Source organism: Emys orbicularis, chromosome 7 (assembly GCF_028017835.1).
Source record: "Emys orbicularis isolate rEmyOrb1 chromosome 7, rEmyOrb1.hap1, whole genome shotgun sequence".
In the NCBI taxonomy this organism is placed as follows: domain Eukaryota; kingdom Metazoa; phylum Chordata; order Testudines; family Emydidae; genus Emys; species Emys orbicularis.
Genome location: NC_088689.1, coordinates 68,934,708 through 69,006,796, shown reverse-complemented (window position 1 = coordinate 69,006,796; position 72,089 = coordinate 68,934,708). Strand labels below are relative to the sequence as shown.

General features: G+C 47.1%; 1 protein-coding gene across 1 annotated transcript; it reads right to left on the bottom strand.

Moving 5' to 3' along the window:
• Positions 1-11,848: 11,848 nt before the first annotated feature.
• On the bottom strand, positions 11,849-20,950 carry CXCL12 (C-X-C motif chemokine ligand 12). The gene is made up of 3 exons (XM_065408540.1): positions 20,890-20,950; positions 15,164-15,281; positions 11,849-11,939 (listed from the first exon to the last, which is right to left on the bottom strand). Exons 1-3 carry the CDS (start codon positions 20,948-20,950, stop codon positions 11,849-11,851), a joined length of 270 nt encoding a protein of 89 aa, XP_065264612.1.
• Between the last annotated feature and the right edge of the window lie 51,139 nt (positions 20,951-72,089).

Below are 72,089 nucleotides of genomic sequence, written 5' to 3'. Positions count from 1 at the left end.
CATTGACTTGGCTGGAGATAGGATTTCACCCAGTGTCTCCCTGAGTCTGATCCTACAAGCCCAACTCTGCCAGTGCTCCCATCACTACAAACAGGACACATAGCGGCACTGCCAGGAGACATTGGGTGTGTGGAGACATTGATTTTGATGCCTTAACTGACTCCATTGGAACAGCAGGCATTACCTCCATGTCCAGAGAGCAGTGAATGTTGTCCTGGCCCTCGGTGCTCCCATGTGCTGATAGCATGTCGTGATCTGGCACCCCGACATTAGACATGTTTCCCAGGCAGAGTATAATTTGCCTATATATGTTTGTTGTTCTTTTAAACATCCTGTGAATGAATAAAAGTAAAGGGACCTGGACTGAGAGGGGCCTAGCCCCAGATCTAAACTCCCCACACCTTAGAGAAGTGCAGATCCAGAAAAATAATGACGCTTTAAAATCTCTCAGCATTCTGCTGTCTGCAGAGTCAGGCAGCCATCTCGTGTTGAGTTCAGTCTGAGTCTGTGTGAGCTCAGGGAAACTTAATTTGAGACTGGGAAATTACCAGAACAAGAAAGAACCAATGTAAATGCCCTTCTGACTGTTTGTGTGTGGGGGAAAAACATATCATTTACTAGTTTGAAACAAGTGCAAATTTCATTTGGGTATAAATTTTATTAAGAAAATTATAAGTGCATACACATTTACCAAAAGACATGATATAGATATAAAAAGTGTTTATTTTCAAAATACTATATGAAAAGGAATTATTTTAAAAAGCACAAATGTATATAATATCTCCATAAAGCTGCCTTTCAGAAAAACTTTTTCACATTATCTGGGAAGTGTTTTTTTTTCCTCAATAACAATACAAAATACAGTATTCACCACATTCTTACAACACTGATTTCTCAATGATCAGAGGTTGGAGGATGCATGCAGCCCTTCCATGGTGATGTATATGCCTTCTTCTCTGGGGTCAATGAAGATCTGGATTTGCAAACAAGGCTATTATGTGATTGGATGGTGGTAAAGGTTAAGTTTGTATTTTGGTATGAGCACTGACAAGTGCCTATATGCTGTAATTGACATAGATCAGTACAAGTTTTCAGAGAAGAGGGGATCGTCAAGATCCCAATAAAGGCAAAATAGCAACAAGAAATTATAGGAACTGCATATTCAATCAAATGTGTACATTCAACTCGGAATACAGCCTCCGTTGGAAAAGACCAACCACAGTCACCCTTGCTCAAATACCACACCGGTTAGTAACACATTGAAAATTCACCCTTCACACTTTCTCAAGCAGGACTCAAATAAGACATCAACATCTAAAGCTACTACAGTTGTAAAGCTCATATAAACATGAGTATTGGCACAGTGATAAATACCACATTTTCTTTCCTTTCTGGTTTTTAAACCTGGGATTCTATGGCTGTCACTTAGAACATAGCCACGCGTGAACATTTCACATTTGTGGAAAATGCTCTTTTGGCACCATTTCAGTGTTATTTTTTGTTCTTCCTCTTCACATTCACGTGTGGCCAGCCATGGCATTACTCCTGTATGCTCCTGCTTCCTTCCCCTGAATTTGTCTTTGGTCGACAGCCAAATGTAGAAAGCAAAACTTACCACGGATCCATGTCCGCGGAACCAGATTTATGAAACCAATGCACCGCAACTTGCTAACATCGCAGAGGGCCACAGGAATCATAAAATCATAGAGTCGTAGGCCTGGAAAGGACCTCGAGAAGTCATCTAGTCCAGTCCCCTGCACTCATGGCAGGGCTAAGTATTAGCTAGAAGTGGACCACAATTCAAGTATTAGTGCAAGAAGCTTTCAATTGTACAGGGATTGATTTCTCTAGTGTAAATTGCCTGTCTGTCATTTCTGTTTCCTGATTAACACTTCTGATGCAAATACTATAGAGCAAACAACAGAACCCTCAGAGACCCCAGCGAGTCACTTGCCCATAAAATAGGTCATTAATGTTCCTTTCTCCCACAAAGCATCTACTTCCCTGCGTGACTGGGACAGCCCTCCAAGTGACCAATGCCCTTCCGTCCGTGTGATCGGTGCTGCTGCACCAGCCTTGCTGGCTGTTTTTGTCTCCAGCAGGGGGAAATTGCCATGCATGGCTTACAGTGGCTTTGCCTGTCTACACTAAGGTTTGCACCAGTTATGATGGCTGAAGGCAGGGAGACTGCATGGGGGAGAGCCAAATGCAGTGTTCTGAGCACTGACCCACTGAGGCTGGCTCTGTCACCCAGGAGGTCAGTTCCTCACACTGAGGGCTGTTTAAAGGAGGTCGTCATGGAAGGCAGAACATGGTTTCGGATTTTAAAGGGCTGCTGTTGTGGTAAATGCACCCCGGAGTCAGAGAGCGAGATTTCAATCTAAACTGGATTCAATGGGAGCAGGATCTGAGCTGGTGCCCAGTTCAGACAACGTGCGTGAGGAGTCACTGTCCAGCAGGTGGGAGAGACAGATTATAATTCTGTGTTAGAATAGAAATTAATAGGCACTTTCTCCAGGACATCTTTAAAAACCTGGGGGTAACCCCTGCCTCTGATGCAGGTATGTACTCTCCAGCCACGTCACTGGCAACTGCAGACACCTATATCAGGAGGGAGTCTGGCCCCTAGGTGATAAAACACACAATATGCACTAATCTATGGTTTTCTTGGTCACGTAAGCTCTTTTTGCCTTTACATAAATGACAGAGGGTCTGATCTTGCTCCGACTGAAATCAGCTGTAAAACTGCCATTGATGTCAGTGGAGCTGGATCCCTACTCCCCAAATGCCTACAAAAGCGGGTGCACAAGACATAAAAGCACCAACGTAGTAGGAAAAAATGATGGACCAAATCACCGGCACTGTTTTCAGGCAGAGCTCCTGCTTGGTTTCTGCTTCAAAGCTGATGGGGCGACCTGGTGCCCACAGAAGCACATCCTGCGCTAGCACGATCATTTTGTAGGGAGGAGAATACTTAGTTTGCCACAGTGACCAAAGTGGAAAATAAGACATCCCTGGGACAGACAGAATGGTCCTTTGGCATGTAAGTTACTTGCAACAGAAGAGAGTGCTTAGTATAGCAGCCCTTGCATGCCCAGAATACAAGCTCCACATAAAGGAGAAGATTCCTTCGGAAGAAACCCACCTAATACACAATGTTGGGTATCACACAGATATTTTGCTGCTCGCGGTTTTCCCCATTTCTCAGTGCACAGAGTAACAAAGAGATTGCCCCGTCGCTGAGATATCTTTCCTCTACATTTCCTATTTCATACATCTTTATACGTGGCTACAGAGCTGGGAATCAAGAGGAAGAAATAACAGGCCTGCGGGGTTGCCGGAGGTGGCACGTGTCTCCTGAGTGATACCTTGTTGCAAATGGAGCTCTGGATACTAGATCGTTTCACTGGCAGACAGAGGCATCTCCGCCTGGGAACTGGGAACGTTTGCCTGCACGCATACTCGTAAAATCTCGCTCTACTGTGCAGACTTGGGCCAGCCCCAGTGTTGCTCTCCTGCCCTGTGTCCTGTCTCAGGTAGGGCTGCAGACAAGCTCTGGTTACAGGAATGGGAAAATGCATTGCTTTTTGTGCTGAGTCATTGGGAGCATAGGAACATAGGAGTTACCCCATCAAATTGCACCTCACAGCTCATGTCCTGCTAGGTAAAAACTCTTGGATGCTGGCATGAACTTAACAGCGATTGCTAAATAATACAGGCAAGGAAAACGATATTATACTGTAGGGTTAGTCTAAATTCATCGCTGCCACCAGTGCTAGATGATAAACCAAACTACAAAAAGATTTTTTTTTTAAAAAACAAACACATTACTCCATAAAATCGTACTGTGAAAGCAAGCCAATTTGTGCAAAAAAAAAAAAAGAGAAAAGCCTTTGGAAATGCATGAAGCCTTGCCTTTGTGCTGCATGATAACAGTGAAATGCATTCATTCCCTAATACTGGTTATCTGCTCTCTGGGTCCTACAGTAAGAAATCCTGTAGACGGCTTACAATGCTTGCCTCTTACATCTTGAACCTCCTGTTGATGAAGAACAAAGTGAAATACTATTAAGGTTTCTTTCAGTGGATAAGAGCTTAGTTATCAGGCCTAGTCACATAAGGGCTGCCACTACATTGTGTGTCAAGACAAAAGCAAAGGCAGTTTGGCTGCGTGGTGCCTGAGGGAGGAGCTCTTGAGGCCCTGAAGCCTGAGCCCAGCATTGGTGGTTATTTTTGCAGGCAATGCTGATCATAGTTAGTAAAGTGTCCAGCGCTAAGCAGGAAAAGGGCTGCCTAGGAGGCTCATTCTGGACCTTGAAGCCTGAGCAAGGAACGCTGCTGCGCACAGAGATGCAGCAAAAATGAATGGGGGAAGTGGGGATAGTACAGGGTTAAAACATGATCAGAACTGGCCCGGGGAGCAAAATGCAAGGCACTGGGACAGCTCTGCAAAGGGGGATGGTGCGGAGAGCAAGGAGCAAAGGCAGTACAGCCAAGTCACGCTGCTCTTGTGCTGCACGGACGTATATCACCATTCCCTCATCTCTGAGCCACTGGGCGGAATCTAGCTCTGAAAGGGGACAGGCCAAGCCCTGCTCTGTTCAGCTCCCCTTGGACGTCAGAGCAGATGGCAGGCAGGTGTCTGCCTTCCCCTGGAGTTAGCTGGGAGTGACCATTTGCTTGGGGTCATTTGCTCAAGGAGAGGTGGTCCGTTACAGCCTGGTCCCTCAGATCCCAGGAGCTCACTGTGCTCTTTCTTTGGTGCATCTGAGGAGGATCAGCTTTGCAAATGGCTGTGGGTTAATATCAGGCTATTAAAAAAGCTTCAGACCCAACCCTACCCCAGCCAGCTGTGCAGAAGCACATTCTGTCCCTTGCTGTTACCTATCTGAGCAGATCAGCCTTTGTGTGATGAGACCCAATGACAAGAGCTGCTCTCAGCTCGCCGCGATCAGTAGCCTCGGACACTCATTTGAACCATGACAGTTACTAAAAGTTAAGCAATTTTCTTCTCTCAGAAAGACACAGAAGATCTTAAGTCCCATACCCTGCTCTCCCTAGCGCCGGAGATCTCAGGTCTGTGCATGCGGAGAGAGCAAAATATGGGAGCCAAGATCCACCATCCACAAGGGAGAGGAGACTGTTGCCCATCTGCATCACGACATGTATAATCCTCTGCCAAAATGTAGCTAATCACTCGGTCTAATCTAATAGTCCCAAGAAAACAGGTGGCTTTCCTTAATACCCAGAAACGTGGCCAATGTAACAGTCTGCGCTGCACACCTACATTCTGGTTTTGTCATTTAAAACATCAATAACAAATCCACAGTTATTTATCTCTGTCACTTAGTTATCAGAAGGACAAAACTAAGCTCAAGACAGGGAGCCACAAGCAGCTGAATCCTTAGCCTGCCTCCGATTCTGGCTTGCTGCAGGGCTCGCTGTGCCTCAGTTTCCCCACCTGTGAAATGGGATGATAATACTTTCTCCATCTACCGACCTCACACACTTATCCTGGGAATGAAGCAGCTAACGTCCATAGGGTGGCTCGGAAATACGAAGCACTGGTGAAGCACTAAGTATTTTCCTCTGTCGGGTGTTTTAAGTGGGATGAAACACGCTATAGGACATTAAAAGGTTTTGCATTTTTTAAATAACAAAGCTAAAATATGGTATTTCACGTCTTTGTGTACAGTGTTAATTAGCAAGTCCAGACTGTGTGAGTGCCCATTGGAGGCTCACTGGTGCTATTATTTCACCAACAAAGGGCCTGTGTTTTTAGAATACGCCATTACATAAAGGTGGGTCTCTTTTTAACAGTGTGAAATCCCTCTCCTGCTGGCAAGTGCTATCATAAGCAGGTGCTAATACACAGCACGCACAGGCCTTTCTTAGCACCCACGGCAGAGTGGGGAATAGTCAGACAAATCCGCCTTGTGACTTGCAAGCTGGGCTCTTGAAGCAGTTTTTGAACTGAAGAAAATGCATTACTTTAATCAGTGTAAATGCAACAAGGCCATTTTAAGAGTGTGAAAATGAGTCCTCTTTGACCATAATTTCTGAGACCCTGACAATCTTTTACTGTATGTATCCTTGCAACCCTGCTGGCAGGCAGGGCAGTGCTATTATCCCCATTAGGCAGGGCACACAGACTCAGCGACTTGCACAAGATCACAGAAGAAGGCTGCGATGGAGCAGGAATAGAACCTGGGTCTCTCCCAGACTAACGCCCTACCCACTGGGCCATCCTTGCCCTCTGGGAACTGGCACCACACAGTCGAATTGGGCCATGTGTCTCTTGGTGCTGCTATTTATTTAATAAGGATCATGAAGTGGTCTAACTCCAAAGAAAAATAGAGAGAGACGGCCATAGAAATTGGCCAGATACAAAGGGACTGATTTGCATTGACACCAAGACCCCTTTACACCACTCTGGCAAGGTAAAGTGGCCTTCAAGTGGGTATAAATTACAGTAACACCCACTTCCCGGCACTCACTGCCAAAGTTGGGTAAAGGAGCCTTAGTGTAAACCAGAACCAGGCCCAAAGTGTCCTGGTGATAAGCCATTTCCACATGCTAAATAATCACCATCAGAATATTTCTACAGCATCTGGCATATAAGGATCTCAAAGCAATGTACAAGTACCAATTAATGGGGCTGACTACACTACACACCTCGTTCAGCAGTGTGATGGGTACATGCCGCATGAAAAGCAGATTGCGTCCACACCGCAGCGTGTAGCTGCATGTGTCCGTGAAAGGCTGGGGCAGGGGGGCAGTCAATGGGGAAAGGCTGAGCACTCAGCACCCCTGAGGATCAGGCCATCAGTGGCTTGCCCATGATCACACTGAAAGGCGGCAGCAAAGGCCCAGCGTGTGACACAAACACTGGAAGGGCTTTATAGAAGATCAGGAGATATGGACCGTGACTTATTATCTTTAGTTGTTATTTACAAAGGAGGAAGAGCTGCCACTAATTGATTGACAAGTGCTAGAACTAAGATTGCAGCCGGCCACAGGAGAGTTCGAAGTTTCCTTATTTCCCCCAGAAGACTCAAGAGGAATCTTTTTCTATTTTACTTTCCTCTCTCTTCCAGACCCACCAGCTTTCTTGTTTGTACCAGAGCGGCCAGCTGAGCTTAGAGAGCTCCAATATCTGAGGCTTAAGGAAGGGTTGGAGTCTGGGCTACACTAATGCTAGATAGATGGGCAAGGTGCTTACTCTGCCCTCTCTTTCTTCTTGGATCTGCTAACTCCTAAAGGGCCCCATTTTTCAAATCTTTACTTGAGTGAGGAAGGAGGATTACCAGAGTTGAGCTGTAAGTTATTATGGGAAGGGAATTACGGGTTGTTAGCAGTTTCAAGAAAGATATAACTTGCGCTGTGCCGATCAAAATGTATGTGAGATTAATAATGTCGACTAGCATGGTTACGCAGTAGTCTTTAAAGCCAGATAGAAGATCTGGGCTCCCAATTCCCAATGATGTTAATTAGGGCTGTTGATTAATTACAATTAACTCATGAGATTAACTCAAAAAAATAATCGTGATTAATCACAGTTTTAATTGTACTGTTAAACAATAGAATACCAATTGAAATTTATTAAATGTTTTGGATGTTTTTCTACATTTTCATATATATTGTATTCTGTTTTGTAATTGAAATCAAAGTGTATATTATTTTTATTACAAATATTTGCACTGTAAAAATGATAAACAAAAGAAATAGTATTTTTCAATTCACCTGATACAAGTACAATAATGCAATCCCTTTGTCGTGAAAGTGCAACTTACAAATGTAGATTTTTTTTTGTTACATAACTGCACTTAAAAACAAAACAATGTAAAACGTCAGAGCCTACAAGTCCACTCAGTCCTACTTCTTGTTCAGCCAATCTCTAAGACAAACAAGTTTGTTTACATTTACAGGAGATAATGCTGCCCGCTTCTTGTCTACAATATCACCAGAAAGTGAGAACAGGCATTTGCATGGCACTTTTGCAGCTGGCATTGCAAGGTATTTACGTGCCAGATATGCTAAACATTCGTATGCCCCTTCCATGCTTCAGCCAACATTCCAGAGGACATGCTTCCATGCTGATGACACTCGTTAAAAAAATAATGTGTTAATTAAATTTGTGACTGAACACCTTGGGAGAGAATTGTATGTCTCCTGCTCTGGGTTTTAACCACATTCTGTCATATATTTCATGTTATAGCTGTCTTAGATGGTGACCCAGCACATGTTGTTCATTTTAAGAACACTTTCACTGCAGATTTGATAAAACGCAAAGAAGATACCAATGTGAGATTTCTAAAGATAGCTACAGCACTCGACCCAAGGTTTAAGAATCTGAAGTGCCTTCCAAAATCTGAGAGGGATGAGGTGTAGAGCATGCATTCAGAAATCTTAAAAGAGCAACACTCTGATGCAGAAACTACAGAACACGAACCACCAAAAAGAAAATAAAGTTTCTGTTGGTGGCATCTGACTCAGATAACGAAAATGAACATGCATCAGTCCACTCTGCTTTGGATTGTTATCGAGCAGAACCCATCATCAGCATAGACACATGTCCCCTGGAATGGTGGCTGAAGCATGAAGGCACATATGAATCTTTAGCGCATCTGGCATGTAAATATCTTGTGACACCGGCTACAACAGTACCATGAAAACACCTGTTCTCACTTTTAGGTGATATTGTAGACAAGAAGCAAGCAGCATTATCTCCTGCAAATTGTAACCAAACTTGTTTGTCTGAGCGACTGGCTGAACAAGAAGTAGGACTGAGTGGACTTGCAGGCTCTAAAATTTTATATTGTTTTATTTTTGAATGCAGTTATTTTTGTACACAATTCTACATTTGTAAGTTCAACTTTCATGATAAAGAGATTGCACTACAGTATTTGTATTAGGTGAATTGAAAAATATTATTTCTTTTGTTTTTTTACAGTGTAAATACCTGTAATCAAAAATAAATATAAAGTGAGCATTGTACACTTTGTATTCTGTGTTGTAATTGAAATCAATATATTTGAAAATATAGAAAACATCCAAAAATATTTAAATAAATGGTATTCTATTAATATATAATATAAATGGAGATATCCTATCTCCTAGAACTGGAAGGGACCTTGAAAGGTCATCAAGTCCAGCCCCCTGCCTTCACTAGCAGGACCAAGTACTGATTTTGCCCTAGATCCCTAGGTGGCCCCCTCAAGGATTGAACTCTCAACCCTGGGTTTAGCAAGCCAATACTCAAACCACTGAGCTATCCCTCCCCCCAATTATTATTAAATTATTGTTTAACAGTGCGATTAATCGCGATTAATTTTTTTAATCGCTTGACAGCCCTAATGTTAATATATTCTACTGATGTCACATAATTGTGTATATTACGTGAAGGTGCAATGAATATAAAGCAGTAATAAAGGGTAAGCAGAATTAGTGAGCAAAATGCTTTTCTACTGAAAACCATCCTGGATATTTCACTATCAAATCAAACCCATTCATTTTTCAAATCAAGTATTAGACTACTGTATTTGGAACACCTTCCGTCCCCCATAGCTGCAGGATCATAGCGCGGAAGAGACCTAAGCATTTAAGCACTGGCATAGAGTAAGCTTGACACATAAGTAAATGAAGTGAACTTTAAGCAATTTGCAAGAAACCCTTCTATAAAATGTTTTCCAGAAAAATAAATTCCCACATACAGTTGGGGGGTTGTATCATGAAACAATTAGCCATTTTTATTGCTGGTGCATAGAGGGTAATGTCACATTTGATACAATTTCAATACAAGTGAAAAAATATAATATATGGCTGATTGAAATTGATACGCTACATTAACATTTATAGATCTATAATTATTTATTTTACAAGCTGTTAGTAGTTTGGAGGGATATCAGTTTTTGAACTACCAACGTTTGCATGGCTCCAATTCAAATATATGACTTGTTTAATGAACTATGAATATATTCTGAAATACATGTAATTGAAAAAGTCAAAGCTGTGCACTAAAATATATCAAAAACATGCCCCATGGAAATATTACAGAGAGAGACCAGATCATCTATGGATGATCTTGGAGCATGGAAATTTCATGGGTGCCAGCGTTTCTGATTGGAACATGAAGATCATGCCACAATTGTAAGCTTAGTGGACACAAACATATGCTTTAACTGAACCGAATTCTCATCTGTTACCCTGGTGTAAATCTGGAGTAAATCTACTGAATTCAATAGAGCAGCTTCAGGATTACAGTAGGGTAAGTAAGATCAGAATCAGACCTGAGACCAGAATTAGCCCTTTGTTCTCAATGGAGCAGACCCAGGTCTCCACTGATGTGAGAGCAGAAGGTGACCCAGGGTCATTACTTTGCAGGTTCAGCAAGGTACTTAAGCTCTTGTCTGTCTTTAAGGGGGCTACTCATGTGTTCCAAATTAGACAGATGCTTGAGTACCGTGCTGAACTTGGGCCTTAATGCAGCACAACGCTGCTTGACAGCAGGTGGAGCTACCTGTATGTGAAAGGCCACATTCTGCTCTTAGCATCGCCTGTGCCGAACTCCAGTGCCACTCCAGTGCAGACAAGCTCTGTCCACATGGACTGAAGTTGGCCCAAGGACAACGGGACGGCACGCCGGAGGCAAAGGAAGGCACAGAGCAGGGCAGGGCTGGAATCGCTAGTGATTTGCGTAGTGGTTTCCATGCGCCCCACTCTCTGTAGCCTCACCCCAGTCCCAAAGGGGTTTGACTGCCTCTGGGGGAGGGTGCCCCCATCCCTGGCTATTGCGAAGCCCCCATGCCAGGAAGAATTCTTATCCCTGGCTCCTGAAAGCGCTTCAGAAAAGCAGAGGATGGAGTCTCTGCAATGCACCAGACTACCCCACCTCCTTTTCCCCTCTGATGCCCCTGACCCCTCCCTCCTTGAGGTGTCTCTTCCCCTCTGCAAATATCTGGATTCCAGCCCTGCCTCACACGGCGAAAAAAGCAGCAGCTGGGGTGGGATTCCGCATGGCTGAATGAGGTGCAGAAAGGGGTGAGGGGTTCTGCGTGCACAGGGGGCCTCGCTGCTCCAAAGGCCACTGCTGGCTGGTCCCTTGGCTGAGCCCTTCCCAAGCAGGGAGCTCCCTCCCCTCTTCCCTTGATTCATTTCCCATCTGAGGCAGGCTGCAAAGACCTGTTTGCACAGAAATGACTGACAGTCTCTGTTCTGTGCTCACTCACAACGGCAGCCAATTGACCTGGCTTCTAATGAGCCAGGCTGACTGGTGTGGGACCCTCAGCAGGAGAGCCACATTGCAATGTCATGAGGAAAAACAGGCCTGCTAATTCGCCAGGTGTGGCTGAATACCATCTGGCAGGAATGGAGAAGGTTTGTTAGCAATGGATGTTGCCTTGGCAAATTTTAATGGCAAAGGCATGATTTCTGCCTGCCAATCCCCACTAGCCGTCAGCTGCCGGTGCACACAGACCCCCAGCACAAAGAGGAGAAGGGGCTCCAGAGATACTTTACTAACAAAGATTCTGAGATATTTGTGGATTGTGTGGGGGAGGGGAATAAAGGAAGCATTTTCCTTGGGAGAACTGCTCTTTTAGAAAGAGGGAAGCCCATTTTTGACTTGCTAGGATACCTCTTGCCCCAAATACTGACAAATATCTTAATATAAAGTATAAAAAATACTGTAAGCCACTGTTTTAATATACACTGGGTAAACTCAGATCCCATCTTCATAGCAATGCCTGATTTCACTGAGTACTTGGTCCATATGATTAAAGCCAGCCCTAAACGTCCTACCCTTTAAGCTCTCAGGGTGTGTTATCTGTAAGTCCGTATGTTTCTTGCCTTACTTGTTTAAAGCTTTCTCCAGATATTCCTGAATCCACTTTAACTTGGGATCAATGCATACTTGCTTACTGTTGTTCTTCAGCCTTGCGCTGTCAAAAGAAAGAGAAGAGTTGTGGTGTGAAGACAAGGGATAACATTGCACAAAAGGCCTCCTGGGCCAAAGTCTGCCCTCCATTCTACCTGCACACTTCTAGTGAAGACAATGGAACTGCACAAGCTTACACCAGATGTCAAATTCTGCTCTCAGCTTCACAAGGGTGAGTCTGGGGTAACCCCACTAACTTCATGGGAAATGCTCTGGATTTACACCAGTTTTAAGGGCTAGCATAATTCAGCCCCTCATCTGAATCTCATTTGTTGGCAGCTGTTGGGTTGCATGGGCGTGAATGAGGAAATAAATTGATTCTCCGGATTTTATTATTAGCATCTGTGTTGCTGCCATGTGGGAGCTGCATTTCATTTGGAAAGAACTGATGAGCATACGCAGTCTCTGCAACAGATTAATTAACAAACACCTCTGAACACTGCCCGATTCTCAGCCCGACTGAACTTTCACCCAATTTTAGAACAGAAACCAAACTGGACTTTTGAGAGGATCCAAAAGGTTCTTCTGTTTTTTTTTTTTTTTTAATTCTCACATGAGTTTGAACTTCTGGCAGGGAAAGAACTGGAAATGCCAAGTTGCCAGAGAGGAACAGTCTCTCATGTGTTTTCCACTCGGCCCCGGAAGTGGAAGTTCTAGAAATCTCTTGAGAAAGCCTGTTCCCATGAAATTTCCAGCCTGGATTTGCAGACTCAGGAGGTTTAGATTACATACGTTACAGATAAAGATCCAATCTTCTGGATGCTTATCTGAACTAAACTCCATCTCCCAGCCTCTGGAAATTCATCTGTCACTGGCTTCTGGGTTCAATGGGATGTGTCAGGTAGAAACAAGATATATAGCACTTTATCCAGAACATGTAAAGCTCTGTAAAGCCAGGCGCTGATCCTTCAAAGTGCTGAGTACCTGTTCTGAGTGCTGAGGTCCCTCACCTCCAGCTGAGCACAATGGGAGTTGAGGGCACCTGGCATCTGCAGGAGTTGCTCAGCATCTTGCAGGATCAGACCCATCAATGCCACACTAACAGCACTGGCAATATGTTGTAGAGGCATTACCACCTATTACTATGCATTGATGTAGACAGGTCAAATTCTCCTCTTCATTAAGGACTCAATCCTGCCAGGTACTGAGCACTTTGGCCTTGATCCAACAAAGCACTTAAGCACACGCTTAACTTGAAGCACCTGAGTCTCATTGACTTGGGCCAGACTGCTTAGCTGCTTAAGTAAAGCACATGCTTAAGAGCTATCTTGGATTGAAGCCAAAGTGCTCCACACCTGCAAGACTGAGGCCTTAATGTCTAATAAAAAGTAAGCCAATGAAAGAAGCAGGGGGATCTAAAATGTTGCTAGTTCTGCAGCCGTGTGAATACTCATGTACTGGTCGTACTGCTGCGGACCCGATCCTGCGATCCTTCCGCCAATAGGGTTTCCATTGGGCCTGGTTCTGATCTCACTTATGCCAGTGTAAATCACTATACCAGTGTAAACCAAAATCAGTGAAGTTATAGCAGTGCAAAGTGTGAGCAGAGTCAGACTCATTGTCTTCACATGGGAACTGCAGAATTGGCCTTGTACAGGAGAGTAACAAACTGAAAGCACAAACAACCACTCTCCATGCACAGAGTATTTAAAGATAAAGACCAGCTCCTATACAATTTGCTCAGGGAAAATTGCCCTTGACTTCAAAGGGAATTTGGCTTGGGGAAAAAAAAACACAGGATCACTTCATAAATCCATAATATGGGGTTCCAATTAGATGTTTCAGTCCTAAAAAATGATGGATTTCAAAGTAAACAGCTTTGATTACTTATTTAAAGTACTCACATCCACCATCCAGAACACATTATGCCACATAGCAACTGAAGTCAATGTTTGGATAAAATCTGCTAAAATGGGACTTTTAGAAGTTAGCATTTATTTTGTTTTTTAATTTCTGTTGGGTTCAAGGGGCAGAATTCCCCAACATTCTGTGGCGTTTGATTTTAGGGTTCCATTTCGGGTACATCTCTTTTATGTCAAATTTTAAACAAGGGGGAGGGGGTTGGATCATCTGTTCTGTAGACCATAAACATATTCAGACCATGTCAGGGGGAAAGAAAACAGGTTTTTTCCATTTCAATACGTCATGGTCTTTGCCATCTCTAATTACTTCGCTCTCATGTTAATCAAGAGAAAAATGCACATCACATCAAATCTCAAATTTCTGTCATTATGTTTAAACTACTTCAGATCATTCCAAATCCCCCCAAAGCCTTCCCAGTGGGTTTCTCTTGACTCTCACGATGTGTATTAGGCATTCCCAGAAGAGCACAAATCCATGTACTTTAGCTGTTTAGATGCATGCCTCTCCATTCCATCAAGTAGCAATCAGAGCTGGCGAAACACACAACACATCATGTTTATGCCATTTTCAGGAAGAGAAAATTATTTCTCAGTTTGGACTGAATTGTCCATTGTCCTCCACCAAAATGAAAGGCGGGGTACATGCAGGAAACTGTGTGGGTAGGATATTTTTTTTTAATATATATATTTTTACTTGAAAATAAATCTGACTAAATATGTGGATTTTTGAGAAATCACATGAAACCTCACAGGTTTTGGCATGCAATAGTGGAGAGTTTTTTCCAGCTCTGATGGTGCAATTTAAAAGGCCATACAGAGATCTAGATCCATGGCAGAAGTGTTGACAGTAGCAGGAACTGAGCACAGAGGATTGGACCTGATAATCATGCCTCCCACAAGAGTTGAGGCTACTCCGCACTAGGGCTGCTGGGGAAATGATTTTTTTCCCCATGAAAATTTTCAACAAAAACTATTTTTTTTTTATGTTTACATTTTTATCATCTAAATTTGTCTTTGTTCTTTTTTGGATTTTCGTTTTTTTGATGAAAACCCTCAAATTTCCATTGTGGGTTTTTTTTCCTGAAAACTCCCCTCCCCCCATCAATAAAAACGAATTCTTTTTTTCTGAAAACCGTTAAAAAGCCGTTTCCCGCTGAGGAAATGTGCTGACTGAAACTGTTCTACTTGCTCCTGCTCGGTACCTTGCAGAAGGTGCTGGGCCCCATGCAAATTCAAACCCAGGCTGGGGCAGTGCATGGAGACTGTGGCACCTTTTACAGAGGTTGGCGAAATCCTTCTGCTCCCTTTCTTGCCCAGCTTACCATCTGAGGCCAAGGAAAGCCTTAAAAAGCACCCGGAGACTTACACAATCTGCAGCGAGCAATTCGGGGTGGTCAGGATTTTGAGGTGCTTGATGTTGGCTTTAGCCACGTTGCTCTCGTAGAACCTGCAGGGGCATCGGTAGGTCAGGCTGACGGGTTTCTCTGTGGGATGCAGAAATAGAGAGGACATACGTTACTTGTTCCTTCTTGGCAGTGGTGCCAACCTGCAGCCCAGTGGCACCTAAAGTTCCTCTCCTAGATAGGCACGAAGAAAACATATAGATGAAGAGAGCCATGGAACAGCTGTGGCCTTGGAGCAGTGTGTCAAAACCCTCTCCTGTTCCCATCCCGGCTTTCTAATCCTTCTGCTTGTGATTTTAGAAGACAAAGGAAGGGGTGAGAAACTGGACCCTAAGAAATGGAGAAGAGATTAGAATAAGGAGCCACTCAATTGTCCTGAGTTGCTGCTGGTAATTAGATGAGATAAAGGATAGAAGAGTGAGGCACTTGTCTGCTCTGTTATTCTTGCCAAATGATTTTGACCTGAGGCCAGATTAGAAGGTAGGCAGCAGAAAGCCAGGAATTCCAAGGAGTCCAAATCAAAACAAGGGGCTCTGCCCAGGTGCAAGCTCCTGGCTGGGAACTGATCTGAGGCAGCGTATGCCAGGGCCTTTGGGAGCTTTCCCAGGGTCCTGCCATACAGCCTGGCCTGTACTCACATTGCCGAGTGCCTGCTGGCAGGGGGCTGCTCCCAGACTAGGTACTCTGCAGCGGGAGACAGGGCATCAACAGTGTGGATTCGGATCCTTCTGAACTTCCTGCACATGACACAATCACAGCCATTCAGGACACCCGGTCGTGAATCATTCCATGCTCTACATGGCCCAATTCCGTACTGCTAAAATCAATGGGTAGTTTGCCATCTACTTCAATGGGAGCAGGACCATATCTAGGCCCTGAGCTTAAAATTCTGCAGCAGATGTGTATGCAGGACAGCCCAGCTCACTCTTGGGGCTGATCCTGACCTCTGTCCCCAGGCTGAGCCCCCACTGAGGTCTGGAGGGACTGCATTATCCAGCCCCCAGTGTGTACACAGCTGAAATTGTGACTCCTTCCTGAAACGTCTGCACACTATAACAGAGTCGGGGGCAGCATCTCTGGGGCCTTGGGACTTTCATAGGATTTCAAACCGTTTCCCGTTGGACAGTTGTTCAGTTGCTGGTTGTGAGCTCTTTGAGGGAAGCTGATCCATGAAGTTTGGCGCAGGATCTGGGTTCAGATCCAAATTTCCCAGCGCAGCGTCTGAAGGAGTTTTGGATCCAATGTTGCCTTCCACATCTCTGTTTGTTTTGCTACACAGCACAGCTCAGTACCCAAACAAAGCTGCCCTTAAAGGCTATGGAACAGAAAGGGGCTTTGAATCCCGCGCAAGCTGCAAGCTCCTTAAACTGCTGTCTGGGAAGGTCAAAAAAGAGGCAGCCAGTAAAACTGCACCTGATCTACAAACACTAGACACTGACTGATGTTCGTCTCCAGTTACCCTCAAACAAACCCTGGGGCACAATGCTGGGGGATGCCACCATTTCTCCAAGAAGGAAATTACAGGAAAATCCTTATCACAAGCAACCTTTATGAAAGATTGTGTGAGCCAGTGTCTGATCCCCACTGCAGAGCAATTGCAATTGCAGGGAAGAAATGCAGAGTATCCCCTGACCTCAGCAGAATCCTCCAGTTTTACTCTGGTGGTCAGAATCTGGGCTGTGCATAACGACCATGGAGGCGGGTGTGTAGGGATTGTTGGTCAGTATCCATAGCGTTTCTCCCATAGAGTAAATCAGGGTATTCTCCTGGACTAGACGTGACTATCTACTGACTAGTGATTTTATAACCCAAGGAACATATATATCAAAGTGAGGCTGCACAAGTCTTAAACCCAAGCTCTTTTTGCACAGGCAGCATCTCATTACAGTGGGTATTACAAGGAGCACTGGGGAGTGGGCAGCATGTGCATCAGGTCAGCTCTCCGCATCAGCCCTGGGAAGCCAGGGGACCTCTGCTTGCAGCTGCCCTGCCAGTGCTCCAGCCTAGAGAGGCAATGACTTCCCCAGAGCTCCCCCTCCCCAGTTCAGACGGACACACACTAGGGCTATGTCTCCACTGAGAAGAAGGCAGGTCTCTCCCAGGGGATCACTGAGGCAGGTAGCATTTTACCGGGATAGCTACAGTGCTTCAGCGATCTCATTAAAACACAAGCACCCGGCTCTGACCCACAGGATGCCTTTCCACCTGGAGCTGGAGGTGTAACTACCCACCCCCATATCTGCTCTGATCCAGCTAGCAGGCTAAAAGCAGAATGGAGGTGGAGCAGCACAAGACACCAAGCCCAACATCAGGGCGCCTCTCTGTTCTAAGCCTGCTAGCAGATCAGAGCCGGTGCGGGTCCCACTGGGGCTGGAATTTACCCCTTCCAGCTCCACCCCTTGTTATCTCCCTGTAAAATCCTGAGCGGAGGCAAGGCCCTTAGGTGGCCAGGTGAGTCCAGGGTGATACCCCTGGGGCTGGCCGCACCTGGCTTATCCTGCAGTAAAACAGAGCCTCCACTCCACTGTGTTATTACAGAAGGAAAGCCAAAGGTTTGTCTACATGGGACAGCTGTACCAGTTACACCAGCACAACCACAGACATATAGTTAAACCCAGCTAGCCCTCCATGTGGATACTCTTATTCCAGGATAGGGTGGCTTTCCCCTCTTTGGCTTAAATCCCTTCCAAACAGGTACAAGATAACATCCCAAAAAAGGCCTCTTATACTGGAATGAGTGTGTCCACACAGGGGTTACAGCAGTTTAAATTTTCACCTGAGTCTCTCATTTCCCCATGTAGACAAGCCCTGAAACCTTACGTATCCTGCCCTACAAACACACCTCTGTGTAGGGGAAGACAACAGCACCTGCCGAGCCCACCATGTCTGCTTAGGCAATGGATGACGGGGAGTTTTGCCTGGGTAAGGACGGCAGGGGTTAACTCAAAGGGGCTATTTTACCAGAACACTGACTCATCTGCTGTAGCCAGCTTTCCACCGCGGATCAGAAACCAACTGAGAAAGCCACCGTGGCAGGCTGAGTGTGGAGGGGGCAATCACCCTCCACTTCCACTGCAAGGAGCAGTCCCTGGGACCCCTTTATCAGGCATTTCTTCCCCCACCCCCAGCACCACTCACAAGTGCTTCCCTGGGCTCCTGCCGGTCCTGGGGGCTTGGGACATCACTCCTATATAGAGGGTTTGGGGGAGGGGGGGTTAAATATTGCTGTATTCAGCAGTTTCACACCATGATGAAATTGCTCCACTTTTAATAAAGTGAGATTGGGGGGCAAAGGTCTGCTCCTAGCTCACTGTTTCCTTTATTTATTAATGCAATCCCTGACACACACACACCCCTTAGTCTCTAAACCCACAAACTGTGATTCACCCGGAGAAGTCAGCCCCTGCAAGGAGCCTGCCTGGAGCTGCTGCCAGAGCAGAGAGGCCCCTAAAGGAAAGCAGCATCCCCTTCCCAGGTGTGCCAGGGGCGAGGGGCTGCAGGAGCCCACCGCAGCCAGGGCAGCTTGACTGTAGGCAGGGCTGTGCCGCTGTGAAGCCATGCCCATAGGAACAGTGAGATGGGTTCAGATGGTCACCACCCCTTGCTCAGTTTACCCAGGCTGCAGCCAGTTACAGTCTGCTCAGGAGTTACAGTCCAGATTGGGGGTGGGAGCAGGAGAGGTGAAATAGTGGGAGAGCTAAAATCTCTGCCTCCCAATGCCTAAACAGAGGGGGGCACGCGCACCCACATGTAAGCGAGTCCGGGGCTGCTAGGGCCCAATCCTGCACCCTTCAAGGCAGTGGGATTTTTGCCATTGGAGGCAACCGGATCGGGCCCCTTGTCAATATCTTGTGAGTGAAACTAACACAGCGAAATCTCCCACCTCCCTTTGGGTTTTCTTTCTAGTTCCGCGGAGGAATCCGATGGGGGTGAATTCCTGCAGGGAGACCTTGGGCAGGGATCGTGCAAGTTACAAAGAGCCGTTTGCTGGAACATATCCCAGCCTAGAAAAGGGACTTCATAGGCAAAGGAGTGAGAAACGCGCGTGTGATCAGCAATCCATCTACCTAGAGAAAGATCCCGCGGGGTAGCAAAGGCTAATGCACAATGAGCAAAAAAACCCTTCACGCTCTGCCCCGGAGAGACGGGGATTGGGTTTATTCATCTACATTTGAGACCAGTCCGTGTTTACATTTTCCTCCTTCTTAAATACAATTTTGCGCCTCCAAAATGTTGATGAGCCAGTGTCTAAACGCCCCCGACGCTCAGTTAAGAGAATCCGAATTTATCCCGGGTAGGGTGTTATCTTTATACATCGGATTCATTTTCACGCCAAATAGATTTTGTAAAAAGCACATTCCCGATTTATCACGCCCAGAGATACCTGCTGCCGCGATTGCGCTTAGGAGTTCTTCTCTCTCACGTCAATACAAACATTCACGGACTTATTTCTGAAAGGATCTGATCGCTCGAAGGCCCCGGGTGGGTATCAAGGAGGCCGGTGTTTTGCTTGATTTCCCAAGGGCAGGGGCTATTTCATGGAAAACGTCCCATGAACTTAGCAGCAGCGATTAGTTCGCATTTGCAGCCTAACCGCATCTGGTCTGGGCGCACGGACAACCCCGAGGGGCGCACCAGGATCGACATAGGTTCGCAGGCGCCCGGGTCAGGGCTCTCCGGAGCGCCACAAGACACAGGTGTAAAACCTGCAATCAGCACACCCGCCGCTGCACACCCAGACCCAGAGACACTCAACACACGTGCCACCCTCCAGCTGCCCCGGCTCGCCGCGCGCACCCAGGCCGGCGGCGCATGCCGGCCCCTACTAGCAAAGTTACCCGGTGCCCCCAAGATCCAACCCACAGCAGATCCCAGGGGGCGCCAGCTGTCTGGGCTGGAGCGGCCAAGAGCCGGGACATTTTCGTTTTTCTCCCGCTGCTCTCTAAAGGAGGGAGGTTTGGTCTCTCTGCTCCAGGGGAAGGAGTCCCACGGACAAGTGGCCGCCCGGTGCTGGCTGGGAGCAGACCCAGAGCTCCGCAGCGGCTAACGGGTAGCGTGGAGCTGCGCTCCGTTAGCTGGAGGAGGAGGTGTCGCTGTTGTGTAATTACAAACACAGCTAGGGCGGCTCTCGCTTTGCACCCAGAAACCCCTCGGCAGCCTGCCCGAGCAGCCTGCCCCGCTGGCACCCCTGTTCCCCGAGCCCTGCCGGGGGCTGCCGGTCCCTGCTCAGCGATCGCTGCGGCGCACGGGAGAGAGAAGGCGCACGGAGGGGCTGGGGACTGTCCGGGCCAGCGAGCTTTGCACACAGCTGGACTCCGCTGGGCAAGGACACGCGAGCAAATGCCCACGGGGGGCGGACGCCAAGTCTCAGCCGTGGCGAGATCCGCCCGTAGGGGTCGCTCCCAAACCCCGCGCTGCTGGTTTCTCCTTTCCAACGGAAACCTTGGCTCAGCAGTCGCTGTGGACCGGCCAGCTCCACAGACACGCACCCCCCAGAAGCCGGGGCAACGAGCTGCAAGCGGGCCGAGACTTCTGCAAAGTTTCCCTCCCGTGGGCTGACAGCGCTCCTCCCGCCCGCCCCATGCCCCGATCCCAGCTCCAGCCCCACTGTGCCTGGGCAGACGGCTGCAATAGACGGGGGCAAAGGCCGCCGCGACCTGGGGGGCTGGAGTGGAGCCATCACACTTACCCTCCGAGAGGGAGAGCGAGAGCAGCAGACAAGTGAGCAGCGCTAGGGCTTTCCCGTTCATGCTGGCGAGGGGGGCGAGCTGGGAGTGAAAGTCCGGAGGCTGCTGCTGCCGGCTGAGCTCTGCTGAAATGCCTGGTCCCCTCCCCTCTATAGAGGGGGGCGGCGATGCGGGGCGAGGGGGAGGGGAGTAGCCAGCGATGATTTATTGCCCGTGGCATGTTATTACATCCTTCCTCTGCTCCCATTGCTGGAACCCGACCAGACAGCGAGTCGCTCGCAGCCTGCGCCCAGCGAGGCCGGGTTCGGAGCGAGCTGCGGAGCCCGGGGACCCGAGAGGGTCGCCAGCTGCAGAATCGACGCCTCGCTGCCCCGGGGAGGCTGCAGGAGAAGGGGGTGGGCAGGCTTAGGGGACAGGCCATGAACCCCCAATGAACTTGTCGAGCGAGGGGGGAGGGATTAGATCCTCTCACCCCCGAGCCTGCAAGGAGGGGTTGGCCGAACCCGGGTAAAGCAGGCAATTAAGATTAAAGCGGCACCCACTAAACTGGGCGGGCTGCCCACGTGGGATGTGGATCGCTTCTGGGTACCCCAGCCACACTGATCCGGAACCCACTTGGCGCTGGTCCAGAGTCTGCTGTGGGGTAAATCTCCTGGTTGCCATGCATTGACACTGGGGTAACCCACTGCCACCTTCCCTCCAGCGCATTGACACCGGTCAGTCTGACAGCAGCAGCAGGCCCTCAATATCTTGGCATCGGGGATGCTTTTCCTTGCGTCTAAACACCGTACTCTCGTGAGCTGAGCCCAGCTCTACTACATCTTCAGGCCCATCTCTGCTCCTTTGTCTTGCAGATGCCGCTGGGTTAGCCGGCAACTCCCCTGAAAAGGCCCCATAGCCTTGCAGAGCCGGCCGGGCTAATGGGGCCACTTACCACGGGCCATTACAGCATTGTCAAGTGTAATTGACTTGAGCATGTCTTCACTGTCTCTGATCCAAGCCCACAGGGGCCTGTTTGTTGCCATTCAATCCTTTAAATAAACATTGTGGCTTTGAGTCAAACTCAGGGGCTGCGTTCTAGAGGCGCCCGCATGGGAGGTTAGGGGAGGGGGGCAAGCCAGTTTATAATGGCAATGCTGGGCTGGCAGGGGTGGGCAATGAAGGTGCTGATCAGGGTGGTACAGGAGGGGGCTTACACCGAAGCAGGTATACCGAGATAGCTCATTTCTCTAGCTCCAGGCTCCTTTTCTTTACCTGCCCAAAGATCATGGCGCTATTAGACACCTTTGAGCTGGTAATAAAGGGCTGAAGGGTGCCAACTCCCCTATCAATGCAGTGGGCAGGTCTGCCTCCAGGGCCTCACCCACACTCTCCTGAAGTCAATGGAAAGACCCCACCAGTGCGCAGCACAATGGGGCCCTGGATCTGGAGACCAGTGAGATGAGACAGATAGATGGATCCATCGATCTATTCCATACACACCATTCTATCTATCTAATCTCCCAGCACTGTGGTATCTGAGCAGTAGTATAATCCAAATTAACTATTCTTATTATATTTTCAAAAGGACCTATGAGATTTTTGGAGCCCAAGTCCCATTGAAAGCCAACACAATTTAGGCTCCTAAGTCAATTAGATCTTTTGGAAATTATAATAAATTTGCATCCTATGGAAATTTGTACAGCTTTTTTTTTTAAAAAGAAGTTGTCTTTATTTTTCCTTTACGACCCACACAGAAAACAACAATGAAACAACATAACAACAACGATTTCACTCCTCACTAATGTTCGAGTGGTAAGTACAGTAAGAATGCTGAACAGTACTGCATTCTGCACAGTAAACAAAAGAAAAGAAATGTGTCAACCCCTAGTGAAGCTGCTGGTGAAGCTCTGTTTCTTACGGCAGAAGTGGACACAAATTTGCATGGAAATAACTACATCGGTTTTACCTCACAGCTCTTGTTATTTTTCTGTGAAGACACTTATTTCTGCATAACAGAATCCTATTTCAGTTTTGCATATTGACATCAGCAGAAGGAAAATAGGACCCTTCGATTGTAAACTCTTTGGGATAGTGTGGGACTGCCTTTGTGTTCTGGGTTTGTACAGCGCCCAGCACCATGGGATACTGGGCCATGACTGGGGCTCCTGGGTGCTACCATAATCATTAGCATCTGAAATTAGAGTGTCCAGACATAGACTTGCACCAGAGGAATGAAGGTGTAAATTAAAACTGATGCAGTTTCTGTTGATTGCTCCTTTGTATGCAGACCAGCCCTTAGCACATCATCTAGAGATAGTCAAATGTCATTCACCATGAGAAAATTAATGCAATAAAAGTCGATCACACAAGAGAAAAAGAAATCATCTAAACAGCAGCTCCTGGGAGAGTGACTAAGAACCAAGTATGGAGAACAAGTTATATATATATAAAACTCTGCACTACTGCACCTCACATAACACTAAATTGGCTCTTTCTCTCTGTCTCCTCGGTCCAAGCCTACTCTAATGTCAATCATCCCTCAGCTAGCTACTCTGGTATGAGCACACTGGCTCCCTCGTGTGAGAAACTGGCTGAGGTGCATCCTTCAGTCCAGACCTCCAGCATCGCCCGGCCGCAGTGCAGGGAAAGTCCCAGCACATCAGCGGATGTGCTGCTCTGAGCATGTGAAGATGGTCTAGACAGTATTTGGTCCTGCCATGCGGGCAGGGGACTGGACTCGATGACCTCTCGAGGTCCCTTCCAGTCCTAGAATCTATGAATCTATGGATGGGTTGTTTCTTTAGATACAAGAGCAATGTTTTAACCGTGCCCTATACTCGGAGCTGGTCACTGGGACAGAACCATTTGCCACCAGAGAATGCAGTGCCATCGAAAGGCTTCCGGGAATTATGTTGGCGTCACTGAAATTTCATTTAAGAGAAAACCAGGAAAAAAACCAACTTTCTGAAAATGTCAAAAGGTCCCGTGTCACCATGTTCAGAATGAAACATTTCCATTGTACAGTCTGAATTAACTTTTCCTCTTGGAATTGTTTATTTTGCATAATAATGGCATCGAAAATGTAAAGTAAAAAAAAATCAAAACAGAATGTTTCATAACATTTTTGTCTCAATAAATGTTTTGATCAAAACCAAACTATATTTTTTAAATTTTCCTTCCTGGGGACTTCTGAAAGTTGCGTGTTACCTTTCAGTTCAGGACCCAGCCAAATTGCAACATCTCATTTTGAGATCTTTCCCCGTATGGAACTTCTATCCTCTGTACAGATCTAAACCAACCTGCAATTAGAAGAAGATGGTTAGAAGAATTTTTTAAAGATTTAGTAGACAGAAAAGGAGGATTCTATAAATACCATAAAGATGTAATCTACAGAAAACTATGTTTTTATCTACTGTGTTGAACGAACTACCTTGCAAGTACTTCCGTGTAATAACAGTAGGACAGAAAAGTCAGCAAGAAGGAAACTGCATTTTGCCAAAATGTAAATGTTTTCTTAGAGTAGCTAAACAAGAAAAGTAGATTTTACTCAGATAAAAAACTGTTAAACAGAAGTTAAGGTTGAGATTTAAAAACATCACAGGGGTGTTTAACCACTCCCAAACCCTAGTATTACAAACCTAGGAAATTCAGAGTTATAGATAATCTTAAAAAAGAAAAAAAATCTAAATTAACTGACAGTAGGTGTTACATTTCTTTAAAAAGCTGATTCTTAATTCGTTTTAATTCCCAACTAAGTAATCTATTCTGTACTCAAAACGTGTGGTCATTCTGGGGATGATAAAATGTATTTTTCAAATAGAACAGAATGGTTCAATCCCTACTTTAAATGCAAAACTCAACATAGCTATGAAACTGCAATTGGATCTTCCACTGTGTTTTGGAGATTTTAATTTTTTTTCAGCACACTGGCAAAGCAAGGTGGAAGAGTGAGAGGTGAAAATTGACTCACTCCTAGTTTCTAACAAAATTTAAGACAGCCTACTTTTTATAGTGGATAATACAGTCATTGTTATATTATGATCAGTATTTCTGACAAATATCGTTATATGCTGTAGTTTCTGTCAGAATAATATTTGGATCACATTAATTGTTACATATAATGGATTTATTCAACATGAACAAAAAATCTGTTTTGTGGATCTTTAGATGACAAGACTGCCATCATCTAAACCTTAAACGTTTTATTATGTAAAGTTTTTTTTTAAAATACTCCATAGATTTTGCCTAAATGAAGCAAAACCAGAAACCTGCATATCTCCATTAATTATGTGAGGTAAGAATTTTTAAAAAGTTCTTTTCTCAGACTGGGAAAATTTTAGCCCTGATTTCATTTTGTTTTAATTAATTCAGTAATAGTTCCCAATATTTCATGGCTTTATTATCCATGTGCTAATGTCAGGGACATGTACTGCGCTGTTAAAATTGACAAATAAAAACTATGTTAAACTACTGCTATTAAATGTCAATCTTAATTCCAATGTAGAGTAAAATACATTGCAGGAAAATTATAATTATCCCCAAACTAAATGTTATAATCCCAGGAAATTCAGAGTTAATGTTAATAAAATTTAAGAAATCCAAACATGCTGTGGGGTGGAAATGCACCATTAAGGCATACAGACAACCTTAACTCTACCCTGTAGTGACACCATGAAATAATCAGACCATTATGACTAAAGCATTTTTAAGTATCTGTTTCCAGGTTAGATTAAAGTGATTTTTAAAGATGTTCTTTTTTCCCTCTCTAGTGACATCACTATAGGACAGAGTTAAGGTTGTTTGCATGCCTCAACTGTATCTTTCCATCCCTTATGATGCCGCCATGTGAAAGAAATGAAAAACTCCTTTCTCTTTAAAAATCAGATTAATCTAAACTGGGACCCCACACTAACATATTATAATCATAATTAGGTAAGTATTGACTGGCATCATTACAGGGCAAAGTTTAGGTTGTTTAGGTGCCTCATCTGTGCATTTCCATACCTTGACATGTTTGGATTCCTTCGAAGTTTGACCTTGACCCTGAATTTCTTTGATTTATAATGTTTGTTTTGGATATAATTACAACATCCCAGTAATGTTTTTTACCCTTAGGGTACTGACACATACTATCATACTTAAATCCATCTTAATGCATTTTTTCTAAGAATTGTATATTCATTGTTGTTATTATTTACATAACACACAAGTCTATACATTTTAAAGCCAAAAGAAATAGACAGGTCCTGCCCTGGAGAACTGAGCAACATACTGACAAATGGGAAAACAACCCAAAATATGTTTTAATTATTATTGGGCTAAATTTCCTCCCCAACCTCCTTTCTTTATATTTTTTTTACTTAAAAACTGTAAAACAACCCCCTAGCCTTCTTCTTTATTACCGTGTCTGGCTTTCTACCTAATGGCCTTTGGAAAAGGTAGCAAGCCCAATATTCAATATTACGTATTTGTCATTAAAGCAATACACCCTAACAAAAGCATGTTTTTTGATTTGCCTGCTTTACGCTGTGCAAAACAACTGGGTTTCAGATGCTGTTCCAAGAAGTCTGTTCCCATTGCAGCTAAATAGATTCCTGTTTTCATGTATATATAGAGGGGGCAGGGCAAGAGATCAACCAGAGGTCAAGTGCATAACTGTTTGTAGATGGTTAATTAGCACGACAGAGAATGATGGTTGTGGTTTTTCAGTACAATATTTTAAGGTTTAAACTTGCTTCGCTGGGAGGTTTGCAACTGATTTCAGTGGGGGCAAGATGGGTCCTATAGGGCTGAATTCCCCTTTCCTCACAGAGACTCTCCTCCTCAGCTGAGCTAACCTTTCGCAAAAAAACCTAAACTAGGTAAAATTTGCCTGCTTTCAAGTTTTGTTCCACACCTAGATCCCGGCCCAGGCTTGAGGAAAGCTTTCAGCGAATCCCAGCCAAGTATGCACAAGCGGCTTATTTCCCCCAGAAAGCCAACGTCCAGGAAGGATTTATAGCTGTGAGCCCAGACCGTGCAAAACCTTGGCTTTGGCTCTGCGTGGGTTTCGCTTTGGGGTTTCAGGGCTATTGAGTTTTCAGGCTTCTTCAATGGACCAAAACTAGAAAAAAAGGTTGATTAGCCCCCATGCAAACAGAAACCAGCCAGGTTTGCACATACTATATTTTCCCCCCGACAGGACCCCTCCCTCATTCAGTGCACAGGACGGACGGGCTCTGGGGATAACCAAGGTTGTGTTGTGATGGAGACTGTTTCCAGGACCTCTGCTTCCTCTGTTACAGCAGTGGGAAGGTGTGTACTATTTGTAGTACTGGGGCCAGCGGGTCAAGGCGGCCTGCCCATCAGTAAAGGCCACAGTGCTAAGCTCAGTGCCCCCCAGGGGAGAGCCAGGCATGGAAGGAGAGCAGAGTATTGGACTGGAGATCTGGCAGCCTGTGTTTGAGACAAGAAGATGGAGCTGCTAAGCACTCTGGCTTGTTCCATGTCATCCGATGCACACTTTTTCTTTGGTCTCTTGTCAAGCTCAAGGCTGGGGGCGGTGCACTGCCTCCTCTGGACTCTGGAAATGGGCATGCACCAAAGCTGCAGTGCAAACCCCTGCAAATCATAGGGAAATTCAGACCCAGAAACAAACTTCCCAGCCATCTTCCAGATGTATAATCAGCAGACCAGCAAGTGAAGGTGTAATACACTGGCCAGTCTGTATGTGTCCTACTGCCCTCTAGTGACCGGAGACTAGAGAAGCTTGAATTTATGTTTGAAAAAATGCCACAAAAATGTATTCCACTGTTTGCAGTGTTGTTGAAGTCATGTCGGTCCCTGGATGCGAGAGAGACAAGGTGGGGGAGGTAATATCTTTTATTGGACCAACTTCTGTTGGGGGCAGGGACAAATTGCTCTGGTTGTCTTCCCCAGACCAAGAGCTCCGTGAAGCTTGAAAGCCTGTCCCTTCCTCCAACAGAAGTTGGTCCAGGAAAAAATATTAACTCACCCACCTTGCTGCTCACAAAAATATGTATAAGTCTGGAGAGGCAACCAGCCCATTCCACTGGGGTTTAAAAGGTTTCTGATTTTTGTTCCTCAGAAGTTTTCAGGTTTTTGTTTTATTTATGAAAATTGAAATGTTTTAAGAATATTATTAACATTTTCAAATAAAAAGTGTTCATTTTTGAAATTAGATTTTGAACAAAAATCCATGTAACTAAGCTTCCCAGCCAAAATTGCCAATGGGGAAAAAACTAAAACAAACAAACAAAACCAAAACACCGGCAGTGCAACAACTGACAATGGGAAATCAACCAGAGAAGAAAAAACGAAAAGGCATTTTTGTCAAAAAATGGAAACAATTGAGAAAATCATTCATGAAAATGTCTCTGTTAAAAATAAATTGCCCAATTTCAGTAAAAATGTTTTTCAAGTGAAAATGTTTGACCATTTCATAGATTCCAAGGCCAGAAGGGACCATTGTGATCATCTAGTTGGAGCTCCTGGTCTGACCTCCTATATAACACAGGCCGGAGAACTTCCTCACAATAATTCCTGGAACAGATCTTTTAGAAAAACATCCAATCTTAATTTTAAAATTGTCAGCAATGAAGAACCCACCACGACACTTGGTAAATTGTTCCAGTGGTTAATTACTCTGACTGTTATAAATTTACATCTTTTTTCCACTCTGAATTTGTCTAGATTCAATTTTTAGCCACTGGATCATGTTAGACCTTTCTCCGCTAGATAAGAGTCTATTATTAAATATTTGTTCCCCATGTATATACTTATAAACTGTAATCAAGTCACCCCTTCTCTTTCTTAAGCTAAATAGATTAAGCACTTTGAGTCTATCACGATCAGGCAGGTTTTCTAATCCTCTAGTCATTCTCATGGCTCTTCTCTGAACCCTCTACAATTTATCATCATCCTTCTTGAATTGTGGGCACCAGAACTGGACACAAGATTCCAGCAGCAGTGGCCCCAGTGCCAAATACAGAGGTAAAATCACCTCTTTACTCCTACTTGAGTATCCCCTTTTTGTGCATCCCAGGACTGCATTAGCCCTTTTGGCCACAGTGTCACGCTGGGAGCTCATGTTCAGCTGATTAACCCCCATGACCCCCAAATCTTTTTCAGAGTCACTGCTTCCCATAGAGTCCCCCAGCCTGTAAGTCTGGCCTACGGTCTGTGTTCCCAGATGTGCACATTTACATTTAGCTGTATTCAAACACATATTGTTTGCTTGCGCCCAGTTTACCAAGCCACCCAGATCGCTCTGTATCAGTGAGATGTCCTCTTCATTATTGGCCACTTCTCCAATTTGTGTGTCATCTGTAAACTGGATCAGTGATGACTTTATGTTTTCTTCCAGGTCACGGATAAAGCGTTGACTAGCATAGGGCCAAGAACTGATCCCTGTGGGAGATTTATACTGGAGGCCATCAACAGTTAAAAGCTAATAGAGATTTTCCTTCAGCTTTAGTGCTGGAGACATGTTCCTAGAGCCAGAAGGCCTGAGTCAGTTCTCAGTGCTGCCTGCATGTACCGTAGCCAGTAACCAGGGTGTCTGCACAAGACAGTCAGTATGTGAGAGAGGCAGAGGGAATGAGGGGAGTTGTTGGCTCCCCCTAGAGGCAGGATAGGGAACCCTTCCTGCTTCTCATCTCTGGGGAGTTGAGAGCTTGTGGTTGAGGGGCGGGGTGTCCCATTTCCTGCAGCACCATGTGTGTCAGACTCGGCGTTTCAATTCACAGAGGGCCACACTCTGATCCCACACAGACACATATCCCACCCCTAGAGCCAGGGGCCCCAAATTCCGAACAAAACTCATGAATCCAGAGGTCGGCCAGAGCCACAAAGTGCAGACCTAGCTCTGAGTTTTCCCAGACATTGGGGTGTTCGGCTCTGGGAACTCAGCCACACTGGTTAGGGGCACAGGGGCCAGCTGCAAAGTTTGGCCATGAGTGTGACCTTCCCTGCATCTCAGGAGGGGCAGCTTGGATCCAGGGCTTTGGTTGGAGCCCATCTCTAGTTGATGCCGTGCAAATCCCCCAGCCTGGGATGGGCCTGACAGCAGCCCAGGTTGATTCACATGGCCCCAAACCTCCCCGGACCTGTGACAAACCTGGGCTGAATTTCAAAATGTGATTAATGCCCAAGAAAGGTGAGTTTGTGAGTTTTGTGCTCAGTGTCACCTTGTCTCCCCTGTGCTTTGTCTCCTGCCAGCGTCCTCCTTAGCACTGAGTCCTTGGCTCCCTCACAGCCATCCTGCGCTCAGTGTACCCATTATCCCCCAGGTGGGGAGTGGAGCCTCTTGCAGGGTGGGAGGAAATGCTGCATTGTCTACGCCCTCCCTGGAGCACAGTCTCTGCCAGGTACAGCAGCCCAGAGCCAGCTGGCACCAACAGGAGCTAGGGCAGGGCAGAGACAAAGAATGGTTTGGGCCAGAATAGAGCGGGGTGGGATTTTTAAGCAAAACAAAGCAGCTTCAGTGACATCAAAACCCTTCACAGATCCATGTCGATTTCACCAATTTGTTCACTGCGGGGGGAAAATACTGGAACGTTTTGCTTCAACATTTCCACAATGAAACTTTTCCATCTGGGGGAGTTGAAATGACCTTTCGGTTCAAAATGTCCTGGAATTTTATTAAAAAAAATTCAAAACCATTAAACCCCTCTGACATTGGATAATGCTTCCGTTTTGTCAAAATGAAACAGGCCGTTGCACCTGGAATGAATCCCCCCTCCCCACGTTTTTGGTTCATTGAAAATTTCCACATTTTTTGTTTCTGTCCAACCTGGCACAATTTTTTTTCAACTTTTCAAAACTGCCAAAGAACCGAAAAATTCTATGATTCCCCCAGCTCTAGGACAGAGCAGCACAGAATAGAGAACATAAGGAGGGTTTGGCTTAGGGAAAGAGAGAAGACCCCTTTCTCTTTCTCCTCCCACTAGCCATAGGGCAAGCAAAGTTGGGGATCACATCTCTGGGGAGAGGGAAAGCATTATTACTCCCAGAAGTTGCTCCTCTGTTCATATTAGCTAAATCTAAGTACAGGGCTGTGATACGTATGTTATATGCCAGGAGAAAGGAATTAGCACCCAATTATTGTATACACTAAGTACCAGAGGGACCAATGAGGCAGACAATGTAAATATGAGCTATTTTTCAAATCACTTTCAGCAAAACTTGTGGTCAAGGCTGCAAGCAGCTGTATGAATCTCAGACTGACATAGGATTAGGACAATAGTTTGTTTACTGGGGTGGAAATATTTCATCTGCTGGAAATGTTCTGACATTAGACAGCCAAAGTTGCCAGATGGTAGAAATGTTTCCTTTGCAATAAACAATTATTAACGTCACTTAACATTCAAGTCAGTCATACACTAGTTACATGCGTGTCTTATAGCACTGCCCACCAGTGAACCCCCTTGGCAGACCTCATCCTCGCATTGAGGGATAGCCGAAGGATAGCATTGAGTTCATTGGGTATGGAGTAGCAAGGGCCAAAGCCTGCCACCTTCTTACCCACAAAAGTAATCTCTACTCACATTAGTAACCCAGTTGACTTGCTGATGTAACTAATGACTATTTGCATGAGTTAGGTCAGCGTCAGCTCCTGAAATTTTGCATGGCCCGGGGGGAATTCTGCATAGAGATAAAGCCGAGAAGTACAAAGACAGGAATACATTATTCCAAAGGGCATGAAAACAGAAGGCCAACTCCTCATCTGGGATAGATCAGTGTGTAGCTCTGTCAATGGGGCTACAATGGTCACAGTACTGAGCATCTTTCCTTTATGCTGTAGCATCTCTTCCTAATTTCTCCAAAATTTGCATTTGATGATAAATCTTAGGCCACTCTACTTATACTGTATATTCGTACTAATGGTTACAAATTCAAATACTAATAAAATCATAATGGATAATAACATCGTATAGTTATACAGCATCTTGTACCCCTCTGCAGTCCAAACTGCTTACAAAACTTAAACCAACAGAAAAGTACCCCAAAGAGTCACTCAGTCACAGACCCCTGGGGATGGAGAAGAATGGTGAGGTCATCTAGTGCATTTCATAGACTCATAGACTCACAGACTTTAAGGTCAGAAGGGACCATTATGATCATCTAGTCTGACCTCCTGCACAATGCAGGCCACAGAATCTCACCCACCCACTCCTGTAACAAACCCCTAACCTATGTCTGAGCTACTGAAGTCCTCAAATCGTGGTTTAAAGACCTCAAGGTGCAGAGAATCCTCCAGCAAGTGACCCGTTCCCCACACTGCAGAGGAAGGCGAAAAACCTCCAGGGCCTCTGCCAATCTGCCCTGGAGGAAAATTCCTTCCCGACCCCAAATATGGCAATCAGTTAAACCCTGAGCATGTGGGCAAGACTCACCAGCCAGCACCCAGGAAAGAATTCTCTGTAGTAACTCAGATCCCACCCCACCTAACATCCCATCACTGGCCATTGGGCATATTTACCTGCTAATAATCAAAGATCAATTAATTGCCAAAATTAGGCTATCCCATCATACCATCCCCTACATAAACTTATCAAGCTTAGTCTTGAAGCCAGATACATTGGCATACAGGTTAGTTCCCTATTGAAGATTCATTACTATTTTGTCCAGGCTGGTTTAAAATGTCTCGGGACACTTGGCTTCTCCCTCTTCCATGCAGTGCTATTCCACAGTCCAATAGAGCTCACCGTCAAGAAGGTTGTCCTTATACTCAGCCTAATTTTCCCTCTCTTCATTTGATCCCGTTTCTCCTAACTACCCTACCCTAATAATTCCTCTCCCTGGACTTTTATGTTTCTCCTTAGGAATCACTCAGCTATAGATGTATTGGTCATTTCATTTCCCCACTTAGGTCACTCCCTCCAGCCAGCCCCCAATAATTGGTATTGTTCCTGCTGTATCTCAGCGTACAAACACGGACAGACCATTTCTAGCATTCATAACGAGGTTACCTGATCATCAGGTTTTAGTTTGCAGTGTTGTTGTAGTCTGGTCAGTCCCAGGATATGAGAGAGACAAGGTGGGTGAGGTAAAATCTTTTATTGGCCCAACTTTCTTTTGATGAAGGAGAGATGCTTTTGAGCTACACAGAGCTCTTTTTCCAGTTTGGGAAAAGTCTCAGAGTGTCACAGCTAAATACAAGGTTGAACAGATAGTTTAGCATAAGGAGTTAGCCCATATTCTAAGAGACCATTCAAGGTGAAGTAGCCGGTTAAGACCTCAGTAGTCATAGGACAAAAAGGGGGTTAGTGGGTTACAGATTGTTGTAATAAGCCATAAATCCAGTGTCTCTGTTCAGTCCATGAGTTTTAATGTCTAGCAAAGTTATGAATTGAAGCTCCCAGGCTCGTCTTTTGAAAGCGTTGTGCAGGTTTCCTTTGAGGCTGAGGACTGATTGTCTATCTCACTAACACCTGTCAGGGATGGTCTAGATCATATTTAGTCCTGCCATGAGTGCAGGGGACTGGACTAGAAGATCTCTTGGGGTCCCTTCTAGTCCTACGATTCTATGATCTAGAGTGGTCGCTTTGTGAGAAGTGTTCTCCCACAGGTGATGGGGTGTTTTTGTTTTTTATCAGCTCATTACAACAATGTGTAACCCACTAACCCCCTTTTTGTCCTGTGACTGCAGGGGTATTAATGGGTCACTTCACCTTCAATGGTCCTTTAGAATATGTGCTAACTACTTATGCTAAACTGTCTGTTCGAACTTGTATTTAGGCTATGTCTACACTACGGATCTTAGAGCGGCACCACTGTACAATGTAAGGTCTCCCGTCTAGCCACTCTACGCCAGCAGGAGAGAGCTCTCCCACTGGCATAATTAAACTACCCCCAAGGAGCAGCAGTAGCTTTGTTGGCAGGAGAGCGTCTCCCACTGTCATAGCGCTGTCCACTCCAGCACTTTTGTTGGTGAAACTGAGGCCTTGGCTACACTCGCGGATTCACAGCGCTGCCGCGGCAGCGCTGTGAAGCGCGAGTGTAGTCGCGCCGCCAGCGCTGCGAGAGCTCTCTCGCAGCGCTGCAAGTACTCCACCTCTCCGAGGGGAGTAGCTTGCAGCACTGCGAGGGAGCGTGCAGCGCTGCAGGCGCTGATTACACTGGCGCTTTACAGCGCTGCACTCGCTGCGCTCAGGGGGGGTGTTTTTTCACACCCCTGAGCGCAGCAAGTGCAGCGCTGTGAATTGCCAGTGTAGCCAAGGCCTTACATCGGTCAGTGCTAGTGTAGACAAAGCCTTAGCTGTGCCACTCTGAAATATGACCATGCAACTTTTTGGGGTCTTTTGTTTTTTCAGTGGGAAAAGTGTGTTTTTTTCCCCCACCATGTAAAATTCCAAAATTGACAGAGGGATTTTGTTCAAAGTTTGCTAGAAAAAAATCAGCTTTGGGCAGCAAAACAAGCATGGAAAATGCATCCCTAAAGATTAAAGTTTTAGGAACTTACGAACCTCTGAAAAGAGGTAGTTAGAATGGAATCTGCTTTGCAAGCTTAATTTTAGGGGCTTTGGTCAGCTGAAAGTTGTTTCACTCAGAAAATCTGCATTCACATTATGACATCCCTGCTGTACTAGAAACCTCAGACTTGGCTTGTTTTGTACAACTTGTCGAGATCTAAACATAAAGCGTGTTTGAAGAATATTGGCTGGGGTTCTGCAAGTTTACATTTCTTTGGCATGTTCTCAGAAAAGGTACTTAACTCAGAACATTTGCAGTCAAAAAACTGCAGAACTGCTCCGGCTAGAAACTTTAAACTAATCTCGTTTCTTGATCTAAACATTAAGTCATGTTTAAAGAACATCAACCCAGTGGCAGTGAATTAGTTGAGTAGGTGTTTAAAACTGGCATATTTCCCAGCTATGTCCCATTCACAAAAGGGATATCTCAGTTGATTTACAATTGATTTTTTAAAACTTAGCGAAGCACATGCTGTACACAAAGGGCTGCGAAGATTTAGGGCCAGCTGCTTGGCCCGCTCCAGCCCCTTTGTGCAGTTCCAGAAGCACAAAGAGGGTAGAAGTTTCTTAGATCTTAGATGCAGCTGGGAATGCCCAAGGGTGGAGGAGTGCATGGCAAGCATAGAGGTAACATAGCTGGTGTCTATATCACCCTGCTGTGATTCCCAGCATAGCAGAGAGTGTGTCAAGGGCAGGGAGGGGGTGTGGCATGCTCCGGCTGTTCCAGGCCGAGGGAATGTAACCCGCCAACATACAGGACAGCAACTCCCATGCTCTAGGAGCCATGATTGCCTCTCTTGTACCCCCTTCCCCCAACAGAAGTTACACGAGGCAGAGAATCTAGCCCTTAAAGCTCCTTTGTTTCTGTGCTATCCCCCATGGAAAAGAAACATCTCCGAGGAGGGCGATTATTTTTGTCCCAGTGTGAAAAGCCCCTTTTCCCACCTCTCCCAGCTCCAAAACAGCAGAAGGGTCAGACTTCAGCGAAAGGAAGCTAGGTGGAAATGGAGCACCGAAAATGTCAGCCCCAAGGGTGAACAGCTTGGAAAGTTAGGGGCTTCCGAAAACTATGATGGTCTAGCGTTATAATGGAGCCTGATTTGCAAACTTAGTTATAACAGGAGCCTGCTATAATAGCGCCAGGAAAAACAAAACAAAACACAACCTTTGCTAAGCCAGAGGTAAGGCTGAGAGTGCATGAGTCACTTCTGGGTATAGACCCTTGTATGCTGGTGGTAGTTATTAAAAAAGCAAGTGTCAGAAACTCATGAAATTCAGAATGAAGATTAAAATTTAATAGAAAGGCAAACATGTGACAGCCTGGAAAGGCTGGTTTGCAGGATTGGGCCCAGAATGCAAAATCAGTTTTAGGCCAAATCCCTTGCTCTGTGCCCAGGACAGAGTGTATCGGAGCCGCCTTTTCCCACTCGTCTGTCAAGAAGAAGAATGCACTGGAGCTCACCAGAAAGTCACCGTTGTGCTCTGCTTTGTTCCCTTGCAGGACATGTTCTCAGAGCAGCCACACTGCAAAAGCTCCATGCACCGGTGTTGTCAGGGATGTGTTTGTACTGGTCCGTTTTGCACAAGGGAGGCAGGTATATGATGGGCTCATAAACGCCAGGGTAAGGTCTTTGTTGGCATGATTTACAGCCTCGTTGGGTCTGTGGGGACATATCGTTCTCTTTGCCAGTTCTCAGAGGCTGTCAAACAGGTGACCTTAAGTGGAAGCAGTGAAACAAAAGCCTTTTAGATCTCCCTCGGAAGGTAGCTTGTTCCTCTAATGCAAATGCCTCGGCCAGGTGGGCTGCCTGCAGCTGGGATGCAGGGGATGGAATGATTGTTTTAAAGGTCATAAAAATCCCTCAAGTCCCGTCTTCACTTGCAAACGAAGCAGGTGGCAGATGCTTTCCCCACTGATATGTGTAAGTGACAGGGCCGGCTCCAGGCACCAGCGAAGGAAGCAGGTGCCTGGGGCGGCCAATAGAAAGGGGCAGCACTCTGTCCGGTACTGGGGCGGCACGTCAGGGTCTTCTGCAGCACTTCGGCGGCAGGTCCTTCACTCCATCTCTTCTTCTTCGGCAGCACTTCGGCGGAAGCTCAACCGTTTTGTTTTTTTTCCACCGCTTGGGGCAGCAAAAAAGCTGGAGCTGGCCGTGGTAAGTGAGAGCCGAATCAAACCCACTCAGGGCTTGTCTACACTAGCACAAAACCAGGTGAACAGTGCTTCGCCTGGGCAGCTTCAGAGGTGGGAGAAGTCGAGTAGCCTGGGCCCAGCGAAGGTTGATATAACATGGCAGCAAAAGAGCCTGAGCCCTGTTTTTAATGTGTGGCTAATCACTGGGTTCATTCTTGGACAGATATCTGGTTAGAGGCTCACATGGCTACCACTACCATACAACCTTCAGTCTGTGCATATACCCCGTCTTTAATGACCTGATCACATACTATTCCCTCCACAGGGCCTTGCTTCATTCAGTGCACAGACTGGATAGTGCTCAGGGATACAGCAGCTGCTCAATGTTGCTTTTTATATCCTCCTCCTCCTCCATTGTGCAGTCCCTGTCTCATTCACCACCCACCATCTGCATCCGGCACAAAATACGTAATTATTCATGTCCACCTGGGTGGTTCAATTGGGCTTGTACCTGCAGGGTCTGAGCTCTTCATGGATATCCATGTATTTATCCTCACATGCTCCTGGGAGACAGGGCAGGGTTATTATTCCCCATTGCACAGATGGGCAACTGAGGCACAGAGGCGTTGAGCACAACATTTGCAAAACTGTCCGCTAATTCTGGGTGTCCAGCTTGAGTGACCCAGGGCCTGACTTTTCAGAGATGCTGAGCACCCATAGCTCCCACTGACCCTAGTTCCAGGTGTGAATGAAAACAGGCTCTAGGACTCTCAAGGAAACAAGGAACACACTACTGGCCACCTGTGGAAATTTTGGTTTAAGTGACTCACCCAGTGTTACCCAGAAAGTCTGTGGCAAAGGCAGGGCTAGACCTCAGTTCCATGGCATGGGAGCCCACCGCCTTTACCACTAGACCTGTGGTTTGCGGACTCCTGGGGGCTCGCAGACTATGTCTTAGATTTCCAAAGAGGTCTGCACCTCCATTTGACATTTTTAGGTGTCCACAAATGAAAAAAGGTTGAAAACCACCAGTCTAGACCATCTTCACACCCCGTCCAGTATGAAACTTACCCCTTATGAGGGTCCAGGGCTTGGGATACTTCAAATGACACTGCATGTTCACACACACACACGCACTCTGCACAGTGCATACATACATACACATGCATGTGCTCTCAGCACATTACATACACGCACAGTACATATACATGCATGGACACAGCACATAGCACACACACACACTGCATAGTACATACATGTATGGACACATACTCAGCACATTGCACACACACACTGCACAGTACATGCATCTACACACACACTGCACAGGACGTGCACACACACACATTACTGCACAGTACATGAATGCACACATACACACACGCTGCACTATGCATTTAAGTGCAGTGCACACTGCACACACACATACAACACAGCACGGCAAACAACATTTAATAGCAGTGTGCTTTAGACATTGCACACACACTGCACTTACATGTTCCTCCTGGCTGCATAGTGCTGAGCTAAAATTCTGATAGTACTAGACGAGTCAGTGACTGTATGACTCATGGTAGCTGAACCACACAGCACAGTATTATGTGTCTTGAATGACACAATTACAATTGTATGATACTTTTAATTGAGAAAATATGGACAAATACTTATGGAGTCATAGAGTTCAAGGCCAGAAGGGTCCATTCGATCCTCGATGGATAGCACAGGCCAGAGGATTTTGCCCAGCTCCCCCTGCATTGAGCCCAGTAACTTGTGTTTGGCTAAAGCATCCTCCAGAAAGACTCCAGTCTGGATCTGAAGCCATCGAGAGATGGAGAAACCACCAGTTCCCGAGGGGGTTTGTTCCAGTGGTTAGTCACCCTCACTGGTAAACACTTGGGCCTTATTTCTAATTTGCACGTCTGGCTTCAGTTTCCAGCCATGTGTTCTGCCTTTCTGTGCTAAATTAACTCCCCCTAGTATTTTCTCCCATGAAGTTACTCACACTGTAATCAAGTCACCCCTAGGATTGCCAACTTTCTAATCGCACAAAACTGAACACCCTTCCCCCACCCCTGCCCCAAGACCACGCCCCTTCTCAGAGGCCCTGCCCCCACTCACTCCATCCCCCCTCCCTCCATCACTCGCTCTCCCCCACCATCACTCACTTTCACTGGGCTGGGGTGCAGGAGGGGTTGAGGACTCCGGCTCGGGGTGCGGGCTCTGGGGTGGAGGCGAGGGATTGGGGTGCGGGATGTGGTTCGAGGTCCGGGCTCCAGGAGGGATTTTGGGAGCATGAGGGGGCTCAGGGCTGGGGAAGAGAGTTGGGGTGCAGGAGGGGGTGTGGGGTGCAGGCTCTGGGAGGGGGATCAGGGCTGGGGAAGGGTCTTGGGGTGTAGGCTCTGGGAGGGAGTTAGGGTGTGGGAGAGGTTCCGACCTGGGGCTGGCGGTTGGGTTGTGGGAGGGGGTTCGGTGTGTGGGCTCCAGCCGGGCGGCACTTACCTCAGGCGGCTCCCAGTCAGTGGCGCAGCGAGGCTAAGGCAGGCCCTCTGCCTGCCCTGGCTCTGTGTGGCTCCTGGAAGCAGTCGGCATGTCCGGCCTGGTTCCTAGGTGCAGGGGCGGCCATGCGGCTCTGCGCCTGCAAGTACCGCCCCCACAGCTCCCACTGGCTGTGGTTCCCGGCCAATGGGAGCGGCAGAGCCAGCACTCGGGGTGAGGGCAGTGCGCAGAGCTTCCATGGCCGCCCATGTGCCTAGGAGCCGGACATGCTGGCCGCTTCCGGGAGCTGCGCAGAGGTAGGGCAGGCAGGGAGCCTGCCTTAGCCTTGCTGCACTGACGACCAGACTTTTAACGCCCTGGTCAGCGGTGCTGACCAGAGCAGCCAGGGTCCCTTTTTGACCTGGCATTCTGGTTGAAAACTGGACGCCTGGCAACCAGGGCCGGTGCTACCATTAAGGCGAACTAGGCGGTTGCCTAGGGTGCCAAGCTTTGGGGGCACCAAAAAGCGGTGCCCCCAATTTTTTTTTACAGCGTTCCTCTCCCAGCGCGCGGTCGCCGCTCCACTTCTCCCGCCTCCCAGGCTTGCAGTGCCAATCAGCTGTTTGGCGCCGCAAGCCTGGGAGGAGAATTAGAGCGGGAGCGGCGTGCTCGGGGAGGAGGCGGAGCAGAGGTGAGCTAGGGTGGGGAGGTGCCGCGGGGGTGCCTCAGGGCGGGGGGGGGGGGAACTGCCGCGGGGGGGGGGCGCCTTAGGGCGGGAAGCTGCCGCAGGACTGGGGGGGCGGGAGCGCAAGGTGGAAGTTTCACGTAGGGCACGAAACTTCCTTGCACTGGCCCTGCTGGCAACCCTAGTCACCCCCCAGTCTTCTTTTGGATGAGCTCCTTAAGTCTCTCGCTCTCAGGTATGTTATCCGCCCCTTTACCCATTTTTCAACACCCTTTTTAAAATGTGGACACCGAAACCGAATACAGTATTCCAGTCTTACCAATTGCACTTGCCTTTTTTGCAGCCACATCACATTGGTGGCTCATCATCATCTTATGAGGACCCGCACACTGAGGTCTCGCTCCTCCTCTGTCACTTCCAACCAATAGACCCCAAACTTGTAGCAGAAATTCTTATTATTAAACTCTAGATGCATGACCTTGCGCTTTGTACTATTGCATTTCATCTCATTTCTGTCATTCCAGTCTTCAAGATCAGCCAGATCTTCCTGTATAACATTCTGATCATCTCCTTTGTATTGACGATGCATCCCAACTTTGCAGCATCAGCAAATTTCATTAGCATACTCCTACTTTGTGCGAAGGGCATTAATAAGAAGATTGAATAAGATTGGTCCCAAGACCAATCTGTGAGGAACTCCCCTAGGTTTCTTTGACAAGACCTATTTTCCATAAAGCCATATTGACTGGTATTCATTATATCCCCATCCTTTAATTCTTTATCCAATGAATCCCATATCAGTTCTTCAATTATTTTGCCCAGGATTGATGTCAGGCTAACCGACCTATAGCTACCCAGGTCATCTTGCTTGCCCTTTTTGAAGAGTGGCATGTTAGCACTCTTCCAGTCTTCTTCAATTTCCCTGGTCTTCCAATATTTATTAAAAATTAACAGCACTAGGCCAAAGATCTCCTCAGCCAACTCTTTTAGGACTCTTGGGTGCAAGTTATCTGTGCTTGATGATTTAAAAATGATTATCCCTTTCTCTTACATCCTCTTCAGTTACTAACGACCTGGAAAGTACTTCATTATCCTTATATACTATGAGAACATCATCCTACTTCTTTCCAAATACAGACAAGCAATATTTATTGAACACTCCCGCATCATTATTCATAATTTTACCATGTAGTAATGGACCTATACCATTGCTAGGATTTCTTTTTTTCCTCATATACTTAAAAAACTCCTTATTGTCCTTAGCCCTCCCAGCCATGGATTTTTCCCAGATGTCTTTTGCTTCCCTTATCAGTTTTCTGCACTTCATAACTTCTAATTTATATTGATTGCTATCTATTTCCAGTGGTTGCATATTGCTTTTTTAGTTCTAGATAGCTGTACTGCTAGGTCTGTTCTGCCCATGGTGCACTGGTATGTAGGAAGGAAATGCTGGGAAGGAATCAAAATTCTAAAGCATCGAGTGTAACTCTAGCTATTAAGAGTTCAAGTCTAGCAGATCCTTGGTGGCCTGGGACTGCCATCTCTAGCAGGGTCAGTGTCAAAAGGATTATTTCACTGGCTAAAGGCCCAGTGAAAACAGGACTTCTCTCCAAAACCTCCCAGCCAGAGGGGATGTACTCAGCCTTAACACCAGATGCTGCAGAGTCAGAGGAATAGGCGTTTTCCAGACATGGCCACTCCTCAGGCTGTGAGGGTAACGCCAGGTTCATGGGGGGAAACAGCTCAGAGCAGTGACAAAAGGCCCTGCTGGGGGGCAGGGACACAAATGGGGCAGCAGAGCCGTCAGGTGCCATCTGGTCCTGCAAGATGCTGTGGGGTTTGAGAGCCCGCAGCGTCTCACAGGAGATGTTCAGCACCTCACAGGGTCAGGCCCTCACTGATGCTGTCCTGACCCACCCTCCCTCCATATCTCTCTGCCTCCTCCCCCTGCTTTGCCTCTTGCCTCCTCACAGTCTCTCCCCTCCCCCATTCACCAAACTCCCCCTGTTCTGCTTCTCCTTCTCCCTTCACCTCTTCTGCCCTGTACACCTCTCCGTTCTCCCCTTCACTCCTTTTCCCCTCTCCCTCTCCTCCCTGCCCTGCCCTGCTCTATTGCTCCTTTTCCCTCTTTCGCCCGGTCCTGCGCCTTTCACTCCTCTTCTGCACCTCCCCATCCTGGAGTCTGTCAGACTCCCACCACCACATTGTCTCTCTTCCCCCAATGACCCAAACTCTGCTGGTGGCACCTGCCAGTAGACTGGGCCCTTCACGGCGTGGCAGGCACATGCAGGTAGAGTTGCTGTCCTTGGCCAAGAACAGTCTGACCCCTGATGGGATTCTGCCAACTACATCCCATTTGGCTCAGTGCAATGACCCTGCACCTGTACAGCATGGGCCCATCTGTCCACATAGCCAACTCCTGTTGTGAAGGAGGAGCTTTCCACCCACTGTTCCATCCAATCTTTGGGAGTCCCCCCCATCCTACCAGAGCATCACTCTATGCACAGCTTGAGCATCAGACCTTCTCAGCTTCTCCATGGCGCGCTCACAGTCCCTGTGAGAAAACAGTTTTCAAACCCTCCTATGCCAATCCAGCATTAAGGCTGTGCAGACAAATACATGTCAGGAGTCACCAAAGTTAAAACAGCTGGAACACGGTTCCATTGGCCGCACTGCACCACTGGAACTGTCTTTTTCTTACTAAATGTGCTGCTTTAGGTATTTTTGTTGAGGAGGCTAAATGTCCAGCATAAAATATATAGGATGCAAAATACAGGCAAGTTGACAGTATTGTAAAAATCGTCACTTCTGAGTGTTTTATATGATTTCATTTAAAGAAATGAAGGGAAAAAAGGGAACTTGTTTGTACATTGAGATAGCGATTCTAAACACGTGCTTAACTTTAAGCATAATTCAAGCGTAGTTGTTCGGGGTGCTTAAATTTAGGCCTATGCTAATATGCCCTGCTGAGTCAGGATCCTGGTTGTGATATGGGAGCCAGAAAAAACATAGCTGGCGTTTTAGAGCCCAAAGAGATTTTGCAGGGTTAGTAGTTACAAACAGCTTTGTACTTGTAAAAAAGGCACATCTAATATAGACGTCGCAGAGGGGCAATAAGCTAAGACCCCACAATGCAATTTTCACAGTCAAGCTTCATTGTCCAACCACACTTATGGGGTCATCCAGATGATCCCAATGAAACTTTGGAAGGTTACACTTCATTTAGGTGTATGGAGTAAGTCCCCATCTTCGTTGCAGCTTCATTTTCTGCAAAGCAGGGCTAACAGGACGACAGCAACATATCCATTTACATTGTCTTCACAATGGAAAAAATCCTTTTTGTTTTACTGGAAGCTCAGAATTTGCAGTGGCTGGCAGAATTCCGGAGTAATGAGAGGAAGGCACTCGCATTAAGGGATCTTTTTTTTTCATATCCACAACTTCTATCTGATATCCCTGATATCAAGGGGATTCTGTTGTGTGAATTTCAATGAGACATTTTAGTGGTTCCGCCTCCCCCGGCCCTGTTTTTCAACAGGGCTGGTAAAAAAAAAAATCCATTATAACTTTTTTCCAATGGAAAATTGGGGTTTTGACAAGCCATACATTTTTGTGGAGTGTCGGCTTTCCTTGAAAATTTTTGATTTTTCATTGAAAAACCAAAATTCAAACATTTTCAGCCAAAAATCAAAATAATAAAATAAATAATAATAATAATAATTATACAGGTTATCAACAAAAAGGAAAATGTTCCATGAATTCCCACCCCCACCCCATTTTCCACACAGTTCTAGAGCTCATTATATTTTTTTGAATTTCAACAATATTTCTAAACCTCAAATTTCAACCAAAAAATCAAATTTGCTCCTATTTTTCAACCAAATATTTATGATTAATATTATTAATGATATGAATATACCTACCAGCCGCAATCAGGGATCTGTGCCCAGTCGTGTTAGGTGCTGCATGTTATATAGAAGCGATACATGTGATGTGTGTGATATGGAAGAGAAGTTTGGGATTAAAATACCCTATTGATCCCCATTCTTTGTGTCACTCAAGTTCTTTGGCGGTTGCTTGTGGTCTGAACAAGGGACCGGCTGAGGGAATCAGGAGGAGAGATCCCAGAGGCCGTGTCTGCCTTCTTTGAAAGCATCAGGGTACCCAGCTGTGCCTCTCTGCTCCGTTCTCACCCCTCCCTCTCCCCACAAGCCAGGGAAGCTAATTGCATGGCTAAGCACAAGAGCCAGGGAGAGGTCTGATTGATTAGAGGCCCTGGCCTTGCTTGCAGATAGCCCTGCTAACAGAAAGCACAGGAAGGGTTTTCTCCTCCAGAGGAGTCCAGTGGGAATGTTCCAGCCTTGCCTTTGACAGTGTAAATCTGCAACATTTTGGGGGTGGGAAAAATGGCCCTGCAGGCCATGTCATAAAACCTGACTGTCGACCCAATGAAACCCGCCTCTCTCCACGGGGTCGCTTCATACAAGAGGGGCCTCACTCCACACTCAGTGCCTGAGACTGCACAAGGAGAGGGCTCCTTATTGCCTGACCCCTCCATGGGGGGGGCGGGGGTGGTGAGGTCTGAATCTAGGAGAAAGCCCCCTGGCTCTCCAAAGACTGCCTCATGCGAGAAGGCTACGTGGAGGGTCTGACAGTGGGGTGGCGCCTGGAGCAAGCCAGATGCATTGCTGTGCACCAACCCCCCACTCTTTCTCAGGTCTCTGGGAGGCCTCCTAACCTGTCCTGCTCCATATAGGTAAGCCTGAGTGCGAAGTGAAGGCCTTTAACCACCCACAAGAAGAGACAGAAACGGCCTCTGATCAGGAGCAGGCGCTTTGCTCTTTCGGCTCCTGTTGCAGAGCAAGGTGGGTCTCTCTGATTCCAGTGCTAAGATGAAGCTGAACCAAGTTGGGGAGGATCCCAAAGCTCTGCAGCTGCTATGGAAATCACATTCACATACATAGATAGGGCAGACCTTAATATTCACAAGCTTCAATTTGGAGGGACATCGTCAAGTTACAAACTATGTAATCAGAGTGCCACAAAACCCAAGGGTCTTGATGCAGAAGTTAGGGCCTTGGATTCAGTGTGCATCATGTTATTATGAAAGGTGTGAACTCGTGGTGCTTTTACACAGGCTCACAAGTTCTTTTTCTTAGCATTTCTTCAAAGACTAAAAACTTGCTTACATTCTGTGTTGTTAGTTATGTTGCTGCACATTCTTTTGGGGGGGAACTTTGGTCATCAATGGGCGGGTTTGCGCCCTGCCTTTCTCTCTCTGAACGAGAGTCAGTTCTTGAGGCAGAGTTGCTTCCTGGGAATTGGGCAGCGGTGGTGGCCTGAGATTCCTGAGCGATGGGATTTCCTGCATGTTGTTTATGGCCGTGTCTGTTCCAGGACTGGTGTCTACACTGTAAATTAAGCAAGTTACCCCAGGAATATTCCTAGACTCTATATCATTGATTTCTTCTCCACTGGGAAACTGACCTGCAAGACCCTGGATATCTTCTCCCACGCAGCAGAGGGGCAACACTGGTGTCAGTAACAGGTCACTAGTGTTGGAAAACAGGTATCAAAAGAGTCCAAAGGAAACATACTTTGGGGTGTAAAATAGCTCAGCCACCAGGAATTGGGCAGCAGCAATTGCCATGCTTTCTGACAGGAGCCTCTGCAGAAAAGGAGTAATTAGGAGCTCTCATGTCAGTTTCAAACCTCTCTCCTTTGCATTAGCTGGTGATGAATTTTGCATGGCTGAGTTATGCTTTCCTAGGCTGCAGCTGTTTATTTTGAAATCTCTTTCTGTGCTACAGGGAATTTACAAGGCAGCAATATTTCTCCTTTATAGCACTTCCTTCATTCACATTCCTTCGTCTGGTCAGTCACGGGGGCAGGGCCGGCAGGGAGAGGTCAAGGGTCGCTAGAGGATTGGAATGGAAACATGTTTTCTCACGCAAAAATAAATAACGGAGAAATATCTCCAATGCAAAGGGGAAACAAATTCTGAGCTATCAGCAGAGACCTACCAGAGAGCTACAGGGTGTCCAATCAAGGCACTTAATAGCACTTAGCGACTGACACATATTGTACAAAACATGTGTATCCTGCCGACTCCCTATTCAGCCTACTTAGGCTTTAATTGTAGATGTTTTCATAGTTTCTAAGGCCACAAGGGATCACTGTGATCATCTAGTCTGACCTGTATAACACAGGCCAGAGAACTGCCCCAAAATACTTGCTCTTTGAACCAGAGCAGATCTTTTAGAAAACTTCCAATCTTCACTTTAAAATTGCCAGTCATGTAAACAGAGAGGAGCTGAAACCCCACATGCAAGATCCAGCTATTCCAGAGCCCAATCTGGACCCATGTCCAGAGCCGAAGTTGGCAAACGGCCCTTCTCTGTGGGATTAACAATCAGCAGATTTTGAAGCAAAGCCATTGCCCGTTGACTGAGAGCACCATGTGTGCATGGCCCTTCTGGAGAAAGCTGCATCTGAAAACAAAATGGCGTAGAATTAGGGACTTCCTTCCCTTTAAAGATCCCGAACTCAGAAAACGGGTCGTAACAGATGCATACACCACAATAATGGGCTGAATGAACATCCCAGTAGTGAACACTCTTCAACTCAGCCCAAATATCATAACTGGAGCTTGTCTCTGTTTTGTAATTATCTGTGCACCTAAACAGGTGTAGCAAAGCAGGAATGGGCTGCATTAAGGGCCTATGAGGCTGTTTGAAATAGCTATGCTCCGTGGAATCTCAGGTATGAATTCCAGCAGAATGAGCATTACCCTTCACCCCTATGAGGTAGATCAACTGAATTGCATGAAGCTGACTGCTTGTGTGCAGTTTGCACCTTCAAACTGAGGTCTTCCCTGCGCTACATGGACTTTAAAGGTAACTTAGCAGCTTTTGTAGGAGCAGGGGGTCTTTCCCAATAACCTTAGCCATATTTACTCTTCCCCACTATTCTTCCATGATGTGCTCTGCACTGTTTGTCTTGCTACTGCCCGCCACCCCAGAGATGGCTGCATTTCCGCCTCAGATGATTCCCACAGAGGGAATCTGTAAGGTGCTTCACAATGAATGGTAACACCCTTAAAAGGAGCAAAAATGAAAATATATTTGGGATTATTGGCCTCCACATGTGGCTTCTATCATGAACCAACCCAGCCACATGGGGATGATGGCTGCTTGTCTCAAGCCAACAAACCATGGGATTATAGAAACCTCCTTAAAGCACCCAGGGGTAGGGCCAAATTCAGCACAGATGTAGCAGCAGGGAAAGCCACAGTGAGGTGTCAGCTGGCCAGAAAACCCTTGTGAGCAGCAAAGCAGTGCAACTTGCACAGATTAAGCATTCAGTGGCTCCAAGATCCTTGGGTCTTCTTTGGGTCTCTCCAATCCAGATGCCATGTTTCTGCACAAGAACTTCTGTGTATCATTAGTGTACAGCTCACCCTGAGTCCCTCACTGGCAGCAGGCACTGAACCTGGGACCTCTGGGCACGAGTCACTACTGTCTGAATTAAGAGACCCACCTCTGTTCACCCAGGCTGTAGCAGGCTCCCTTCTAGGTGTGGCTCACGGCCACTAGAGGGATACAGAGCACCACATGGAGTGGGTGTGGCTTATGCTGGTGTGCAAGTTGGCCTCCCTACACTCCTGCGCAGCATTCACAGATGAACTGCTCTAGAGCGGGGTGGACACTCCCAAAGAATAGTACAGTATAAATCACAAGCTGCAAAGGGGAGATTTTCAAAGGCACAACGGAAAGTTAGGACCTGAATGCCCACTGACTGTCATAAGCGCTGGCTGTCCCTTTGAAAACTGACCCCTAAATAATCCGCATGGTAGTGCATCTGACTCTGCCTGTCATTTGGGGCCTGTCTGAAAACCATTTTCAAGTGCTTGGCAAAGCCATCCCAGCAGGAAGACGCAGAGAAAGCTTTTAAAATTCTAATGGCTGTGGGATATAATTGAGACACAACATTTGTACTGTATCACCATCAGATGGGAACAATCCAGCTCCTACTGAAGTCCAGTGGGAAGATTGTCACTGATTTCCATGGAGCAGGATCGGGCCTGTTTTTACATTCCCTTGGCATCTTTGCTAAGTGTTATTTTACAGAAGAAGCATTTGTTTTTACTCCAGCTGTTCCAGTAACCTCCGGTCAGATTTTGTCTTCTTCCAACCTCTCCTATCTATGATCTGCAGCGGTGCAAGGAAAAGGTTTGAGGGACCAACTTTGATCTCACTTACAACTGTTTTACACTGGGGTAGCTCCACCAATTTCTTTGGTGTCCCTCCTGATTTACACCAGTGTGAGAGCAGAAGCAGGGACAGTGGGGAAAATCCTGCGGTGTTACAGCGTTGTAAATCCAGAATAGCTCGCTTGAACTCAAGGGCGTTAACACTGAATTTGCACACCAGCGTAACTGAGAACAGAATTTGGCCTCTAATGTTTGGGATAAACTGCTGTGCCCCTGGAAGTTGGTGACCTTGACATGCGCACTTGTTCAGGAAGGAAAGATCTGCCACGACGCACATGTATAAGTTGCTGTAAATGTTAACTAGACTCCCAGCACCACTGTTCCCAGCTGGTGGCTTCTAGCTGGGTTACACCACCTCTGAGGTCTGAGCTAGGGGAGCTGGGCATGTCGATTGCAGACCTCTTTCTCCATTTGTATTTATTCACGTGGCGCTGCAATGGCAGCCTGTCACTGGGCACTCACTGAAGACACACAGAGGGCCCGATCCTCACCCCATTTACACCAGCACACATCAGGAGACACTCTGGCAAAGCCACTGGCTGAGATTCTGTGCTGTGGCTCCGTCAGCTTTACGTTGCTATGGGCCAGTGCAGCCCCAGGTGTTGCTAAGAGCTGCTTTAATTTAGGATGCTCCCCTGCCCCAGTCGTCCATGGGCCTCCTGCTGCAGCAGCCAGGAATCCTCACAGCCGTGTGGGCTACAGGAACACCCTGTTCCTAACACCTCCAAGATGAGAGAGGAGGTCTGGGCAGGGCAGTGACTGCCCTATGCAATGGCCGCACCAGGATCTCACAGCTGGCTAAGGGGCTTTTATGGCCCTGCAGGGCATACAGGGGCCACCTTGGGGTTCAGCCAAACTTCAGGCGTTCAGCCTGACTTCCTGAGCCTGCAGGATGTGACTCAAACAGGCATTGTTTGGGGTAATTAGGGGCTTTTGCTTCAAGGGCTTGATCCTACACATCCTTCACATGCAGCATCCCAGCTAGGGCTGGGTGAGAGAGGCGGGTGGGATTTTAATTCTGGGTGGCACAAAAATGAAAAATGGCCCAGAAAATTCAGAATGACAAAAATGATGCGCTCAGTTTCACCCTGGTTCTCTAGACAGGGACAGGAGAGGAGGGCAGGGCAGAAAGGGGAGTGGAAAATCTGCTGAACACTTTGTAGGACAGAAACCGTTAGCCCAGGAAAAGAGTGCTCATGCAAGCTGCCGTAGTCCTCACAAGGAATGAGCTGGGCCAATTTCTCATCCCAGCTGGCTCGGGGAAGTCCACTGGGAGGAGTGTTTGGCCTGGTAATTCCTGAGGGGGTAGTGCCCAAGACCATGAACGATTCCTTCCCAGACATCACAGAAAACTGTCTGCAACTCAAGGTTGAAATGTTTTGAGAGAGACACGAATGTTTCAGGATCTGATACAGACCAGAATCCCTGACCTCTGCTGTCTTGTTCCTCCATAAGCCTGGCTCCAGGACCAGTCAGCCAGCAGCCAAAAGCATCAGGTGGTATCACTTGCTAAGAAAGAACGCCAGGACTGAAGTGAATTGGTCCTTCTGAGCAAGGAGGCTCACCCTTTGCCTGCCAGCTCTGTCCCTGGGCTCTACCGGGCTCTCATTTTCATGGGAACTAAACTTAACCATCTCATCTGATATTGGCAGTGAAGAGTCTGGTGGAGAGTTTTCGACCTCCTCTCAGCCTTCTCAGAACACTAGTGATTATTACACTGCACCAGATATGCTCCTTGGCTTGCACTCTGAATGGGGAAAGAAGAATACGAACATATGGCTAAGGAGAGTGCACGGCAGAGCTGGAAAGTCCCTCCTACTCCTAGAAAGATGGAGGGGAGAGAAAGCCCACTTGTGGATGTAGAGCACTCATATATATTTGGGAGGCATGGAGATAGCACATGTATGTAATGATTTATTTACTTGTCATGTATTATTCAGCCGCATTGTGTCACTGTGCGCTGTATAGAGCTCCAGGCAGGGTGTGATCTCTGGTAAACAAGGGAGACAAAGCTGGGACTGGAGCTGGGTGGAAGCCTGTTTGCTTGTCTCTATTGCTGTAGCCATTTTCTCCAATAAATGCCTCCTGTTTAAGATGGACTGTGATTCTCGCAATCATTCATGGCAGTGAACTGTGCAGCACTGATAAGACAGATGCAACATTCTGCATCCTCTCCCTCGCCCCCCCCGCCTCCCCGTCCAAGGGAGAGCAGAATCTCAGGGCCGAGATGCATCAGGCAGACAAGCATGGAATGCCAACCTCTAGGATCTTCTTTTCCTTCCTACTTGTGCCCCATCTTACATGTGCTGTACAGGCTCAATGGAGGGACAGAGAGACTGCATATCATGGCTGAGACTGGAGCTCTATTTCAGAGGGAGTAGTGTGCAAATGTAAACTGATGGGAGTGAGGAGACTTTGGCAACTCCCTCCAGTTTGCAAAAATCCTTAGTGCTGAAATGTCACATGGGGAGCTGAGAAGCTTCAGAATTTCCCCTGCATCCCAGTTCTGTTACATACACACAGTTCACTTAAGGGTATGTCCTGCGGACCTGCCACCTCCACAGCAGCACTCACACAGTGGGAAGGGAAGGGGGGGATCATGCTGCAGAGAGGGGCTCTGTGGCTGGGGTGCTGTGCCATTGCACACCAGCACACCGGGGGGAGGGCGGGGGGGGGAGAAAGAATCAGGGAGAGAGCTGGATGCATTAGCCATCCACTCTCCCCACCACCCTGGAGCAGGCAAGGCCGAGTTGCAAGTGATTCTACAGCCCTGAATTTGCAACAGCAGCCGCAAAGTGGCTCCCCAACTGCTCTGCGGCTCTCCGGAGAGGATCTCTTCACCTCAGCCCCTGCCAAGGTCCCTGGCAGCACACAGCTCATGCATCAGGGAAACATCTTCATGCCAGTCCTGGACCTGCTGCCTCTCACTGCTGCACCACCAACCTGCCCTCTCCCAGCAGCGCCAGAACCACTCAGTGGCACCTAGAAGCCACAAACACCGACCCTCCTGCACGACCAGCTCTTCGGGTGGGGGTGTGCCTGCATGGACTTGGGAAGAGGAGGGGTGGGCACGTCTCTTTACACTAGGGATGACTCCTGTGCTTGGAGTATAACATCTGGGCTTGTCTGAAGGCCGAATCCTCCCTTCATGTGCCCACAGCAAACATGGCAGCTTCCGCCTCACGCATGCAGAGAAGGGCGCAGTTGGCTGGGTGCAGTATAGGCAGGTTGGTGGCAGAGGCAGTATCTGCCATAGCAAATGCTGCCACGTTTAAGGAGGGCCTCTTGGCGAACTTGGTCTTGGCATTGCCCCTTTAAGGCGCACATTGTTCTCGGCTATTGGAGTCTGTGTCCTTGGAAGCGAGTGGGAATGGCTTTCCAGTGTAGAACACGTCCATTCCAGTGTCACTTCCATTGGAGGAGAGCTTTGCTCCGACTTGAGACCTTGCCTGCCAGCCATAATTCTGTCAGCAGACTTGAAAAGCCCTGAAATAGAGGTGTGCAGTGAGAACACTGACGGAGCCTTCCTCTAGCGGTGGATCTGGCGCTGGGTGAACGACGGGCCCTCCTCTTATAGCATGAGAGCACAGCATGTCTCATGGGAAACTACAGACCTGGTCACCTCTATGTGAGAGCGTCCCATGTAACGGATAGGCTGTGATCGCATGGCACATCTCTCAGCTCTCCCGCCTGACTGCTGTATGCTCCGACCCCGTTATTAATAGATTAACATTAATATTAATCTCTCTTGGCCGGATGAGAGAATACTGCTTTTCCAGGCAATCTTTCCCTCGTAGACAGAGCAGGCAGAGTTTCCAGCCCTTCACAAACCCCCTTAGGCCAAACGTCAAAGCTGATGTGCAAGCTGATGCCCGTATCCAGCGTGGGGTGGGGAAAGGAGGTTGCTGTGGTGTCCTGACATCTTGAGGAGCAGTAAGAAGGTGTCGATTAGATTAGAAAGCGGCAGTCTGATTTACACCTCCTTGCACCCCATTAGCAGCTTTATTTGCTACGTTCTTCGCCCTTGGCCCCTTGTTGTGTAAGTGACACCAGCATACACCCAGGTAACCTCAGAGGTGACGTGGGGGTGGGGGTTACATTGGTGTGAGGCTAGACGGAGCTTGCTCTGTCCCATCACGGATGAGCAAGGGGGGGCTGGAGGGGGGGGTAACTTACACCAATTTAGACATACGCTACACCCAGACCTACCTCTGAGTTTGGCTCCTTGTGCAATTTCACACTAGATGTAGAAAGGCCAATATATTGTCTCATATTAGGACACGGTTAGCAATCTCTATCGTTTCAGTCTAGCCATGTACATATGTCAAAAGGTTTTGCCCATATTATTCAAAGCATAGCACAGGAATGAACTCACCCGTTGACTTCAAATGCCAGAAACCAGATAATTAGGACAGAACTATCCAGACAGCACCACACGTTGGTTTTTTTCTTTTCTTCACAACAGTAATGAGAAAGAAGGCAGGATTTTCATTTTAATCTATTTTGTGGCAGGTTTAGGAGTCACAGACCAGGACCCCAGTGTGCTCGGTGCTGTACAAACACAGAATGAAAAGACAGTCCCTGCCCCATAGATCTTACAATCTAAGTAATTTTTACTTCTTGTAGCCCCCAAAACTGCTGCTGAAGCTCAATCAAACACTGTAGCTAAACTCTGCCTTGCATAGATTTATGAATGATTATTATGTTGGTAGCTGTGCAGGTAAACAAGTCTGATGCTTCAGGGCATCAGCTGATAACTTGAAGGGGTCAGGAAGGACCATTTCCCTCATATGTAGCCAGTTGACCAGGTGCAATTGTGGAATTTTCCCGTCCTCTGAAGCCACTGAGTATTGGCTGCCTCCAGAGGTGGGTAAATGGATTTATTGGACCAATAATTTTGTCTGATATGGCAAAATCCTAAGGCACTCAATGCAAAGTAGTTACAGGAGGATGAAAATATGTTTGTTAAAGATATTTCCTCTGTCCTTACATTGAATGGATCATCATTTAGGATAAAGGAATAGGGATAAGATAAAAAAGGAACCTCACATCTGAATGTAATTGAATTGTGTGTGTGTGTAATTTGAATCCCCTTACTCCAAATCTGTCCCTACAGTTTTAACTCAAGGGTTCATTCCAAAACTAGGAAGTACCTAATTTTCTGTTTCAATTTAGATGCAGCTGATCTTTCTTGTGAAATTTAAATGATTTCAGGTCCAAGATCTCATGAGAAAAATTTACAAAGTTTCAGCACCATTGACCCCAATTCCTGTGTCTGATTCAGCATCAAACCTAATCCAGAACCAAATATCTCCACAGGCAAAACTTCCATTGACTTCAGTGGAGCCAGGATTTCCTCCCAGAAATATAGGTCTAAGGTAAAATTTTCCAAAGCACCTAAATGATTTAGGAAGCACAGCCCAGATTTTTAAAGGTGTTCAGGTGTTACTCCACCCAGGGTTGCAAGGCATAAGCGACTTAGACAGCTAAGTCCCGTTTTCAAGTGACTAATCACTTAGGTTCCTCACTCTTATTGAAAGTCACTCAGGTGCTTTAGAAAATTTTATCCCTTGTCTCTCCTAGAACTCCATGGATGTCTTGAGAACAGGTGACATCATAAGACACTGAAAACTGGGCTTGAGTCATGTTATTTAGAACACATGGAATTTTTTTTTTGACTATTTGTTTGTTTGATTTATTACCTTTGTTTGGGAAGCATTGATTTATTTCAGTCAAATACCTGAGAAACACCTGCGGGAAAACACGTCTTTATCAAAGTTTCAGCACTTCTACCTCCTCAGTTGAGAGAAGAGAAAACCGCCAATACACATGGAATTGGTTTTCCATAGCAAGACTCTCCCTGCTGAAGACCAATTAACACGAAGCCTTAAATCCATATGCTTATAGGCAAAAAAGTTAATAGCTTCTCTATTTCTAGGGCCCCCCTGATTCCATCCTCCTGGGTCCTATCTGGTTCATTGGGGGTGGGCTAGTAAATTGTCCACTTGGCCGACGTGTTGGCCAAGGTCTCCCACTCACTTCTGACGTTCCAAGGAGTACAAGTCCCAGAGGTCTCAGTAATGGGACCTGCTTCCTCTGCTACTAACATGGAATAAGACCATGACATCATTTTCTCTCTGACGAGCTGGGTCATAGGCCACATGTGCTATATATGCCACAAGCACAGGTCACTGGCTCCCCACACACTAGTGGAAAGGAGTCATCACACACACAAATCATACAGAGAGAGATGTGTATACCTGTGTGCATCCATGTACCCGCACAAATGGGTGTGTATATGCTGTGATATGTACATTCACAGCAGCTGTTGACTTGGCTAATCAGCCAGCCCCACCTACTGACACAAAGGGTGCAGCATGACTCCTGTTTCAGTCCATCCCCAAAGCAGCCCAAGAAATACCAGAACTCTTCCATGCAAACCCTCTGAAATTCATCCATCCTTGCACACAACGGAAAAGAGCTGTGCTAGTGGGATCCTGCATATCGATCTCCCCTCCTCCACAAAGGACAAGATCCAGTCCAATATCCTCCCATACTGACTGAGAATTGGGGTGGCGGCTGTATTCAGACATCATGGTTCCGCACACAAACCATGAAGGGCTTCAGGCCGTGACACCCCAAAGGTGCCAGCCCAGTATGGATACCAGAGCTAAAACTGATCAGTAGGCTGGCCCCATGCTCTCCCTAGGGAAGATACCAAATGCAAGTCCTCTGGGCAGATCCCTTATCTGGGTTGATTTGCGTGTTTGATTTTTAAATGCTGTTTAAAATTCATGCCAGAAGAAGCTAAACTCACAGCCATCAATACAACTTCAGAGCCAAACAGAGGACAATGTGTGATCAGTGAAAATCCCTCCTGAGACCTGACATAGACAAAACGAACAAGCACCCGGTGACATGGCGTGAAGAGTCACAGACCCATCCTAGTCAGCATCTGCTCCCCTATGAAGCGGAATATAGATCACAGCGCAGACACACCCCTTTGTATGCGTATATGGGTGCACACAATACCCGCCTATGTACATGTCTCTCTGTATGATTTGTGTGCGTGGTGACTCCTTTCCACTTTCAGCACCTTCTCACACTAATACCCACCACTCTATATGAATTGGGACCTCACTGGGAGACATGTAGTTGACAGAAGACATCAATTAACAGAGCAGAGCTACAGTTGAAGGGTTAATTGGAAGCCAGCCCCAAGCAGCTGGGATTATAGGAGTTGACAGGAAGAGAGGGGAACCTGAGGGAAGGCAGAAGCGGGCAGGATTGGCTGCTGCTACTGTCCCCTTCCCCTGAAGTAAATGGGAACGCTGGTGACTCACTCTAAAATTACAATAAAACATGGGGTGGTGAAGGAGACCTGGAATGGTTGTGGTCTGTGATTAAGGCCTGAAGGGACTCTCTGGGGACCACCCTCTGACACACCCCAGTGTATCCTTTACTTACAAGAGAAATCATCTGCATCTGCAGGAGCACCCACGGAAAAAAAACAGTGGGTGCTCAGCACCCACCAGCAGCCTCACGGATCATCTCCTCTCCCGTACCAGTCCTCCCGCCTGCCAGCGGGCTCTGCCAATCAGCTCCAACCCCTCCTTCCCAGCGCCTCCTGCCCGCTGCGATCAGCTGTTCAGTGGTGTGCAGGAGGTGCAGGGGAGGAGGGGAAGGAGAGGAGGCAGGAAGAGGTGGGGGAGGGGCAGAATGGGGCAGGAAGAGCCGGGGCGGGGGAAGGGGTGGAGTGGGGGCAGGGCCTTGGGTGGAGCAGGGGTCGAGCACCCCCCAGAAACTCAGAAGGTCGGTGCCTCTGTCCCCAGATTTGCTGCTTGGTTTGTACTGAGCATGCTCAGTAACATCTGCTCAAGCCACTGCCCTCACTCTGACCCCCCCATTTGGCAGGTACAGGTTGCCTCTGTCCTAAGTAGGTCAACAAGTTTGTTGAATGACACAAGTTTCTTTTCCAGGATGGGTCCAAAGCTGAATGTAAAGCCAGGAGCCCGAAGGAGTTGGCTTATGTGGAAAGATTAATCGCCGAGGCCCTGAGCCTGCAAACACATAGGCACTTCAGTAAAACTTTGAACCCCATTGAACTACGAACTGTGCAAAGTTGCTCCCTCCATTAGAAGTTGTAGAATCAGGACCTCACTATGGACTGCTTGGCTACGTGCTTTGGGGGAGGTGGGGGAACATCGTCATTGTTTACAGCTATTTGACGGTTATATGCAAATACCATAGGTGAGAGAGGAATGAGCCAGGGTGCTGGCAGGGAGGCGGGGGGGGGGGGGGAAGAAATAGAAAAGTGGGAGTGAATTAACAACATTGAAATCTGGGTGAGTACCAAGAGGAATTTGCGACAGTGAGATCTGTGGAATAATCTCCCCATTACTTGGACTGGAGAAATTACTAGCAATATATAGGATAAGCAGTAATACAGCACCAGTCCCTGAGGAAGGGCTCTATTAGCTTAATAAAGCTTTTCTAGTTATAATGTCTATAAAATTGAAACTCATCTGGAAATGTTCATTCAAATACACGTGGAGTTGAATTCAATGATCTTTTTTCTACTACCGTACAGCCCAGCCTACAGCTCATCCAAAAAAATTGGCAAGATTTTCTGGAGGCCGGTACAGTCTCGTTACATGAATAAAACATGGGGATCTTCCTGCCAGAATTTCATCAGAAGGAGAATTTCCCCAGGCTCCTTCCCTGCAGATCTTTCCCAGATTATTGATATTTTCTGTAATAAAGAAAAATTCCTAAAAGGTTCATTGGAATGAATGCACAATCTGCATTTCCCCAATCCAGGGAGCGTGTCCTGAAGCATGCTGGAGGCTGTTTACCACTGTTTTATGTCAGCCTGTCATTGATGGATGGATTGATTGACTGTTCATCGGTGTCCGCCTGCCAAAGATCAATGGCTACCTTAAGGAAAAGTACCCTAGGGGGAAGAGGAATGTGAGGACCAAATAGCTTCCTGAACTCATGTGTGGTTTATGTGTTTGCCTCTCTTTCTGCTTATCTCAAGGCAACAACAGGACTCATATTCCATTGGAAAAGGACATGCATGGTTGAGGGCTTTCACTGAAGATGTTGTCTCTGGCTTGAAACCCCACGGATCTAGCTGTCTTGCGTTTCCTCAGACCTTTCTTCTCTGAACTACACGTGGAAAAGGACAAAAGGAAGGGGTGTGGACAGACAGAGGACCATATTCAACAGGTGATCGGCAAACCTCTCAAGGCTCGGAGTAGGTTTTGTCTGGCTGCTGACCTGAAGTTTATCCAAGCTCTCTGCACCACTTGAGCCAGCAGAACTGGGCTGGAAATGTCATCGAAACAGGTATTCTTTGTGGTATTTTGCCAGTTCTTCTCGGTCTAGCCCCCTCTGGAGTCTGGTTGGGCAGCATATGAGTTGGGTTTGAGGAGGTTCCAATTTGTCCATCCTTGTATACAAGCCTGGCCATGACGCCAAGCACATACTTTGCAATATTTAGTATTGGACTCTCTATGGCGATGAGCAAGCCTCAGATAGTTTGAAAAACCATCAGATCATAAACCAAGTTTCTCTGCCCAAAGATCGCCTGGGAACAGGCTCTTTGGGGATATTTCCAGCACTTCCTGATTCCGTCTGATCAAGAATACCCTCAGAGTGGCCTTTCTAGTGATCTATTGGGATCTCTGCCTATTACACCTCAGAGATGTTTCCAGTTCAGGTTCATTTCAAGCTTCATGCAAAGGTTCTTGTAATTTTATTTTAGGGCTGTATATAAAGATGTCTCCGCGATTCTGGAGCTGGAACAACAATCCCGTGGCCTGATTTTCCTTTTACACTGGCTTTCCTCCAGTGCGCTTCCATTGAGTTTGATGGACTTACCACTGATATACACCAGGGTAAGTGGGAGGAGCTTCTACAAAGCTCTGTCCAGAGAACAGGTAAGGTACTGGCAGCTTCACTGGACTACCACCAATGCACCTCACTCCAAATTAGAAGGACTGTATAAGACCGAGCGGGAAAAGGAAAAGATTCAATTTAATGTACGACAGAGTGCTAGGGAATGAAGCTGTGTGATGGAGTTTGCAGTTTTCCCCAGTCCTGTTTCTCTTTTCCCACAGGCTCGTGTTCAGGTTCCTCTCTCACTAAGTCATTGAGCCCAAGAAGCTAGAGATGGAAAAGATTGATCATCTCCTCTAGATATTCCCCGAGGAACCAGGGCGGATCGTTCGTACCACATGCTCTGTTCTCCAACACTTTATCCAGGGTGAGGTTTACACAAGTCAAGCAATGGGACTTGCATCCCTTCCCTTGAGAGTCCAAGATCTACAATAGGAAAGAAAGGGCAGCTTGAAAACCTGGATTCACAGCGGGGACAAGCAGGAGTGACTTCACTGGTGTCAGCTGTGACTTTGACCCATTGTCTTCCGGATGTCATTGAAATCCTGATCACATGAGAATGTTTTTGGGAATTCAGGAATCAACCAAATCCCAATTTGGGTAATTATTTTCTGCCTCCTTAACTCCCGCTCTCATTTCAGTTGGATCCAAGATTCTCCACTTCCTGTCCTAAATTGCTGTGTTATCCTCAAACTGTGCCACACACTGTCAAAGAGAGGCTGTGTTCCACCCCAGAGGTGGCTGCACTTCACTAGGGAGCAAAGGGATTCCTGCACAGCAGGTCATGTTCGTAAAGGGCTTCTGGCTCCTTCAAACACTAGAAAAACACTACAGAATTGCCTAAAACATTGGGCAGAATTAATTGTTGGGATCACAGTGGGGAATTCCAGAGGTGGGTTTGGGCTTCTCATCTCCAAATATCCACAGGATACTGATGTCAGCCTGAGCTTAATTTGCTGGATTTCCTTGAGCTGCCTGGAAAGAACAGGGGCCATATCCTCAGTTGGTGTAAATCAGCAGAGCTCTATTGATTTCAAGGAAGCTACACTTATGTACACCAGCAAAGGATCTGGCCCAGAGGTATTAGGCATCTTCCCCAATGGAAAGGGGGGATTCTGTGGCATGTTTCCTAACCTGGGTTTTTAAAAATGAAAATAAACGTTATTGCTTTTTAATTGGGGCAAAGGAGGAGTGTTTCCTTTGGGATTCACTTCAAAGCAGCAGGCGCTGTGGCTGAGAGTACAGAGCCTCTGATCTTTCCCGCCCAGCAACATGAGCTGAGGTGGCGGCGTCCCCCTGCACTTGAGCTCAGGGTGGGTTTATTTGGAAAATGAGAAAGTCAAGGGTCCAGTTTCCAGAGAGTTGTGGAGTTTGCTGTTGGAGGCCTCAGATTTTACCTCTCCTTCAACGTGATGCTCTCATCCACCAGTCAAAACAAAAGTACAAAGGCCAGCAGTCCTCCTTTGATCGCCGTCTTCTGCCCCACGGAGCATGACAAGAAACCACTCAATGTATGTAGGGAGGCCACTGGACCAGTTATAAACTGGACAGTCCTCTTTTTGTGCACCATTCAGTACAGAAACAAAACCAGCTGTGGCTTCTTCGGCATCAGACAGGGAACACCATTTGGAAGAGTGTGCTACTCTGCCTCCCACCTGCATGACCTTGCACACAAGGTCACCGGCAGGGACAGGGTCACATCAGAATGGGCAGGGACATACCATTCTTGGAATTACAGAATAGCTGGAGTTCCAGGAATGGGTGAGTGGCCACCCTCATGGTGTGTCTACACTGCAAAGCAAGCCCGGGCTCGGACACAGGCTTGGGCCAACCCCCCGTTCTGTCTACACACAATTTTGTCTCAGTTGCACCCGGGTCCCATGACCACACGGAGTGGAAAATTCAAGCCCAGATCCCACAGGGGCTCGGACACAATTGTTTTGCATGTGCCCGCAACTTGGGCCCAGGCCCCTAGACTCAGGTCCTGATAGTCCGCCAACACTATCCCACAATCCCTTGGGATGGAGTCTTTTCTCCTTGCTATCCCAAGACTAGCCAATCAACTCCCAGAAAACTGAAGCAATGCCCCCCTCTGCCCCAGCTGCTCAGCATGTAACCCTTCCATTTTGTTCCGCCCGCTTAGCTGCAAGCGCAGCAACCCTCCTCCTGTGTTTGTAGTAGCCAGCGACGCGAAGGGTCTCAGCTGGTGGAAGCCCTGCCAAGTGCGCTGCTGGCTGGTCACAGGGGCACAGCCGGATTGTGGTTAATCTCTGGGGCGAGGCGAGCAAACAGGTCCACTTTAGCTAAGAATTCCAGGAATGACCAGGTGTACCAGGAAACAGCGAAGCAGTCGGCAGCACGGGGGATTCACCAGACCAGTGACCAGTGCGGGGAGAGCATTACAGGGCTCCAGACTGACTACCGGAAAGCCAGGGATGAGAAACTCTGGGAACTCACCCCCATCCTGCCCCTTTTATGAGGAGTTTGGCTGTGTGCTGGGTACTGCACCGAACCCACCAGCCTTTCACAACAGCCCAGTCAGCCAGGACCACGACCTCCCTCCTTCACTCCCCACTCCCCACCATAGCACTGGACTGGAGCCAGCCAGCACCGGATCAAGCTGCCAAAGTGACTTTCGTACTCACACCGGTGATCGAGGTGGCTTTGCTGCCAGAAAAGCTGCAGCATATTCCAGGTTCCCACTCAGAGGAGCTTTCTTCTGTCACTCAAGAGGCGGTGTCCACCATGGAACTGGCACCAGAAACACAAGAGGCAGAAGCATCCAGGAATATCGGGATTTGTGGTTTACAACCCAATGCAAAATGTATTACAAACCATGGGCAGCAACGTGTTTTCATTCAAGGCATATGGTGCCCTCCCCCACCACCACCACATAGAATTCATGCTAGAGACCAGGAAGCACAAAACAGTGAAACAAGCATTTAACTTTTTTTTGTTGTTGATTACTAGAAACTCGCACATTCTTACAGAGATGTGCCAGGCTGTTAAGTGAAGTAAGACCTTTATATTGCCTTCCCATTTAGTACATTGTGACATGCTGCTGGCTCCGGGTTGCCAGGAGTGTGCAAACCCAAAAGACAGCTCAGCAGGATGTGTTGATGAGCTGCAACAACATGCGGGGTGGATAGCCAAGTTTTCCCACGCTGCACCACGAACCAGGGGTTAGAGAAGCCACCTCTAGGGAGGGCGCTAGGAAGCCCAGGATATGGCAGTTTGAGTTGGGTTTCCATACTGCAGTCTGGAGCTCCGAGTTTGGGTATGGGCCCTGAAATTCTAAGCCTAGGGTCAATATGCAGTGTTGATGCTCAAGTCCTGGGCTTGCAAACCCAGGGTCCACAGATTCGAGTCCTATTAACGCATTGCAGTGTAGACATACCTTAAAGGGTGCTTAGGTGAGTGGGTAACACCATGTCTGAAGCTGTCTTGTGAGCTCTTCTCCTGACCAAACACCTCTCATTTCTAGGGAAGGGCCTCTTAAGAAGCTAAAATGTTATGTGGTGTTTGTAAATGAGGGGAGATGAAGATTGTTTTCTCTGTGCTGGCCCTTTAAATCAAAGATGTCTCCCTGCCTGTGTCAGGGGCTGGGTATAGTGCTGTATGTCAGGTGAAGATGGAGCGAGTGATGTTCTGTCACACACTCTACTATGCAGATGTATCATTGGTTTTTTCTTTGTTGGTTTCCTTCCTCTGAAATAAATTACCTGGGTCGAGGGTGTGTGTTTTCCATCTTGTGTATGGGAAACGGAGCCGTTTGGGTCTTTGCTGTGCATACTCCCAACTAAACTCAGGCCTGTTGTAGGACGCTGCACTCACCTTTGGTCCTCCCATGAATGCCACAAATTATTGTCCCAGGCTGAACAATAAACAGCAGGAGCAGAGATGATGCCAGAAGACTTGCTTCTGTACTGAGGGCTGAATTCCACACAGGAAGGCCAATCAGCCATGGGAATCTCACACTGGCACTTAGTCTCTGCGTCCTCATTTGAGATACCTAAGTGCTTAAGTCTCAATTTGACCATCCATACATGGGATTAGGACGGCATGTGAAAGAGACCCACTGTTGAATATTGGGCCCAGGATCTGTGGAGAAATGACCAGAAAGTACATGCCTGGTTCCAGCATCACAGGAGGAAAAAGGCTGGAAAACATCTCAATCTCGCCATCACTAACATCTTCTGCTACAATGCACCGTGCTCCCAATGCAGTATCTACAGAATACATCTCCCTTCGTCGTCTGCACCTCTGTTCACAATGGCCAAGGGCTGAAGGGGTCACAGAGAAAGAATTAACGCCACGTTCTCCCCTATGGGCAGCATTTCCTGGTTGGACTACATCTCCCATGATGCACTGTAATCTCCCCTTATGGAAAGGTGAGGCAATGGGATCCGGCTGCATAACTGCTCTCAACCCCTTCCTTTTAGACCAGGTGGTGCAGTGGAGCTATGCATAAAACCCCAGGCGCCTTGCTCTGCTGCTCTTGGTGCCGTTCCTCCTTGGGTCACTTATCATGTCCCTTTGTCAAATATTTAAAGGGCCAGCATCCCACATTTTGTTCTTAGCAGTAGAGTGTCTTGCCAAACCCTGAAGAGTTAATTTGCTCTCAGTCTCCAGGTTAACTGTGTCCTCTCCTAGCATTGGCTGTTTGCTCCTCTGTTACACCAGAGCCCAAGGTGAATATTCACATCCCTGCTCTGGCGTGTGCTGCAATGGCACTGGGAATGATGGTGGTGAGTGTGATGTGGTGTCTAGCTCCCAGACATCCCAACAGATGGTCTCCCTTGTGGCCTTAACCTTCAGCTGGCTCAGGAACAAGGTCTCTACACCCACCCCCCCCGCCTTCATTGCTTTGCCCTCCCTGCACTGGCCCTGAAGATGCTGCTTTCCCACTTGTCCCTCAGTAGGGACCATCCCCAATCCCACCCTGTGGGGCAGCTGCAGAGAGGGGCTCTCTGGTGCCCTCTCCCAAAGTCTCGGGCCCAGCAAGCACGAGGCCTTGGGGCCTTCCCTTGCTCCAAATCCAGCCCGGCCCCTTTCACCCTCGGTGCTGGTGGGGGGAAAAGTGAGAGCCCTAGAGGCTGAGAGCAGGGGCGGGGAGAGCAGCCGGCAGGGCAGGCTCCCACATCTGGCCCCAGCAAGGCCACTTTGACGGCTTGAGGAATTCAGTCTCCATTGTCCATTGAGTCCTTGAATTCTCTGGAGACTGACCCCCCCACAGAAACACACACACGCACACTTCCTTAACGGGGGCGAGGGGCACTGAACTGCCCTCAAATGACAACGACCTCCGGTCGCCCTGGGGCTGGATCTGAACTCCAGAGCTACAAGAGTTTGCCACTTAAATCACCACACAAAGTGTCGCTCTAATTGCCAGTCAACACGCAAGGGGTGATTAACAACATACAGCCTAGGGAGCAACTACAGCCCATTTACTCCTTGGCCCAATTAGCGATTAGGTGAAGAACACGTGGGGGAGGGGTGAGAATGGGCTGGGGGTGAGGGGAGAGGGCAACCTGCTGGTGGGAAAGGAGTTTCTGCTTCCTCTTGGGACTTTTCCTGTCTAGTTCAAGGATGTGAGGCCTGCAGACCCACAACCCCAGAACAACATCTCCTCACCATGTGTAAAGGGAGTGATTGCATGTGCAGCTGCACCCATTGAAACAAGGCTCAGGTGTGGGGCAAATACACAGTAACTCCTCTGATAATAGCACTCATCGGGGGTAACTGAGAGCAGAGTCTGGCCCATTAGTCACTAGGCCCAACTCCCCTCCACCTGCCTTTAACTGAGCCAAGGCACAAATGGCTAAAAGTGCACTAATTATTTCTGATCAAAGGCGTGTCGCAGGAAACTAGCCTCTTGAGATGGCAGCCAGCCTAGAGCCACAACCTCTCAGGGGCAGTCCCAACAGAAATAAGCCAGGTTCTGTGCCACAGGGAGAGGAGGTGAGGTTTGCTCTTATTTAGTGAGGATCACAGTCTGCAGCAGCAAGGGCAGTAGTGACTAGAAGTTGTCACCATCTGCAAACTGCTCAGTGGCTTTTGCGAAATGAGTGGGTTGGTTCCAGGGACGGGGCTGACGTGAAAGAAGCCAAGGGATGAAGGGGCTGTGGGGAAATGAGCTGCCCTCTCCTCTGCAGAGAGAAGACTCCCTCCATGTCCTTGCTGGGGCAGCGTGGAGGAGTTTGTACAGCCTGTTGTAGGAGGTCTCCACACTCCAGGGCTAGCAGGTTGGGACCTTCCCCCAGCTCCAGGTTAGATGTTTAAAAGGAAAGTGTGCAGCGCATTCCCAGTCCACCAGTTACTAATGGCAGTGCTAAGGTGTAGCCAGCTGGAAGGGGCACCAAAGCAAAGGGAGGGAGATAACAGAGCCCACAGACCAGCTGGTACCTGTGCCTGCCCTCAGCCCTGGGCGCACCCTGCCCCACCATGTTTGGCCCTTTGCACAGAATTGGTGCCAGATTCCCAGATGGTAATGGGCCAGGCTGATTCCTGGAGAAACCCATTGATTTCCATGGAGTTACACCAGGAGCGGATCTATCCCCCTAAAATGTAGCTGATATGCAAACATAAGGAGACCATTAAAGGTTCTTTGGATGCTACAATAGGGCCAGTTAAATGCCTCAGTTGCCATAGTTACTAGCAGGCTGCTCTTATCTGGTAAGGCAGTGATGCCATCATCTGATCCCACCGACAGAGCCCAGCTAGACGTCTCAGTGAAAATTCTTGGGATGCTACCATCCGTGCACTCTGCTGAATACCCAGTTCCCCTGCACCAAACTCAGTCCCTCAGTCCAGCAAGTCGGGAAGCTCCTGTAGTTTAACCTCGGCTGAAACACTGCTGGGTGCGATCAAGGAGAGCGTAGCCAGGATCTGGGAACAGTGAGGATTCAGGCCAGGCTGTGGACCACCTTAGCGGCCTGATGGATGGTCTCCCACTGTCAGTGGATGCAGAGCGGACATCCATTCTCATCTTCCTGGACCTCTCTGCAGCATTCGACACCATCAACCAGGAGGCGCTTGAGTGGCTACAGCTGCACAGGTGCGCTTGGAACATCGCAGAGCCAGGGCGCATCTCTCTGAGAGCTCTTCACAGAGCACTAAGGATTATCGCTGCGTCACATTAGTGCTCAGCAGCGCGAGAGATCTGGGTTTCCAGGGTGTCTAGGGGAATTAGACACCAACATCCTTCCCTTCGGCTCCTTTGAAAATCCCATCCTTGGTGCTACAAAGGTGGGAGCCACTGTTCTTCTCAGAATACCAGCGGGAGAGGATCCACAGGTTCGACACCCTTAACGCAAGTCCACAGCTGGGGGCTGGGTTCTCTGCAGTCAGGTCAGGCCCTGCTCCCTGCTCAGCAGGCCCTGCTATGCAGAGAAACATCCTCCCTCACACCTGTAAATCCAGCCAGCAAATCTGCGTGTTGGGAGAAATGCCGACATGCCAAGGCGGTGAGAAGCAGCAGCACTGTCTGTAGAGTACCCATCCCTTACCTCATCGCCCTGCCGCTACCCCACTCCTCACACCTTTCCCCTACTCCACTCCACCACAAGGGGGTGGGGCTAACTCAGGGAGAACAGGGGGTTTCAAAGCCAGCTCCTAAGAGACCAGAGGAGCCAGCAAAGAGGAGCAGCACACGGGAGTTTTGTGAAGGAGTGAGAGGTAGATACACCTCATAAACACACTCTGAACTTAGGCTAAAACAAACAAACAAACAAACAATAAAAAAACCCTGCAAGAGTAAAAAGAATGCAGGCAGAGTCTAGCAGCAGGGTGAGGCTATGCAGTTTATTGCACTGACTGCAGCACGTACAACTACCCGCCTTGTGGGCAGGTAACGTATGTATACATTCGGAGCAAGCAGCTCCTGGCCCTCAGAAACCGAGTACAGGCTCTGGAAACCAGAGTGGCTGAACTGGAGGAGCTAAAGGAGACAGAGAGGTACACAGAGGAGACTTTCAGGGACACAACAGAGTGGTCCCACCCCAGTCTGACAGCCTCTGTGCTGTCCAGGAGGATGAAAGTCTCAGGGAAAGAGAACATAAAGGTGGAGCAAAGGGAAATGATCCCATAGTTGGGACTCTCCTTCTAGTAGATGTCATGGTATCCAATCGCACTGAGGACACTTCTCTGGGGGAGGGAATTCCAATTATTAGGAAGTGACAGGTAATAGTAAAGGGGGATTCGATTACACTGGTCTACAATTTTTGAGAAGTCGTCTGCTTCAGAGATAAAATGTGCTATTTGTTATGTATTTTGATGTGCTGAATTCAAATATGACAATTAAAACAACTGATTGGCTACTGTTTCTAAGATATTTAAGTTTTTACATTTTATGTCTATGTATATTGTGTAGATAGTAGAGTTTTAATCATAAATTGTAAACCTAGGTCTTTTCATGTGTTTCATAGGGGGGAGGGATAGCTCAGTGGTTTGAGCATTGGCCTGCTAAACCCAGAGTTGTGAGTTCAATCCTTGAGGGGGCCACTTAGGGATCTGGGGCAAAATCAGTACTTGGTCCTGTTAGTGAAGGCAGGGGGCTGGACTCAATGACCTTTGGGGGTCCCTTCCAGTTCTATGAGATAGGTATATCTCCATAGATAGGTTTATGGTTGCTTTACATGATAATATTTCACCTGTCCTGTTTATGTAACACTTTAAAAATCAGCAAAAGGGTTATATAAATAAAATTTATTATGAAACAAAAGGCAAAAAACTATTCTGTACATAGTTTAGTCCTATTCAGTGTCTACTCGGCGCTTCTTGGCTTGTCTCTTGTATTCATTAAATGGAGCATCTCTTGTCACTGTCCAGCAATAGTCTGCAAGCATTGATGGGCTCCATTTGCCCTGATAGCGTTTCTCCATTGTTGCAATGTCCTGGTGAAATCGCTCGCCGTGCTCGTCGCTCACTGCTCCGCAGATCGGTGGAAAAAAATCTAGATGAGAGTGCAAAAAATGTATCTTTAGTGACATGTTGCAACCAAGGCTTTTGTATGCCTTGAGGAGGTTTTCCACCAACAACCTGTAGTTGTCTGCCTTGTTGTTTCCGAGAAAATTTATTGCCACTAACTGGAAGGCTTTCCAGGCCGTCTTTTCCTTGCCACGCAGTGCATGGTCAAATGCATCATCTCGAAGAAGTTCACGAATCTGAGGACCAACAAAGACACCTTCCTTTATCTTAGCTTCACTTAACCTTGGAAATTTTCCACAGAGGTACTTGAAAGCTGCTTGTGTTTTGTCAATGGCCTTGACAAAGTTCTTCATCAGACCCAGCTTGATGTGTAAGGGTGGTAACAAAATCTTCCTTGATTCAACAAGTGGTGGATGCTGAACACTTTTCCTCCCAGGATCCAATGACTGTCGGAGTGGCCAATCTTTCTTGATGTAGTGGGAATCTCTTGCACGACTATCCCATTCGCAGAGAAAACAGCAGTACTTTGTGTATCCAGTCTGCAGACCAAGCAAGAGAGCAACAACCTTCAAATCGCCACAAAGCTGCCACTGATGTTGGTCATAGTTTATGCACCTCAAAAGTTGTTTCATGTTGTCCTAGGTTTCCTTCATATGGACTGCATGACCAACTGGAATTGATGGCAAAACATTGCCATTATGCAGTAAAACAGCTTTAAGACTCGTCTTCGATGAATCAATGAACAGTCTCCACTCATCTGGATCGTGAACAATGTTGAGGGCTGCCATCACATCATCGATGTTGTTGCAGGCTACAAGATCACCTTCCATGAAGAAGAATGGGACAAGATCCTTTTGACGGTCACGGAACATGGAAACCCTAACATCACCTGCCAGGAGATTCCACTGCTGTAGTCTGGAGCCCAACAGCTCTGCCTTACTCTTGGGTAGTTCCAAATCCCTGACAAGGTCATTGAGTTCACCTTGTGTTATGAGGTGTGGTTCAGAGGAGGAGGATGGGAGAAAATTTGGGTCCTGTGACATTGATGGTTCAGGACCAGAAGTTTCATCCTCTTCCTCTTCCTCGTCTGACTCAAGTGAGAATGATTCTGGTGCATCAGGAACCGGCAGTCCTTCTCCTTGGGGTACTGGGCGTATAGCTGATGGAATGTTTGGATAATGCACAGTCCACTTTTTCTTCTTTGACACACCTTTCCCAACTGGAGGCACCATGCAGAAGTAACAATTGCTGGTATGATCTGTTGGCTCTCTCCAAATCATTGGCACTGCAAAAGGCATAGATTTCCTTTTCCTGTTCAACCACTGGCGAAGATTTGTTGCACAAGTGTTGCAGCATATGTGTGGGGCCCACCTCTTGTCCTGATCTCCAATTTTGCAGCCAAAATAAAGGTGATAGGCTTTCTTAACCATAGTGGTTATACTGCGCTTTTGTGATGCAAAAGTCACTTCACCACAAACATAGCAGAAGTTATCTGCACTGTTCACACAAGTACGAGGCATCTCTGCTCACTTTGGCTAAACAGAAATGTGTCCCTTTGCAAAATCAAACACTGACAAATAAGAGAGCATGACACTGTATGATTTCTAGAGCTGATATAGGGCAATTTGTTCAGCAGAGTGATGTAAGCTTCGTTATGATTGCATCATCCATGACTTCTAGGAATAACATGATGCAATTCATATCATGTATGACGCAATACCAGCTTCAGATTGCATCATTCATTGTTTTGCCTAAAAAGCAAGTACTGTCCAAACCCAGTCATAGATTTATTCATAGATCCAGTCAAAGATGTATTTTAGTCATTTCTGGTTTAAATTGAGATCCCTTCCCTTTATAATTCACGTATCCTCCGCCATTCCCAAGTCAAGGGTCGTATATACTGACCCAATAGCATATCTTGAAAACTAGAGCCAATCAACAATTTTAAGCATCATTTTCATTCTCAGTGACCCAGAATTAGTAAAGTTTGACTACATTTATTTCAGAAGCATTTTGGCTGTAGAGCAGTGTTATTATAAATATAGATAGCTGGGTTTGCGATGACCGGGAGAACCACATGGTGACTTGCCTGCCTAGTGCGAAGGTTGTGGACCTCTTGAGATGTCTAGACAGACTTATGTGCTGGGGTCACAGTACATGTAGGTAACATAAAATAGGGAAAGGTAGTAGAGCGGTTTTGGAAGCCAAATTTGGGCTGTGAGGTAAGTGAGTAAAGTCCAGGAGCTCCATGATAGCATTCTCTGAAATGCTTCCAGTTCCACGCGCAGGGTCGGTTAGACAGGCAGAACTGCCTAGGGATTTGATGGGAGGTGGGAGGAGGGGTTTACATTTATTAGGAACTGGGGAAACTTTGGGAAAGGAAGGATGGGCTCCATCTAAACCAAAACGGAACCAGACTGCTGGCAGGTAAAATGAAAAGGTCATAGAGGAGTTTTTAAACTAAGGCCTGGCAAAAAGCCAACAGGTATGGAGGAGCACACCGTTCGGACAGACACGTCCCCTAAGGGAGGCTTTATTAAAGGGGATTCTCTATATCCTCATAAAGAGGAGAGGACAGAAGATAATATAAGAGAAACAGTCAAACAAAAAAGAGTCCCATTCAGTTACATCACATGAAGGCAGAGAATTAAATATTGACAAATATTATAAGTAAGGCTAAGAATTAATCCCCGGTATTTTTAGTAAAACTCATGGACAGGTCCCAGGCAAGAAACAAAAAATCACAGACCTGTGACCTGTCCATGACTTATACCATAAATACCCCGACTGAATCATGTGTGTGTGTGTGGGGGGGGGAGCACTATGGGGGGGAGGGGGGAAGCCCCTGGCACCAGCTGCAGGGGGAACCCCAGGGAGCCCGCTGCCACTCCCACCACCGCCGGGGGGGAACCCCAGGGCCAGCCACATTGGCCGCTACTTGGGCAGTCCCGGGGGCCAGCTGCTGGGGGCTGCCAGAGCTACAGCTGGTGCGGCTGGCTGTGGGGCTGTCTGAGCGACTGGCTGCAGAGCCGCTCCAGGAGGTAGCTGCTCGGGCGGCCCTGGGGACAGCCACACTGGCTGCTGCAGAAGTGACTTCCTGCGATCTCCGTGACAAACATGGAGCCTTAATTATAAGTGTTGTATACAAATGCTAGAAGTCTAAATACTAAGATGGGTGAATAGTAATATAAAATATACAAGAATGACAGAGTAGGTCACACTGGTGGGGGAGTGGCACTATATGTGAAAGAAAGCATAGAGTCAAATACACCGCTACCCCAATATAACGCTGCCCTCGGGAGCCAAAAAATCGTACTGAGTTATAAGTGAAACCGCGTTATATCGAACTTGCTTTGATCTGCCGGAGTGCGCAGTCCTGCCCCCCGGAGTGCTGCTTTACTGCATTATATCTGAATTCATGTTATATCGGGCCGCGTTATATCAGGGTAGAGGTGTATAGCAAAAATCTTAAATTAAACAGTACCATGTTTAATAGAACATGGATAGAAATTCCTGCAGATAGAAATTCCATGCTTGAATAATGAGACTATAGCAGTAGGAACATACTATCAACCACATTACCAGGATGGTGACTGTGACCATGAAATGCTCAGGGAAATTAGAGAGGCTACAAAAACAGAAAACCCAGAAATAACAGGGGATTTCAACTTTCCCCATAGTGATTGAGGGAACATGTCACCTCAGGAGGGATGCAAAGATAAAACTTCTAGCACCATTAATGACTGCTTCTTGGAGCAGCTAGTCCTGGAACTCACAAGGGGAGAGGCAGTTCTTGATATAGTCCTAAGTGATGCTTAACACGTAGTATTTAATACTGGTCCACAGTATGTTGGTGCATAGTTTGATTTCTTGATGTTAGTACATTTCAGTTATTCTTAAAAAAAAATCATTTCCTCTAAGCTTATAGAAACTTTTTAATATTTTTTAAATTTTATTTGCCTATATATGGCATGAATTTACATAGATTTACACATCCTAGCATGCAAATTGATCATCTTATATGGCAGGGATAAATCATGCATGCAAATCATGCATCAAAGTCATGAAATGGGCTACAAATGCAAAAAAAAAAAGGTATCAAAAGTTTAACAAATGGAGGAGGGGTGCCAAAGACACTCCTTGCCTGGAGTGTCATAGTCCCAGCACTGCCACCCGGGAACCATCGGCTGGAGAAGGCCTCCTCTTGCAGCAGGACCTGCAGCTGGTTCCTCACCCCTCCTCACTATCCCCTCCACTGCCTCCCTGGCCCAGGCCTGAAGAAGCCCTGTTTCCTCCCCCTGCCCTAACCTGGAAGCCTCCCCGGATAGCTCTTTCTTCAGTGTGGTGGAAGGTATAAACCCCCCCTGTAGAGCAGGATGGAATCTTTTGGGTGAATAGTAAATTTGCTGAAAAACACATTGTTCAGGGCCACCAAAACTAACCATGAATTCAGGTCAAAATGGATGAATCGTTTCAGCGGAAACAAACAAAATGTTTGGAAATATCTAAATGTTCCGTTCGTTTCAGTGAGGAAAACTAGAAAAATTCAGCTTCTGTTCAAAACTGACTGATCTGATTTTCAGATTTTTCTTTTCGCCCCCCCCCCCCCCAATTCATTGTTTGCTCAGCTCTACCCCCTAGTGGAATAATTTGGAAGTGCAGGGAGTGATGCAGAGGGATTATGCGGGAGGGTGATGAGTTGAGGGGAGAAGGGGGGATGGAACAGGATGAGTTGTGGGGAGGTGGTAGTGATGAAGGGAGACTCAGAAGAAAAGGGAAAAAGGGGAGCTGAGAAAGGGGGTGAGGTTGAGGAGGCGGTGGTAAGGGGGGACTGGGAACAGAGATCTTGCGAAAAGGACAGGGACCACAGAGAAGAGAGATAAGAAGGGAGGTTGCAATTAAGCTAAATTATTAATGGTTGTTGTATCTAATTGTTATGATTATATCAGCTACGGACAGGGAGGTGCTAAGGCAAAATCAAAACTTTGCATCTAAACATCCCTGAATTTTGATCCAAATGTTATAGCCTGGGCCCATCTCTGACCAGAAGCAAAACCAAATGGCACTTGCCGGTGGGTTAGTGGAGGGTCTTAAAGATTTTAGGCTGGGGTTGTTGAAGCCACCAAGCGGGCTTAGAAGCACAACTCCCATAAATTGCAGCATGTGTCTGAACCCTCTGGGCTTTGACAAATCTCAACCTTGAGTTCTAGCTGTTGGAGGAAGTTTCTCAAACTTGACCCAAATTTGTCTTTTCTTATTGAAAAGGAAGATGCAAAAAAGAATGCTCTTTGCTTTCCCCTCCGAGTGAGCTGTTCAGAGAGTTCACTACCCACACTCCTGCTTTTGTGGTC

Excerpts from the sequence above, each read along its gene's own strand:
- CXCL12 (XM_065408540.1), bottom strand. The coding sequence starts at position 20,950 with ATGAACGGGAAAGCCCTAGCGCTGCTCACTTGTCTGCTGCTCTCGCTC. Across the intron at positions 15,282-20,889 it reads CTCGCTCTCCCTCTCGGAGG|AGAAACCCGTCAGCCTGACC; the intron begins GTAAGTGTGATG and ends TGCATCCCACAG. Across the intron at positions 11,940-15,163 it reads AATTGCTCGCTGCAGATTGT|CGCAAGGCTGAAGAACAACA; the intron begins GTAAGTCTCCGG and ends TTCTTTTGACAG.